At 49.2% G+C, this 72,089-nt stretch overlaps 2 protein-coding genes across 2 annotated transcripts in view; both read left to right on the forward strand.

Moving 5' to 3' along the window:
- The first annotated feature begins 17,700 nt into the window (after positions 1 to 17,700).
- Positions 17,701 to 47,559, forward strand: LOC134957168 (hyaluronidase-1-like). The gene is made up of 4 exons (XM_063938866.1): positions 17,701 to 17,814; positions 25,671 to 26,602; positions 34,727 to 34,816; positions 46,950 to 47,559. Exons 2-4 carry the CDS (start codon positions 25,688 to 25,690, stop codon positions 47,262 to 47,264), a joined length of 1,320 nt encoding a protein of 439 aa, XP_063794936.1. The 5' UTR covers positions 17,701 to 17,814; positions 25,671 to 25,687; the 3' UTR covers positions 47,265 to 47,559.
- A 22,728-nt stretch (positions 47,560 to 70,287) lies between these two features.
- LOC134958662 (hyaluronidase-1-like) overlaps positions 70,288 to 72,089 on the forward strand; it is a 6,980-nt gene continuing 5,178 nt past the window's right edge. Inside the window, exons 1-2 of the mRNA XM_063941399.1 lie at positions 70,288 to 71,691; positions 71,775 to 71,864. Coding sequence (XP_063797469.1) covers positions 70,786 to 71,691; positions 71,775 to 71,864 — 996 coding nt within the window. The 5' untranslated portion in view covers positions 70,288 to 70,785. The remainder of the gene's footprint in view (positions 71,692 to 71,774; positions 71,865 to 72,089) is intronic.

The raw sequence follows: 72,089 nt of genomic DNA on the forward strand, positions 1-72,089 counted from the left end.
TTATTGTATAAAAAAAATACCACATTTCTTGCACAAATGACTCGGGGCCTAATTCAGATCTGATCCCTCGCTAGCCATTTTTTTGCAGCGCTGCGATCAGATAGTCGCCGCCTATAAAGGAGTGTATTTTCGCTTTGCAACTGTGCGAATGCGTGTGCAGCCGAGCGGTACAAAAACAGTTTGTGCAGTTTCTGAGTAGCTCAGGACTTACTCAGCCGCTGCGATCACTGCAGCCTGTCCGGGCCCGGAATTGACTTCAGACACCCGCCCAGCAAACACTTTGACACACCTGCGTTTTTCCTACCACTCCCAGAAAACGGTCAGTTGCCACCCCCCCCTTCCTGTCACTCTCCTTGCGAATGGCTGTGCGAATGGTTTCTTCGCTAGAACCAGTGCACAACAACAATCTGGTTTGTAACCGTACGACGCGCCTGCACATTGCGGTGCAAATGCATGCGCAGTAGTTACCCGATAACTGCGCAGCAAAAAACGTTAGCAAGCGAACAGATCTGAATTAGGCCCTCAGTCTCTTTTTCTCCTTAAAGGTCACTAAATATGTCTTTCAGCTGAACAGAGGCCCTCATTCCGAGTTGTTCGCTCGCAAGCTGCTTTTTGCAGCATTGCACACGCTAAGCCGACGCCTACTGGGAGTGAATCTTAGCTTATCAAAATTGCGAACGAAAGATTAGCAGAATTGCGAATAGACACTTCTTAGCAGTTTCTGAGTAGCTCCAGACTTACTCGGCATCTGCGATCAGTTCAGTCAGTTTCGTTCCTGGTTTGACGTCACAAACACACCCAGCATTCACCCAGACACTCCCCCGTTTCTTCAGCCACTCCCGCGGTTTTCCCAGAAACGCAAGCGTTTTTTCGCACACACCCATAAAACGGTCAGTTTCCGCCCAGAAACACCCAGTTCCTGTCAATCACACTCCGATCACCAGAACAATGAAATTTCTTCGTTAGGCTGTGAGTAAAATACCAAACTCTTTTGCAAATTTACTTGGCGCAGACGCACTGCGAACGTTGCGCATGCGCAGTTTGCGACTAATCGCTCCGTTGCGAAAAAATCTTACGAGCGAACAACTCGGAGTGAGGGCCTATATCCATCCGTCAGGACATCACAACCCACCAGGCCCTCGTCAGTTCATTCTTTTCTTCCCCGGTCTACCTCTCCCCATCTTCCCCATCCATTTTACCAACTCTGATTTCCTTCTCCCCAGCATCTGGAATTGAAGCCATGGCCCTAATCCAGTCCTCACCTCTTTCCATCTCCCCCCTTGATCCCATCTTCTCCCGGCACCTCCGCTCCGTCTCTTCATTGCCTGTTTCCATCTTGACAATTTCTTCACTCTTTCCCTCTCATCAGGCGCTGTCCCTTCAGCTTTCATACATGCCCTTGTCTCCCCATCCCGAAAACTCCCACCCTTGATCCTGACACTCCAACTACCGTCCCATCTCTCTCCTCCCTTTTGCCTCCAAACTCCTTGAGCGTATTGTTTATAACCACCTGGCTGCCTTTCTTTCCTCCCACTCCCTGCTGGACCCATTCCAGTCTGGCTTCCGTCCTCTCCACTCCACTGACACTGCTACCACCAAAGTCTGCAATGACCTCCATGCTGCTACATCCAGGGGCCACTACTCTCTGCTTATTCTCCGTGACCTCCATGCTGCTACATCCAGGGGCCACTACTCTCTGCTTATTCTCCGTGACCTCCATGCTGCTAAACCACTACTCTCTGCTTATTCTCCGTGACCTCCATGCTGCTACATCCAGGGGCCACTACTCTCTGCTTATTCTCCGTGACCTCCATGCTGCTAAACCACTACTCTCTGCTTATTCTCCGTGACCTCCATGCTGCTACATCCAGGGGACACTACTCTCTACTTATTCTCCGTGACCTCCATGCTGCTACATCCAGGGGCCACTACTCTCTGCTTATTCTCCGTGACCTCCATGCTGCTACATCCAGGGGCCACTACTCTCTGCTTATTCTCCGTGACCTCCATGCTGCTACATCCAGGGGCCACTACTCTCTGCTTATTCTCCGTGAACTCCATGCTGCTACATCCAGGGGCCACTACTCTCTGCTTATTCTCCGTGACCTCCATGCTGCTACATCCAGGGGCCACTACTCTCTACTTATTCTCCGTGACCTCCATGCTGCTACATCCAGGGGCCACTACTCTCTACTTATTCTCCGTGACCTCCATGCTGCTACATCCAGGGGCCACTACTCTCTGCTTATTCTCCGTGACCTCCATGCTGCTAAATCCAGGGGCCACTACTCTCTGCTTATTCTCCGTGACCTCCATGCTGCTACATCCAGGGGCCACTACTCTCTGCTTATTCTCCGTGACCTCCATGCTGCTACATCCAGGGGCCACTACTCTCTGCTTATTCTCCGTGACCTCCATGCTGCTACATCCAGGGGCCACTACTCTCTGCTTATTCTCCGTGACCTCCATGCTGCTACATCCAGGGGCCACTACTCTCTACTTATTCTCCGTGACCTCCATGCTGCTACATCCAGGGGCCACTGCTCTCTACTTATTCTCCGTGACCTCCATGCTGCTAAATCCAGGGGCCACTGCTCTCTACTTATTCTCCGTGACCTCCATGCTGCTACATCCAGGGGCCACTACTCTCTACTTATTCTCCGTGACCTCCATGCTGCTAAATCCAGGGGCCACTGCTCTCTACTTATTCTCCGTGACCTCCATGCTGCTACATCCAGGGGCCACTACTCTCTGCTTATTCTCCGTGACCTCCATGCTGCTACATTCAGGGGCCACTACTCTCTGCTTATTCTCCGTGACCTCCATGCTGCTAAATCCAGGGGCCACTACTCTCTGCTTATTCTCCGTGACCTCCATGCTGCTACATCCAGGGGCCACTACTCTCTACTTATTCTCCGTGACCTCCATGCTGCTAAATCCAGGGGCCACTACTCTCTGCTTATTCTCCGTGACCTCCATGCTGCTACATCCAGGGGCCACTACTCTCTGCTTATTCTCCGTGACCTCCATGCTGCTACATCCAGGGGCCACTACTCTCTACTTATTCTCCGTGACCTCCATGCTGCTACATCCAGGGGCCACTACTCTCTGCTTATTCTCCGTGACCTCCATGCTGCTAAATCCAGGGGCCACTACTCTCTACTTATTCTCCGTGACCTCCATGCTGCTACATCCAGGGGCCACTACTCTCTACTTATTCTCCGTGACCTCCATGCTGCTACATCCAGGGGCCACTACTCTCTACTTATTCTCCGTGACCTCCATGCTGCTAAATCCAGGGGCCACTACTCTCTACTTATTCTCCGTGACCTCCATGCTGCTACATCCAGGGGCCACTACTCTCTGCTTATTCTCCGTGACCTCCATGCTGCTAAATCCAGGGGCCACTACTCTCTGCTTATTCTCCGTGACCTCCATGCTGCTACATCCAGGGGCCACTACTCTCTGCTTATTCTCCGTGACCTCCATGCTGCTAAATCCAGGGGCCGCTACTCTCTGCTTATTCTCCGTGACCTCCATGCTGCTAAATCCAGGGGCCACTACTCTCTGCTTATTCTCCGTGACCTCCATGCTGCTAAATCCAGGGGCCACTACTCTCTGCTTATTCTCCGTGACCTCCATGCTGCTAAATCCAGGGGCCACTACTCTCTACTTATTCTCCGTGACCTCCATGCTGCTAAATCCAGGGGCCACTACTCTCTACTTATTCTCCGTGACCTCCATGCTGCTAAATCCAGGGGCCACTGCTCTCTACTTATTCTCCGTGACCTCCATGCTGCTACTCTCTGCTTATTCTCCGTGACCTCCATGCTGCTACATCCAGGGGCCACTACTATCTACTTATTCTCCGTGACCTCCATGCTGCTAAATCCAGGGGCCACTACTCTCTGCTTATTCTCCGTGACCTCCATGCTGCTACATCCAGGGGCCACTACTCTCTGCTTATTCTCCGTGACCTCCATGCTGCTAAATCCAGGGGCCACTACTCTCCGCTTATTCTCCGTGACCTCCATGCTGCTAAATCCAGGGGCCACTACTCTCTGCTTATTCTCCGTGACCTCCATGCTGCTACATCCAGGGGCCACTACTCTCTACTTATTCTCCGTGACCTCCATGCTGCTACATCCAGGGGCCACTACTCTCTACTTATTCTCCGTGACCTCCATGCTGCTACATCCAGGGGCCACTACTCTCTGCTTATTCTCCGTGACCTCCATGCTGCTACATCCAGGGGCCACTACTCTCTACTTATTCTCCGTGACCTCCATGCTGCTACATCCAGGGGCCACTACTCTCTGCTTATTCTCCGTGACCTCCATGCTGCTACATCCAGGGGCCACTACTCTCTGCTTATTCTCCGTGACCTCCATGCTGCTAAATCCAGGGGCCACTGCTCTCTGCTTATTCTCCGTGACCTCCATGCTGCTAAATCCAGGGGCCACTACTCTCTACTTATTCTCCGTGACCTCCATGCTGCTACATCCAGGGGCCACTACTCTCTGCTTATTCTCCGTGACCTCCATGCTGCTACATCCAGGGGCCACTACTCTCTGCTTATTCTCCGTGACCTCCATGCTGCTACATCCAGGGGCCACTACTCTCTGCTTATTCTCCGTGAACTCCATGCTGCTACATCCAGGGGCCACTACTCTCTACTTATTCTCCGTGACCTCCATGCTGCTAAATCCAGGGGCCACTACTCTCTGCTTATTCTCCGTGACCTCCATGCTGCTACATCCAGGGGCCACTACTCTCTGCTTATTCTCCGTGACCTCCATGCTGCTACATCCAGGGGCCACTACTCTCTGCTTATTCTCCGTGACCTCCATGCTGCTACATCCAGGGGCCACTACTATCTGCTTATTCTCCGTGACCTCCATGCTGCTACATCCAGGGGCCACTACTCTCTACTTATTCTCCGTGACCTCCATGCTGCTACATCCAGGGGCCACTACTCTCTACTTATTCTCCGTGACCTCCATGCTGCTAAATCCAGGGGCCACTACTCTCTGCTTATTCTCCGTGACCTCCATGCTGCTACATCCAGGGGCCACTACTCTCTGCTTATTCTCCGTGACCTCCATGCTGCTACATCCAGGGGCCACTACTCTCTGCTTATTCTCCGTGACCTCCATGCTGCTAAATCCAGGGGCCACTACTCTCTGCTTATTCTCCGTGACCTCCATGCTGCTACATCCAGGGGCCACTACTCTCTGCTTATTCTCCGTGACCTCCATGCTGCTAAATCCAGGGGCCACTACTCTCTGCTTATTCTCCGTGACCTCCATGCTGCTACATCCAGGGGCCACTACTCTCTACTTATTCTCCGTGACCTCCATGCTGCTACATCCAGGGGCCACTACTCTCTACTTATTCTCTGTGACCTCCATGCTGCGTTTGACACTGTGGACCATCCTCTCCTCCTGCAAATCCTTCGCTCCCTCCTCTTTCCATGGTCCTATGAATGTAAGCATAAGTGCTGTTGTTATGGAACGGACAGAGACACCCAGAGGCTGAGGTATATTTATACTCATGTATTTCATTCACCGGTCACTTTGGGCTGAGGCACCTTTGGGAGGATTTAATGTTCCGCTTGGGTTATATGAATATTGCACTTGTGTTTTATATTTCGTTCACCAGGTATTTTGGATTTGAAATACTTTCACAGCGCCAACAGAGTAAATACTTCCAAGCTAAATCTGTGACAGGGCATGCTGGGATGTGTAGTTCCACCACAGCTGGATGGCTGTATGATGAATACCTTTGCTCTACACTATCAAGGGGTGTCTGGAAGGGGGTCCCCACCGTGACATGTGCATGAAGGATGAGGCAGATTCTGCTCTTGCTCTGTGTAACGGTATTTATAATGCAGGGGGGTGATATTATATCAGTCCAGCGTCTGGGTGCGGGTAACATCCCGGGGAATTGCGCTCCAGTTGGGGCAACTTTCACTATTGTATAATTCAGTTCTGTGTCTTCTTGTCCCATACAAACTCTAACTTAGAAATATAACCCGTCCCCTTCCCACACCCCCTGCCTCCAGCGTTGTGTGGAGTGTGACACTGAGAATGCTGTAACTCTGTCTGCAGAGGACACACTGAGGAGACTGCAGCACCTGGAGTGAGGTAATGTCCGTACCTGCACATACACTGATGTAGGGTCCATGGTCTGCGGACATCCCGGGTCATGTGACCAATCATATGGGCACAAGCATAGGTGTGCGCAGGGGGGGTGCCTGGTGCGCACAGGCACCCCCTAATGTCTGGAACCCCGATCTCACATGCCTGATGCAGCGATCGCCGAGCAGGCTGATTACTGTCCCCTCTGCGCTGCACCCTGTCAGAAATGCATTACTGACTGGATGCCTGGGTTAATCAAAGGTGCCACTGACACCGGCTTTCAAATTCCCAGCTCCACCTCCATGTACAAAAACAGTGTGATGTGACGTGATTACATCATGCTGTTCGCATGCCCACCCGTCACACCCGCCACATACACACCTCTCTCCTTCTATGCTATGCCAACGCCAGCCACTGATGAGGAGCAGCATGCAGCCAGCGTTCCTCTTAGGAAGACAAATTCAATACTGGCAGGCGGCCGGCTGCAGCATTGACACGTTACTCATTTTTCCAGCAGCATCAGTACTAGTCTGCGACAGTCAGTGTCAGTGAGTGACTGACTTGTAAGTAAGCTGGTGCAGCTTGCAGGGGAAAGAGAGGTGCAGCTAGACCAGGCTGAGGAGGAGCAGTGTAATTGCAGTGAGTGCCATCAGGGGTGTTTGTTTGGTGCACACCACATCTGACAATGTATCTGGTTTATTAGGATTGGTACAAAGACGGATATTTTGTATGTGTTGACCATCAATAGATGGTGCTAGACACGCCCAAAAGTCGGTGCTAGACACACATTCCCCCCCCCCCCCCCCGACGGTGCACCCCCTAATAAAATGTGCTGCGCACGCCAGTGGGCACGGGAGTAAGTGTGTGTTACCTGAGATGGGCACGAGAGTAAGTGTGTGATACCTGAGATGGGCACGAGAGTAAGTGTGTGTTTCCTGAGATGAGCACGGGAGTTAGTGTGTGTTACCTTAGATGAGAACGGGAGTAAGTGTGTGTTACCTGAGATGGGCACGGGAGTGTGTATTACCTGAGATGGGCACAGGAGTAAGTATGTGTTACCTGAGAAGGGCACGGGAGTAAGTGTGTATTACCTGAGATGAACACAGGAGTAAGTGTGTGTTACCTGAGATGGGCACGGGAGTAAGTGTGTGTTACCTGAGAAGGGCACGGGAGTAAGTGTGTATTACCTGAGATGAACACAGGAGTAAGTGTGTGTTACCTGAGATGGGCACGGGAGTAAGTGTGTGTTACCTGAGAAGGGCACGGGAGTAAGTGTGTGTTACCTGAGATGAACACAGGAGTAAGTGTGTGTTACCTGAGATGGGCACGGCAGTAAGTGTGTGTTACCTGAGATGAACACAGGAGTAAGTGTATGTTACCTGAGATGGGCACGAGAGTGAGTGTGTGTTACCTGAGATGGGCACGAGAGTAAGTGTGTGTTACCTGAGATGGGCACGGGAGTTAGTGTGTGTTACCTTAGATGAGCACGGGAGTAAGTGTGTGTTACCTGAGATGGGCACGGGAGTAAGTGTGTGTTACCTGAGATGAACACAGGAGTTAGTGTGTGTTACCTGAGATGAACACAGGTGTAAGTGTGTCTTACCTTAGATGAGCACGGGAGTTAGTGTGTGTTACCTTAGATGAGCACGGAAGTAAGTGTGTGTTACCTGAGATGGGCACGGGAGTAAGTGTGTGTTACCTGAGATGAACACAGGAGTAAGTGTGTGTTACCTGAGATGAACACAGGAGTAAGTGTGTGTTACCTTAGATGAGCACGGGAGTAAGTGTGTGTTACCTGAGATGGGCACGGGAGTAAGTGTGTGTTACCTGAGATGAGCACGGGAGTAAGTGTGTATTACCTGAGAAGGGCACGGGAGTAAGTGTGTATTACCTGAGATGAGCACGGGAGTAAGTGTGTATTACCTGAGAAGGGCACGGGAGTAAGTGTGTATTACCTGAGATGGGCACAGGAGTTAGTGTGTGTTACCTGAGATGAACACAGGAGTAAGTGTGTGTTACCTGAGATGAGCACGGGAGTTAGTGTGTGTTACCTTAGATGAGCACGGGATTAAGTGTGTGTTACCTGAGATGGGCACGGGAGTGTGTATTACCTGAGAAGGGCACGGGAGTAAGTGTGTATTACCTGAGATGAACACAGGAGTAAATGTGTGTTACCTGAGATGGGCACGGGAGTAAGTGTGTGTTACCTGAGATGAGCACGGGAGTAAGTGTGTGTTACCTGAGATGAGCACGGGAGTAAGTGTGTGTTACCTTAGATGAGCACGGGAGTAAGTGTATGTTACCTGAGAAGGGCACGGGAGTAAGTGTGTATTACCTTAGATGAGCACGGGAGTAAGTGTGTATTACCTGAGAAGGGCACGGGAGTAAGTGTGTATTACCTGAGATGAACACAGGAGTAAGTGTGTGTTACCTGAGATGAACACAGGAGTAAGTGTGTGTTACCTGAGATGAGCACGGGAGTTAGTGTGTGTTACCTTAGATGAGCACGGGAGTAAGTGTGTGTTACCTGAGATGGGCACGGGAGTGTGTGTTACCTGAGAAGGGCACGGGAGTAAGTGTGTATTACCTGAGATGAACACAGGAGTAAGTGTGTGTTACCTGGGATGGGCACGGGAGTAAGTGTGTGTTACCTGAGATGAGCACAGGAGTAAGTGTGTGTTACCTGAGATGAGCACAGGAGTAAGTGCGTGTTACCTGAGTTGAGCACGGGAGTAAGTGTGTGTGACCTGAGATGGGCACGGGAGTAAGTGTGTGTTACCTGAGATGAGCACGGGAGTAAGTGTGTGTTACCTTAGATGAGCACGAGAGTAAGTGTGTGTTACCTGAGATGGGCACGGGAGTATGTATTACCTGAGAAGGGCACGGGAGTAAGTGTGTATTACCTGAGATGTGCACAGGAGTGTGTATTACCTGAGATGGGCAGGAAGTAAGTGTGTGTTACCTGAGATGAGCACGGGAGTAAGTGTGTGTTACCTTAGATGAGCACGGGAGTAAGTGTGTGTTACCTGAGAAGGGCACGGGAGTAAGTGTGTATTACCTTAGATGAGCACGGGAGTAAGTGTGTATTACCTGAGAAGGGCACGGGAGTAAGTGTGTATTACCTGAGATGAACACAGGAGTAAGTGTGTGTTACCTGAGATGAACACAGGAGAAAGTGTGTGTTACCTGAGATGAGCACGGGAGTTAGTGTGTGTTACCTTAGATGAGCACGGGAGTAAGTGCGTGTTACCTGAGATGGGCACGGGAGTGTGTATTACCTGAGAAGGGCACGGGAGTAAGTGTGTATTACCTGAGATGCACACAGGAGTAAGTGTGTGTTACCTGAGATGGGCACGGGAGTAAGTGTGTGTTACCTGAGATGAGCACGGGAGTAAGTGTGTGTTACCTGAGATGAGCACAGGAGTAAGTGTGTGTTACCTGAGTTGAGCACGGGAGTAAGTGTGTGTGACCTGAGATGGGCACGGGAGTAAGTGTGTGTTACCTGAGATGAGCACGGGAGTAAGTGTGTGTTACCTGACATGAGCACGGGAGTAAGTGTGTGTTACCTTAGATGAGCACGGGAGTAAGTGTGTGTTACCTGAGATGGGCACGAGAGTAAGTGTGTGTTACCTGAGATGGGCACGGGAGTGTGTATTACCTGAGAAGGGCACGGGAGTAAGTGTGTATTACCTGAGATGGGCACGGGAGTGTGTATTACCTGAGATGTGCACAGGAGTGTGTATTACCTGAGATGGGCACGGGAGTAAGTGTGTATTACCTGAGATGGGCACGGGAGTGTGTATTACCTGAGAAGGGCACGGGAGTAAGTGTGTATTACCTGAGATGGGCACAGGAGTAAGTGTGTATTACCTGAGATGGGCACGGGAGTGTGTATTACCTCAGAAGGGCACGGGAGTAAGTGTGTTACCTGAGAAGGGCACGGGAGTAAGTGTGTGTTACCTGAGATGGGCACAGGAGTAAGTGTGTATTACCTGAGATGGGCACGGGAGTGTGTATTACCTGAGATGTGCACAGGAGTGTGTATTACCTGAGATGGGCACGGGAGTGTGTATTACCTGAGATGGGCACGGGAGTAAGTGTGTTACCTGAGATGGGCACGAGAGTAAGTGTGTATTACCTGAGATGGACACGAGAGTAAGTGTGTGTTACCTGAGATGAGCATGAGAGTAAGTGTGTGTTACCTGAGATGGGCATGAGAGTAAGTGTGTGTTACCTGAGATGGGCACGAGAGTAAGTGTGTGCTACCTGAGATGGGCACAGGAGTAAGTGTGTATTACCTGAGATGGGCACAGGAGTAAGTGTGTGTTACCTGAGATGGGCACGAGAGTAAGTGTTTATTACCTGAGATGAGCACAGGAGTAAGTGTGGATTACCTGAGAGGGGCACGGGAGTAAATGTGTGTTACCTGAGATGGGCACGGGAGTGTGTAATACCTGAGATGGTAATGGGAGTAAGTGTGTATTACCTGAGATGAGCACGGGAGTAAGTGTGTGTTACCTGAGATGAGCACGGTAGTGTGTAATACCTGAGATGGGCACGGGAGTGTGTATTACCTGAGATGGGCACAGGAGTAAGTGTGTATTACCTGAGAGTGGCACGGGAGTTAGTGTGTGTTACCTGAGATGGGCACGGGAGTAAATGTGTGTTACCTGAGATGAGCACGTGAGTAAGTGTGTGTTACCTGAGATGAGCACGGGAGTAAGTGTGTATTACCTGAGATGGGCACGGGAGTAAGTGTGTGTTACCTGAGATGGGCACGAGAGTAAGTGTGTGTTACCTGAGATGGGCACGGGAGTAAGTGTGTATCACCTGAGATGGGCACGGGAGTGTGTATTACCTGAGATGGGCACAGGAGTGTGTATTACCTGAGATGGGCACGGGAGTGTGTATTACCTGAGATGGGCACAGGAGTAAGTGTGTATTACCTGAGAAGGGCACAGGAGTAAGTGTGTATTACCTGAGAAGGGCACGGGAGAAAGTGTGTATTACCTGAGATGGGCACGGGAGTAAGTGTGTATTACCTGAGAAGGGCACGGGAGTAAGTGTGTATTACCTGAGATGGGCACGGGAGTAAGTGTGTATTACCTGAGATGAGTACGGGAGTAAGTGTGTGTTACCTGAGATGAGCACAGGAGTAAGTGTGTGTTACCTGAGATGGGCACAGGAGTAAGTGTGTGTTACCTAAGATGAGCACGGGAGTGTGTATTACCTGAGATTGGCACAGGAGTAAATGTGTGTTACCTGAGATGGGCACAGGAGTAAGTGTGTATTACCTGAGATGGGCACGAGTGTGTGTATTACCTGAGATTGGCACAGGAGTAAATGTGTGTTACCTGAGATGAGCATAGGAGTAAGTGTGTGTTACCTGAGATGAGCACAGGAGTAAGTGTGTGTTACCTGAGATGGGCACGGGAGTAAATGTGTGTTACCTGAGATTAGCACGGGAGTAAGTGTGTATTACCTGAGATTGGCACAGGAGTAAATGTGTGTTACCTGAGATGAGCACGGGAGTAAGTGTGTGTTACCTGAGATGAGCACAGGAGTAAGTGTGTGTTACCTGAGATGGGCACGGGAGTAAATGTGTGTTACCTGAGATGGGCACGGGAGTAAGTGTGTGTTACCTGAGATGGTCACGGGAGTAAGTGTGTATTACCTGAGTTGAGCACGGGAGTAAGTGTGTGTTACCTGAGTTGAGCACGGGAGTAAGTGTGTGTTACCTGAGATGGGTACGGGAGTAAGTGTGTGTTACCTGAGATGAGCACGGGAGTAAGTGTGTGTTACTTGAGATGGGCACGATAGTAAGTGTGTGTTACCTGAGATGGGCACGAGAGTAAGTGTGTGTTACCTGAGATGGGCACGGGAGTAAGTGTGTATTACCTGAGATGGGCACGAGAGTAAGTGTGTGTTACCTGAGATGAGCACGGGAGTAAGTGTGTGTTACCTGAGATGGTCACGGGAGTAAGTGTGTATTACCTGAGATGGGCACGAGAGTAAGTGTGTGTTTCCTGAGATGGGCACGGGAGTAAGTGTGTGTTACCTGAGATGGGCACGGGAGTAAGTGTGTGTTACCTGAGATGGGCACGGGAGTAAGTGTGTATTACCTGAGATGAGCACAGGAGTAAGTGTGTGTTACCTGAGATGGGCACGGGAGTAAATGTGTGTTACCTGAGATGGGCACGAGAGTAAGGGTGTGTTACCTGAGATGGACACGGGAGTAAGTGTGTGTTACCTGAGATGGGCACGGGAGTAAGTGTGTGTTACCTGAGATGGGCACGGGAGTAAGTGTGTGTTACCTGAGATGGGCACGGGAGTAAGTGTGTATTACCTGAGATGAGCACAGGAGTAAGTGTGTATTACCTGAGATGAGCACAGGAGTAAGTGTGTGTTATCTGAGATGAGCACGGGAGTAAGTGTGTGTTACCTGAGTTGAGCACGGGAGTAAGTGTGTGTTACCTGAGATGGGCACAGGAGTAAGTGTGTATTACATGAGATGAGCACAGGAGTAAGTGTGTGTTATCTGAGAGGAGCACGGGAGTAAGTGTGTGTTACCTGAGTTGAGCACGGGAGTAAGTGTGTGTTACCTGAGATGGTCACGGGAGTAAATGTGTGTTACCTGAGATGAGCACGGGAGTAAATGTGTGTTACCTGAGATGAGCACGGGAGTAAGTGTGTGTTACTTGAGATGGGCACGATAGTAAGTGTGTGTTACCTGAGATGGGCACGGGAGTAAGTGTGAGTTACCTGAGATGGGCACGAGAGTAAGTGTGTGTTACCTGAGATGGGCACGGGAGTAAGTGTGTGTTACCTGAGATGGGCACGAGAGTAAGTGTGTGTTACCTGAGATGGGCACGAGAGTAAGTGTGTGTTACCTGAGATGGGCACGAGAGTAAGTGTGTGTTACCTGAGATGGGCACGAGAGTAAGTGTGTATTACCTGAGATGGGCACGAGAGTAAGTGTGTGTTACCTGAGATGAGCACGGGAGTAAGTGTGTGTTACCTGAGATGGGCACGGGAGTAAGTGTTTATTACCTGAGATAGGCACGGGAGTGTGTAATACCTGAGATGGGCACGGGAGTGTGTATTACCTGAGGTGGGCACAGGAGTAAGTGTGTATTACCTGAGATGGGCACAGGAGTAAGTGTGTGTTACCTGAAATAGGCACGGGAGTAAGTGTGTGTTACCTGAGATGGGCACGAGAGTAAGTGTGTATTACCTGAGATGCGCACGGGAGTAAGTGTGTATTACCTGAGATGGGCACAGGAGTAAGTGTGTGTTACCTGAGATAGGCACGGGAGTAAGTGTGTGTTACCTGAGATGGGCACGAGAGTAAGTGTGTATTACCTGAGATGGGCACGGGAGTGTGTATTACCTGAGATGGGCACAGGAGTAAGTGTGTGTTACCTGAGATGGGCACAGGAGTAAGTGTGTATTACCTGAGATGAGCACGGGTGTAAGTGTGTGTTACCTGAGATGGGCACGGGAGTAAGTGTGTGTTACCTGAGAAGGGCACGGGAGTAAGTGTGTGTTACCTGAGATGAGCACAGGAGTAAGTGTGTGTTACTTGAGATGGGCACAGGAGTAAGTGTGTGTTACTTGAGATGGGCATGGGAGTAAGTGTGTATTACCTGAGATGGGCACAGGAGTAAGTGTGTATTACCTGAGATTGGCACAGGAGTAAGTGTGTGTTAACTGAGATAGGCACGGGAGTAAGTGTGTATTACCTGAGATGGGCACGATAGTAAGGGTGTGTTACCTGAGATGGGCACGAGAGTAAGTGTGTGTTTCCTGAGATGGGCACGGGAGTAAGTGTGTGTTACCTGAGATGGGCACGAGAGTAAGTGTGTGTTACCTGAGATGGGCACGGGAGTAAGTGTGTGTTACCTGAAATGGGCACAGGAGTAAGTGTGTATTACCTGAGATGGGCACGGGAGTGTGTAATACCTGAGATGGGCACGGGAGTGTGTATTACCTGAGATGGGCACGAGAGTAAGTGTGTGTTACCTGAGATGGGCACGAGAGTAAGTGTGTGTTACCTGAGAAGGGCACGGGAGTAAGTGTGTGATACCTGAGATGGGCACGGGAGTAAGTGTGTATTACCTGAGATGGGCACAGGAGTAAGTATGTGTTACCTGAGATAGGCACGGGAGTAAGTGTGTGTTACCTGAGATGGGCACGAGAGTAAGTGTGTATTACCTGAGATGGGCACGGGAGTGTGTATTACCTGAGATGGGCACGGGAGTGTGTATTACCTGAGATTGGCACAGGAGTAAGTGTGTGTTAACTGAGATAGGCACGGGAGTAAGTGTGTATTACCAGAGATGGGCACGGGAGTGTGTATTACCTGAGATGTGCACGGGAGTGTGTATTACCTGAGATGGGCACGGGAGTGTGTATTACCTGAGATGGGCACAGGAGTAAGTGTGTGTTACCTGAGATGGGCACAGGAGTAAGTGTGTATTACCTGAGATAAGCACGTGAGTTAGTGTGTATTACCTGAGATGAGCACGGGAGTAAGTGTGTGTTACCTGAGATGGGCACGGGAGTAAGTGTGTGTTACCTGAGATGGGCACGGGAGTAAGTGTGTGTTACCTGAGATGGGCACAGGAGTAAGTGTATGTTACCTGAGATGGGCATGGGAGTAAGTGTGTATTACCTGAGATGAGCACAGGAGTAAGTGTGTATTACCTGAGATTGGCACAGGAGTAAGTGTGTGTTAACTGAGATAGGCACGGGAGTAAGTGTGTATTACCTGAGAAGGGCACGGGAGTGTGTATTACCTGAGATGTGCACGGGAGTGTGTATTACCTGAGATGGTAATGGGAGTAAGTGTGTATTACCTGAGATGAGCACGGGAGTACGTGTGTATTACCTGAGATGAGCACAGGAGTAAGTGTGTGTTACCTGAGTTGAGCACGGGAGTAAGTGTGTGTTACCTGAGATGGGCACGGGAGTAAATGTGTGTTACCTGAGATGAGCACGGGAGTAAGTGTGTGTTACCTGAGATGAGCACGGGAGTAAATATGTGTTACCTGAGATGAGCACGGGAGTAAGTGTGTGTTACTTGAGATGGGCACGATAGTAAGGGTGTGTTACCTTAGATGGGCACGAGAGTAAGTGTGTGTTTCCTGAGATGGGCACGGGAGTAAGTGTGTGTTACCTGAGATGGGCACGGGAGTAAATGTGTGTTACCTGAGATGGGCACGGGAGTAAGTGTGTATTACCTGAGATGGGCACGGGAGTGTGTATTACCTGAGATGGGCACAGGAGTAAGTGTGTATTACCTGAGAAGGGCACGGGAGTAAGTGTGTGATACCTGAGATGGGCACGGGAGTAAGTGTGTATTACCTGAGATGGGCACAGGAGTAAGTGTGTGTTACCTGAGATGGGCACGGGAGTAAGTGTGTGTTACCTGAGATGGGCACGAGAGTAAGTGTGTATTACCTGAGATGGGCACGGGAGTGTGTATTACCTGAGATGTGCATGGGAGTGTGTATTACCTGAGATGGGCACGGGAGTGTGTATTACCTGAGATTGGCACAGGAGTAAGTGTGTGTTAACTGAGATAAGCACGGGAGTAAGTGTGTATTACCTGAGATGGGCACGGGAGTGTGTATTACCTGAGATGTGCACGGGAGTGTGTATTACCTGAGATGGGCACGGGAGTGTGTATTACCTGAGATGGGCACAGGAGTAAGTGTGTGTTACCTGAGATGGGCACAGGAGTAAGTGTGTATTACCTGAGATGAGCACGGGAGTTAGTGTGTATTACCTGAGATGAGCACGGGAGTAAGTGTGTGTTACCTGAGATGGGCACGGGAGTAAGTGTGTGTAACCTGAGATGGGCACGGGAGTAAGTGTGTGTTACCTGAGATGAGCACAGGAGTAAGTGTGTATTACCTTAGATGGGCACGGGAGTAAGTGTGTATTACCTGAGATTGGCACAGGAGTAAGTGTGTGTTAACTGAGATAGGCACGGGAGTAAGTGTGTATTACCTGAGATGGGCACGATAGTAAGGGTGTGTTACCTGAGATGGGCACGAGAGTAAGTATGTGTTTCCTGAGATGGGCACGGGAGTAAGTGTGTGTTACCTGAGATGGGCACAAGAGTAAGTGTGTGTTACCTGAGATGGGCACGAGAGTAAGTGTGTGTTACCTGAGATGGGCACGGGCGTAAGTGTGTATTACCTGAGATGGGCACGGGAGTGTGTAATACCTGAGATGGGCACGGGAGTGTGTATTACCTGAGATGGGCACAGGAGTAAGTGTGTATTACCTGAGAAGGGCACGGGAGTAAGTGTGTGATCAGGGCCGGCAAGAGAAATCTTGGGGCCCGGTACACCAATCTCTCCGGGGCCCCCCACCCTGCCTTGACTCCCCCCCCCCCCTTATAAAGTACAAAGTCGCTGTAAAAAAATTATATATATATATATATATATATATATATACACACACACACACACACATATATATATATATATATATGGTCCTTGTATGGGTGGCATACAAGGACCATATACACAGATGCAGATCTGAGGGGAGGGCACCGGAGCAAGGTGAACGGAAGTCCGGAGTGCCAGGGACATTTTTTGCATATATATATATATATATATATATATACATACATACACACACCCACACACACATAGAACTCACCATACACACATTTATATAGAATAATATGGCAGTACCTTGACATAGTATACAGTATGACAGGCTGTGAGGGTGCCATCCAGGCACGTAGGGAGCAGGGTTGGACAGAGGTAGTGCTGCGGGCAGCTGCTATAAGGAGCCCTGACTCACACAGTCAGTGTAGCCTGTGTTTGCTGCTCTGCTGCCCGGCTCTTCAGCGGCAGCGGCAGCAGATCGTCAGACAGGGACGGGGCGGCAGAGAGGCATGCCGCAAGCATAATGAAGGCAACAGAGCGAAGACCAACCAGACCAAGCAAGTGATGGGGCCCCCCTGAAGCTCGGGGCCCGGGAGGGTTGTCCCCTTTGACCCCCCCTGTCGCCGGGCCTGTGTGTGATACCTGAGATGCAGGGACGTGCAGTCAGGGGAGGCAGGGGAGGCAGTGCCTCCCCTGTAATTAACGATTAAAATAATACAAAGAAGATACTTATGACACATACTCTGTGTCATAAGTATCTCCTTTAGCATTGATGTTATTTTAATCATTTTTACCTTTAGAAAACAGTCCTAAATGTGCTTTAGAGGCACCGCTCTCGGTGCCTCCCGCTGTCTCTGTGTAAGAGCCGGAAGCGGGGGGCGGAGCCAAGCACCGGGCAGTGAAAGCCCATTCAAAAAAGCAGCAGAAGCGGCACTCACTAGAAGTGCCGCTTTGACAGGGGTGTGCTTTCATGCTCATATGAAAGCACACCCCTGTCACTAACACTGACGTGATTGGGCAAATTCGGGGGGGAGGGGGGGGGGGGGGGGGGGCGGCTGTGAGCATCGGACCGCAGGACAAGCCAGATATTGGATGGAGCAGCTGTCAGGAAGCAGTTCGGGGGCGTGGCCTAATCACGGACCCGTGGCCACGCCCCTTTGTCGGCTCAGGCATCCAGCTGGTGCACTGACCAGCCTGCGCAGCCCTAAACATGGCAAGCTGGGCTAGAAAGTGCAGGAGAGGATGAGGAGCCCCACCACATCCAACAGGTTTGCTAATTCCTCAGTAACCGGCGGGGGCAGTAGGAAGGGGGGGGGGGGGGGGGAGTACTTCAGTCTGCAATGTGCTGAGCTCTCCCCTGCTGTATCAGGGACTCAAGGCTCAGGGCTGTACTGTTGTATGCTATACCTCCAGCAGAGTGGACTCTCCCTCCTATCACCCCCTCCCTGTCCCGCTCCCTGGCATCACCCTCACCCTGTCACCCTCTCACTGTCATCCGCTTCCTGTCACCTCACCCTGTCAGCCTCTCCCTGTCACCCGCTTCCTGTCACCCACTCCCTAGCATCACCCTTTCCCTGTCACCCTCTCCCTGTCACCCTCTTCCTGTCACTCTCTCCCTGTCACCCGCTCCCTGTCACAAGCTCCCTGTCACAAGCTCCCTGGCATCACCCTCACCCTGTTACCCGCTCCCTGGCATAACCCTCTCCCTGTCACCCTCTCCCTGTCACCCGCTCCCTGGCATCACCCTCACCCTGTCACCCTCTCCCTGTCACCCACTCCCTGTCACCCTCTCCCTGTCACCCGCTCCCTGTCACAAGCTCCCTGTCACAAGCTCCCTGTCACCCTCTCCCTATCACCTTCTCCCTGTCACCTACTGCTGTCACCATTTCCCTGGCGTCACCCTCTCCCTGTCACCCGCTCCCTGGCATCACCCTCTCCCTGTCACCCGCTCCATGGCATCACCCTCACCCTGTCACCCTCTCCCTGTCACCCGCTCCCTGTCACAAGCTCCCTGTCACCCGCTCCCTGTCACCCGCTCCCTGTCACCTTCTCCCGGTCACCTACTGCTGTCACCATTTCCCTAGTGTCACCCTCTCCCTGTCACCCTCTCCCTGTCACCCGCTCCCTGTCACAAGCTCCCTGTCACCCGCTCCCTGTCACCTTCTCCCTGTCACCCGCTCCCTAGCATCACCCTCTCCCTGTCACCCGCTCCTTGTCACAAGCTCCCTGTCACAAGCTCCCTGTCACCCACTCCCTGGCATCACCCGCTCCCTGTCACCCGCTCCCTGTCACCCTCTCCCTATCACCTTCTCCCGGTCACCTACTGCTGTCAGCATTTCCCTAGTGTCACCCTCTCCCTGTCACCCTCTCCCTGTCACCCGCTCCCTGTCACAAGCTCCCTGTCACCCGCTCCCTGTCACCTTCTCCCTGTCACCCGCTCCCTAGCATCACCCTCTCCCTGTCACCCGCTCCTTGTCACAAGCTCCCTGTCACAAGCTCCCTGTCACAAGCTCCCTGGCATCACCCTCACCCTGTTACCCGCTCCCTGGCATAACCCTCTCCCTGTCACCCTCTCCCTGTCACCCGCTCCCTGGCATCACCCTGTCACCCTCTCCCTGTCACCCACTCCCTGTCACCCTCTCCCTGTCACCCGCTCCCTGTCACAAGCTCCCTGTCACCCTCTCCCTATCACCTTCTCCCTGTCACCTACTGCTGTCACCATTTCCCTGGCGTCACCCTCTCCCTGTCACCCGCTCCCTGGCATCACCCTCTCCCTGTCACCCGCTCCATGGCATCACCCTCACCCTGTCACCCTCTCCCTGTCACCCGCTCCCTGTCACAAGCTCCCTGTCACCCGCTCCCTGTCACCCGCTCCCTGTCACCTTCTCCCGGTCACCTACTGCTGTCACCATTTCCCTAGTGTCACCCTCTCCCTGTCACCCTCTCCCTGTCACCCGCTCCCTGTCACAAGCTCCCTGTCACCCACTCCCTGTCACCTTCTCCCTGTCACCCGCTCCCTAGCATCACCCTCTCCCTATCACCCGCTCCTTGTCACAAGCTCCCTGTCACAAGCTCCCTGTCACCCACTCCCTGGCATCACCCGCTCCCTGTCACCCGCTCCCTGTCACCCTCTCCCTATCACCTTCTCCCGGTCACCTACTGCTGTCACCATTTCCCTAGTGTCACCCTCTCCCTGTCACCCTCTCCCTGTCACCCGCTCCCTGTCACAAGCTCCCTGTCACCCGCTCCCTGTCACCTTCTCCCTGTCACCCGCTCCCTAGCATCACCCTCTCCCTGTCACCCGCTCCTTGTCACAAGCTCCCTGTCACAAGCTCCCTGTCACCCACTCCCTGGCATCACCCGCTCCCTGTCACCCGCTCCCTGTCACCCTCTCCCTATCACCTTCTCCCTGTCACCTACTGCTGTCACCATTTCCCTGGCGTCACCCTCTCCCTGTCACCCTCTCCCTGTCACCCGCTCCCTGGCATCACCCTCTCCCTGTCACCCGCTCCCTGTCACCCGCTCCCTGTCACAAGCTCCCTGTCACAAGCTCCCTGGCATCACTCTCACCCTGTCACCCGCTCCCTGTCACTTTCTCCCTGTCACCCGCTCCCTGTCACAAGCTCCCTGTCACAAGCTCCATGTCACCCGCTCCCTGTCACTCTCTCCCTGTCACCTGTTCCATGTCACTCTCTCCCTGTCACCCGCTCCCTGGCATAACCCTCTCCCTGTCACCCGCTCCCTGTCACCCGCTCCCTGTCACAAGCTCCCTGTCACCCTCTCCCTATCACCTTCTCCCTGTCACCTACTGCTGTCACCATTTCCCTGGCGTCACCCTCTCCCTGTCACCCTCTCCCTGTCACCCGCTCCCTGGCATCACCCTCTCCCTGTCACCCGCTCCCTGTCACAAGCTCCCTGTCACCCACTCCCTGGCATCACTCTCACCCTGTCACCCGCTCCCTGTCACTCTCTCCCTGTCACCCGCTCCCTGGCATAACCCTCTCCCTGTCACCCGCTCCCTATCACCTTCTCCCTGTCACCTACTGCTGTCACCATTTCCCTGGTGTCACCCTCTTCCTGTCACCCTCTCTTTGGTGTCACCATCTCCCTGTCACCTACATCTGGCACCGACTGCTGTCACCTTCTCCCTCTCACCTTCTTCCTGGCATCACCCTCTCCCTAGCATTACACACTACTGTCACCTCCCTGTCAACCATTGCTGTTACCTTCTCTCTTTCAACCACTGCTGTCACCCTCTCCCTGTCACTGCTGTCATCCTCACCATGATGTTAACCTCTCCCTGTGACCCACTGCTATCACCCACTCGCGTCACCCTCTCCCTGACATCCTCTCCATGACATCACCGCCAGCATCTCCCTGGCATTTCTCCATCACCCACTGCCTCTCTCCATCACCCTCTCCTTAGTACCACCCTCTCCCTGATGTCACCCACTGCTGTCACCGTCTCCCTGGTATTACCCTCTTCCTGTCACCCACTGCTGTCATCCTCTCCCTATCACCCACTGCCTCTCTCCATCACCCTTTACCTGTCACCCTCTCTCTGTCACCCACTGCCTCTCTCCAACACTCTCTCCCTGTCACCTACTGCATCTCACCTGCTTCACTGTCTCCCCATCACCAGATCTCCCCTATCACCTTTTTCCTTTCCAAGGCCTCACCCTCTCCTACACATATGACCACGCCCCTTGTTGTGAGTCTACACCCTCATTTCAAGACCACACTCACTTTTCCGGGAGCACGTGTACCTTTGGCGCACACAGGGACAACAGCGGTAGCATTCATCGTCTTGGGGTTGGTAGCGGGTATCAGCGGGACACGGTGAACATTGTGGCTACAGTGCCTCACCAGCCACTGACCTCACCGCACGCCACTGCTGAGATGGGCACGAGAGTAAGTGTGTATTACCTGAGATGGGCACGGGAGTGTGTATTACCTGAGATGGGCACTGGAGTGTGTATTACCTGAGATTGGCACAGGAGTAAGTGTGTGTTAACTGAGATAGGCACGGGAGTGTGTATTACCTGAGATGTGCACGGGAGTGTGTATTACCTGAGATGGGCACGGGAGTGTGTATTACCTGAGATGGGCACAGGAATAAGTGTGTGTTACCTGAGATGGGCACGGGAGTAAGTGTGTATTACCTGAGATGAGCACGGGAGTTAGTGTGTATTACCTGAGATGAGCACGGGAGTAAGTGTGTGTTACCTGAGATGAGCACGGGAGTAAGTGTGTGTTACCTGAGATGGGCACGGGAGTAAGTGTGTGTTACCTGAGATGGGCACGGGAGTAAGTGTGTGTTACCTGAGATGGGCACGGGAGTAAGTGTGTGTTACCTGAGATGAGCACAGGAGTAAGTGTGTGTTACCTGAGATGGGCACAGGAGTAAGTGTGTGTTACCTGAGATGGGCACAGGAGTAAGTGTGTGTTACCTGAGATGGGCACGGGAGTAAGTGTGTGTTAACTGAGATAGGCACGGGAGTAAGTGTGTATTACCTGAGATGGGCACGGGAGTGTGTGTTACCTGAGATGTGCACGGGAGTGTGTATTACCTGAGATGGTAATGGGAGTAAGTGTGTATTACCTGAGATGAGCACGGGAGTAAGTGTGTGTTACCTGAGATGGGCACGGGAGTAAGTGTGTGTTACCTGAGATGGGCACGGGAGTAAGTGTGTGTTACCTGAGATGGGCACGGGAGTAAGTGTGTGTTACCTGAGATGGGCACGGGAGTAAGTGTGTGTTACCTGAGATGGGCACGGGAGTAAGTGTGTGTTACCTGAGATGAGCACAGGAGTAAGTGTGTGTTACCTGAGATGGGCACAGGAGTAAGTGTGTGTTACCTGAGATGGGCATGGGAGTAAGTGTGTGTTAACTGAGATAGGCACGGGAGTAAGTGTGTATTACCTGAGATGGGCACGGGAGTGTGTGTTACCTGAGATGTGCACGGGAGTGTGTATTACCTGAGATGGTAATGGGAGTAAGTGTGTATTACCTGAGATGAGCACGGGAGTAAGTGTGTATTACCTGAGAAGGGCACGGGAGTAAGTGTTTATTACCTGAGATGAGCACGGGAGTAAGTGTGTATTACCTGAGAAGGGCACGGGAGTAAGTGTGTATTACCTGAGATGAGCACGGGAGTAAGTGTGTATTACCTGAGAAGGGCACGGGAGTAAGTGTTTATTACCTGAGATGAGCACGGGAGTAAGTGTGTATTACCTGAGAAGGGCACGGGAGTAAGTGTATATTACCTGAGATGAGCACGGGAGTAAGTGTTTATTACCTGAGATGAGCACGGGAGTGTGTGTTACCTGAGATGGGCACGGGAGTAAATGTGTGTTACCTGAGATGAGCACGGGAGTAAGTGTGTGTTACTTGAGATGGGCACAGGAGTAAGTGTGTAATATCTGAGATGGGCACGGGAGTGTGTATTACCTGAGATTGGCACAGGAGTAAGTGTGTGTTAACTGAGATAGGCACGGGAGTAAGTGTGTATTACCTGAGATGGGCACGGGAGTGTGTATTACCTGAGATGGTCACGGGAGTGTGTATTACCTGAGATGGGCACAGGAGTAAGTGTGTATTACCTGACATGGGCACAGGAGTAAGTGTGTATTACCTGAGATAGGCACGGCAGTAAGTGTGTGTTACCTGAGATGGGCACAGGAGTAAGTGTGTATTACCTGAGATAGGCACAGGAGTAAGTGTGTGTGTTACCTGAGAAGGGCACAGGAGTGTGTGTTATCTGAGATGGGCACGGGAGTTAGTGTGTGTTACCTGAGATGGGCACAGGAGTAAGTGTGTGTTACCTGAGATGAGCACAGGAGTAAGTGTGTGTTACCTGAGATGAGCACGGGAGTAAGTGTGTGTTACCTGAGATGGGCACAGGAGTAAGTGTGTGTTACCTGAGTTGAGCACGGGAGTAAGTGTGTGTTACCTGAGATGGGCACGGGAGTACGTGTGTATTACCTGAGATGGGCACGTGAGTGTGTAATACCTGAGATGGGCACGGGAGTGTGTATTACCTGAGATGGGCACAGGAGTAAGTGTGTATTACCTGAGAAGGGCACGGGAGTAAGTGTGTGATACCTGAGATGGGCACGGGAGTAAGTCTGTATTACCTGAGATGGGCACAGGAGTAAGTGTGTGTTACCTGAGATGGGCACGGGAGTAAGTGTGTGTTACCTGAGATGGGCACAGGAGTAAGTGTGTGTTACCTGAGATGGGCACAGGAGTAAGTGTGTGTTACCTGAGATGGGCACGGGAGTAAATGTGTATTACCTGAGATGGGCACGGGAGTAAGTGTGTGTTACCTGAGATGGGCACGGGAGTAAGTGTGTATTACCTGAGATGGGCACAGGAGTAAGTGTGTGTTACCTGAGATGGGCACGGGAGTAAGTGTGTATTACCTGAGATGGGCACGGGAGTAAGTGTGTGTTACCTGAGATAGGCACGGGAGTAAGTGTGTATTACCTGAGATGGGCACAGGAGTAAGTGTGTGTTTATTGAGATGGGCACGGGAGTAAGTGTGTATTACCTGAGATGGGCACGGGAGCAAGTGTGTGTTACCTGAGATAGGCACGGGAGTAAGTGTGTGTTACCTGAGATGGGCACGAGAGTAAGTGTGTATTACCTGAGATGTGCACGGGAGTGTGTATTACCTGAGATGGACACGGGAGTGTGTATTACCTGAGATGGGCACAGGAGTAAGTGTGTGTTACCTGAGATGGGCACAGGAGTAAGTGTGTGTTACCTGAGATAGGCATGGGAGTAAGTGTGTGTTACCTGAGATGGGCACAGGAGTAAGTGTGTATTACCTGAGATGGGCACGGGAGTAAGTGTGTGAAACCCGAGATGGGCACGGGAGTAAGTGTGTATTACCTGAGATGGGCACAGGAGTAAGTGTGTGTTACCTGAGATGGGCACGGGAGTGTGTGTTACCCGAGATGGGCATAGAAGTGTGTATCACCTGAGATTTTTTTTTTGTAAATATATAGTTATTTATTTAGTATTTTTCATAAAAACGGCAGCGGAATATTGACATTCATTTGGAGCGCACCCATGGAAGACTTTACAGGGAGAGTGCCGGTTCTCTACATATGTGTGTGTGTGTGTGTGTGTGTGTGTGTGTGTGTGTGTGTGTGTGTGTGTATATATATATATATATAATGTGTGGTGTGTGTTGTATGTATCCAATTAACATGATAGCAAGACAATTCATAGCCTGTTACTCCATAACTGCTCAATCTCTAATTTGTAGCCTAATAGCATTCTACTTTTTGGCCACAAGATGTCCTCACATTATTATTATTATTATTATTATTATTATTATTATTATTATTTTTTTTTTTTTTTTTTTTGCTAATTGGCCAATTAACATGATAGCGAGGTGATTCATAACCTATGTTACTCGGGGGGTCTAAAGGAACATTTCAGTGAAAACCCCATCAAAATCAGTTCAGTGGTTGTCGAGTTTATCCCGCACATACATACAAATAATTAATTAATGTTATTTATATAGATAGAGAGTGAGAGAGAGAGAGAGAGAGAGAGAGAGGCAGCATGCCTCAGCATTTGCCTCATCATTTGCATACTGGAGTGCTGCTTCTAGACATAATTATGCTTTGCACACTATGTATCATCTCTGGTCATACCTGTTCCACCGGACACTGGGGGTAATTCCAAGTTGATCGCAGCAGGATTTTTGATAGCAACTGGGCAAAACCATGTGCACTGCAGGGGAGGCAGGTATAACATGTGCAGAGAGAGGTAGATTTGGGTGGGTTATTTTATTTCTGTGCAGGGTAAATACTGGCTGCTTTATTTTTACACTGCAATTTAGATTGCAGATTGAACACACCACACCCAAATCTAACTCTCTCTGCACATATTATATCTGCCTCCCCTGCAGTGCACATGGTTTTGCCCAGTTGCTATCAAAAATCCTGCTGTGATCAACTTGGAATTACCCCCACTATTGGCTCCTCGGTGCTATACAGAGCCCCAGGGGAAACCTTTGTATTTTCCATGGTAGACCTGATATGACATAGCAGAGGCCAGAATGTTCTTCATTCTCTCTCACCTCACGTAACTTTTCATTTGCCCACAGAAACCCCAGGATCCACTATGTGCCCCCAGCACCTCTACATTGCTGATATTTACTCTCTCCTTCCACTCTCCCTCCTGTATCTCCCAGCCGCCTCTGATCCTATTGCCCCAGGCTGGCCCTTTGTCATACTCTGGAATGCACCAACGCGGCCATGTTTGGATAGCCATGGGGTAATGATTGATCTTGAAACTTTTGACATAGTAAGCAACCAGAACCAGTCATTCATGGGCACGAATGCCGTGATCTTTTACAACACCCATCTGGGGCTGTATCCTTTTTATGACCACAATTATGTGCCAGTCAATGGTGGGCTGCCGCAGAACGCCAGCCTTGAGGAACATTTGGTTAAAGTTCATAAGGATTTGAAATCCGCCAGTGTAGACAAGAATTTTAACGGTGTGGCGGTGGTAGACTGGGAACACTGGAGACCATTATGGAATCGCAACTGGAAAAAGAAGGCACTGTACCAGCTGCAGTCACTAGAAATGATAAGCCAGAGACATCCACTGTGGTCATATAGGAGGATACAGAGATTGGCCAAGAGGCAATTTGAGGCATCGGCCAAGGACTTTATGTTGTCTACCCTTCACCTGGGCCGCAAATTGAGCCCCAAAGGCCTCTGGGGGTTCTATGGGTTTCCAGAATGCTATAATTTCGAGTACAAGAATGGGAGCCAGAATTACACCGGCCAGTGCCCAGATGATGAAGTAGAAAGGAATGATGCATTGACCTGGTTGTGGGGCATTAGCCGAGCACTGTACCCTCACATATACCTGGATACAGACCTAAAAGACTCTGAATACGTGAGACTGTTTGTGAGGCACAGGGTGGAAGAGGGCTTCAGGGTGCATAAGGTGTCACCTGGTGCAGACCTTCCTGTCCTGCCGTACGCCCGCATAGTGTACACCTACAGCATGGACTTCCTCACACAGGTAATGGTGTGTGTGTAGTGTGTGTGTGTGTGTGTGTGTGTGTGTGTGTGTGTGTGTATGGGGGGGCATTCTGTGGTGAGCTGTACAGTAAGTCATAGAGTATCTCATGCCATGTCTCTTCTACTAGTTATTGTATGATCTTACCCCCTGACCTACATGGTGTGCCCCCCCCCTGACCTGCATGATGTTACCCCCCGACCTACATGATGTTACCCCCCGACCTACATGATGTTACCCCTCCTGAACTAGATGATGTTACCCCCCACCTGCCCCCCTTGCTGCTACCTCCTGACCTACATAGTGTAACCCCCACCTGCCCTGCATGCTGCTACTCCCTGGCCTACATGATGTTACCCCCTACCTGCCCCGCATGCTGCTACCACTTGACCTGCATGATGTTATCCCCCTGACATGCACCGTAACACCCTGACCTACATGATGGTACCCCACTGACCTACATGATGTTACCCCCCCCCCTGACCTTCATAAAGTTACCCCCCTGACCTACATCAAGTTACCCCCCCTGACCTACATGATGTTACCCCCGATACCCCCCCTGACCTACATGATGGTACCCCACTGACCTACATGATGTTACCCCCCTGATACTCCCCCTGACCTACATTATGTTGCCCCCCCCCCCCCCCCCCCCCGACCTACATGATGTTGCCTTAGGCATAGGCAAACTAGGCAATTGCCTAGGGCATTTGATATGACTAGGGGCACAAGCAGCTTCTGCTGATTAAAATTATATGCAACATGCCTATATTCTATATTCTGTGCGCAACTTCGGCTGTATCTGCCTACAAAATGCTACGATACAGTGTATTACCGGAAATCATTGTAACGTAGCAGTTCATATGCAGATACAGCCGCAGTCGCACACAGTATATAGGTATGCTGCATATCATTTTAATCAGCAGAAGCTGCTTGTGCATCCTAGTCACATAATAATGCAAATAAAATGCATTTTCGTCAAAAAAAGTTGCACAACGTTAGCAGCTGATTCAGACATCTTCTGCTACATGGCATGTTAAGGCAAGATGTACTGTATGAGGACACATCTGTATCCAAGCAGAGGCAGAGGTCACAGTGTTAGCGGCCATGTGAGTGCTTTGAGCGGGTGGAATGGTTGTGCAGTAGTGTTCGGCATATGTGTAAGGGGCATTATGTGTGTCATTATGTGTATAAGGGCATTAATAATGTGCGACATATGTGTAAGAGACATTATGTGCATAAGGGCATTAATAAAGGTTGACATAATGTGTAAGGCGCATTATGTTTATAAGGAAATTAATAATGTGTGTCATATGTGTACGGGGCATTACTGTGTGGTATTATGTGTATAAGGGCATTCATAATGTGCGACATATGTGTAAGAGACATTATGTGCATAAGGGCATTAATAAAGGTTGACATAATGTGTAAGGCGCATTATGTTTATAAGGAAATTAATAATGTGTGTCATATGTGTACGGGGCATTACTGTGTGGTATTATGTGTATAAATGCATTACTAATGATGTGTGACATTATGTGTATAAGGTGCTCTACTGCTCTACTCAGGATAATGTTTAGAAAAGGCTCTACTGTGTAGTCTAATGTGAATAAAGAAGAGCAATATAGTGTGGTGTGATGTGAATAAGGGGCACTACTTTGAGGAGTAATGTATATAAGGTAAAGTGGTACTACTATGTGATGTAACGGGAATAAGGGACACCGTCGCATGATAAATGTGAATAAATTTGCACTACTGTGTGGCTTAATTTGAATTGGGGGTACTATTGTGTGGCCATACCCCTTCCCAGCAAGAACACATGTGTGCACTGTTTCTATTTAAAATATAGGGGGTAGGAGCACCGAAATGAGGACTGCTATAGGTGAGGGGTGATGGTGCTGGGAAAGGGATGTAGGCTCAGAGGCGAAGCTAGCGGCGGTGCCAGGGGGCATCAGTTAAAATCTTGCCTAGGGCATCATATTGGTTAGGGCCAGCTCTGCCCTCCGGGCTTGTATAAGCGACAGCCCCATATCTAGACTCGGGGGTCATACCTTGGTGCGGTAGTAGTGGTAGTACTATGTACTGTGAATAATGGGTGACTAACGTCTGATATGTTATCCCCACGACACAGATGTATCTGTCACGCTCCTTATTATATACGGGTGTATGGTATTGTATTAGGAATAGGATATACTGTAATAAGCCCAGATGGGGCTCATACAGCATCACACTGTCACAGGTGACCTAATGATATTCACCAGGAAAGTATGTGCCCGAAGTGTGCTGGTGTGTGTATAATGGGTGCAGTGTGACTTTCCAGTGCTGCCGGCAGAGAGAAGGGGCCCCCCAAACAGAGGAGGCAGCACACCGGGCCACCTCCTCTCTTAAAGCGCCCCTGGTGCTGTCATTGCTGTATGTACACATGTGCTGTGTGTACTATATGTGCTGTATGTACACATGTGCTGTGTGTACTATATGTGCTGTGTGTACTATGGCCCTCATTCCGAGTTGTTCGCTCGTTCTTTTTCATCGCATCGCAGTGAAAATCCGCTTAGTACGCATGCGCAAAGTTCGCACTGCGACTGCGCCAAGTAACTTTACTATGAAGAAAGTATTTTTACTCACGGCTTTTTCTTCGCTCCGGCGATCGTAATGTGATTGACAGGAAATGGGTGTTACTGGGCGGAAACACGGCGTTTCAGGGGCGTGTGGCTGAAAACGCTACCGTTTCCGGAAAAAACGCAGGAGTGGCCGGAGAAACGGTGGGAGTGCCTGGGCGAACGCTGGGTGTGTTTGTGACGTCAACCAGGAACGACAAGCACTGAACTGATCGCACAGGCAGAGTAAGTCTGGAGCTACTCTGAAACTGCTAAGTAGTTAGTAATCGCAATATTGCGAATACATCGGTCGCAATTTTAAGAAGCTAAGATTCACTCCCAGTAGGCGTAGGCTTAGCGTGTGTAACTCTGCTAAATTCGCCTTGCGACCGATCAACTCGGAATGAGGGCCTATATGTGCTGTATGTACACATGTGCTGTGTGTACTATATGTGCTGTGTGTACTATATGTGCTGTGTGTACTACATGTGCTGTGTGTACTATATGTGCTGTGTGTACTACATGTACTGTGTGTGCTGTGTGTACTATATGTGCTGTGTGTACTACATGTGCTGTGTGTACTGTGTGTACTACATGTGCTGTGTGTGCTGTGTGTACTACATGTGCTGTGTGCACTGTGTGTACTACATGTGCTGTGTGTGCTGTGTGTACTACATGTACTGTGTGTGCTACATGTGCTGTGTGTACTACATGTGCTGTGTGTGCTGTGTGTACTATATGTGCTGTGTGTACTACATGTGCTGTGTGTGCTGTGTGTACTACATGTGCTGTGTGTACTACATGTGCTGTGTGTACTATATGTGCTGTGTGTACTACATGTGCTGTGTGTACTATATGTGCTGTGTGTACTATATGTGCTGTGTGTGCTGTGTGTACTATATGTGCTGTGTGTGCTGTGTGTACTACATGTACTGTGTGTGCTACATGTGCTGTGTGTACTACATGTGCTGTGTGTGCTGTGTGTACTATATGTGCTGTGTGTACTACATGTGCTGTGTGTACTGTGTGTACTACATGTACTGTGTGTGCTACATGTGCTGTGTGTACTACATGTGCTGTGTGTGCTACATGTGCTGTGTGTACTACATGTACTGATGTGCTGTGTGTGCTGTGTGTACTGCGTGTGCTATATGTGCTGTGTGTACTACATGTGCTGTGTGTACTACATGTGCTGTGTGTGCTACATGTGCTGTGTGTGCTGTGTGTACTACATGTACTGTGTGTGCTGTGTGTACAGTGTGTACTACATGTGCTGTGTGTACTACATGCGCTGTGTGTACTACATGTACTGTGTGTGCAACATGTGCTGTGTGTACTATATGTGCTGTGTGTACTATATGTGCTGTGTGTGCTGTTTGTGCTACATGTGATGTGTGTACTATATGTGCTGTGTGTACTATATGTGCTGTGTGTACTACATGTACTGTGTGTGCTGTGTGTTACTACATGTACTGTGTGTGCTGTGTGTACTGTGTGTGCTGTGTGTACTATATGTGCTGTGTGTACTACATGTGCTGTGTGTACTACATGTGCTGTGTGTACTACATGTACTGTGTGTGCTGTGTGTACAGTGTGTGCTGTGTGTGCTACATGTGCTGTGTGTACTACATGAGCTGTGTGTACTACATGTGATGTGTGTACTGTGTGTACTACATGTGCTGTGTGTACTACATGTGTTGTGTGTACTGTGTGTACTACATGTGCTGTGTGTGAACTACATGAGCTGTGTGTACTACATGTGCTATATGTGCTGTGTGTACTATATGTGCTGTGTGTACTGTGTGTACTATATGTGCTGTGTGTACTACATGTGCTGTGTGTACTACATGCAGTCTTGGACTGGCCCATAGGGGTACAGGGGAAACCACCGGTGGGCCACACTGCATGGGGGCCCACCCTCTCAATTATTCATTATGAATATGTTACATTATACTGCAGAGGACTATGGTGTATTTTCTACAGTGCGTTGCTGTTATTAATCTGGTACATTATCATGCATGCACTAGCAGTATTTACTATATATATTATTTATCAAGGGGCCCATGCACTAATGGTTTGCCAAGCCTGTAAGAATGGGCCCCTACCACTGCATTTCTCCGGTGGGCCCCTCATGCCCCAGTCCGACACTGACTACATGTGCTGTGTGTGCTGTGTTTACTGTGTGTGCTACATGTGCTGTGTGTACTATATGTGCTGTGTTTACTGTGTGTGCTACATGTGCTGTGTGTGCTGTGTGTACTACATGTGCTGTGTGTACTACATGTGCTATGTGTGCTGTGTGTACTACATGTGCTGTGTGTACTATATGTGCTGTGTTTACTGTGTGTGCTACAATTTGCTGTGTGTGCTGTGTGTACTACATGTGCTGTGTGTACTACATGTGCTATGTGTGCTGTGTGTACTACATGTGCTGTGTTTACTGTGTGTGCTACATGTGCTGTGTGTACTATATGTGCTGTGTGTACTGTGTGTGCTACATGTGCTGTGTGTGCTGTGTGTACTATATGTGCTGTGTGTACTACATGTGCTATGTGTACTACATGTGCTGTGTTTACTGTGTGTGCTACATGTGCTGTGTGTACTATATGTGCTGTGTGTACTGTGTGTACTACATGTGCGGTGTGTGCTGTGTGTACTATATGTGCTGTGTGTACTACATGTGCTATGTGTACTACATGTGCTGTGTGTACTACATGTGATGTGTGTACTGTGTGTACTACATGTGCTGTGTGTACTGTGTGTACTACATGTGCTGTGTGTACTACATGTGATGGGTGTACTGTGTGTACTACATGTGCTGTGTGTACTATATGTGATGTGTGTACTGTGTGTACTACATGTGCTGTGTGTACTACATGTGCTGTGTGTGCTGTGTGTACTACATGTGCTGTGTGTACTACATGTACTATATGTGCTGTGTGTACTACATGTGCTGTGTGTACTGTGTGTGCTGTGTGTACTACGGGCCTCATTCCGAGTTGTTCGCTCGTTAGTTTTTTTTCCGCAACGGAGCGATTAGTCGCAAACTGCACATGCGCAACGTTCGCAGTGCGCCTGCACCAAGTAAATTTGCAAAAAAGTTTGGTATTTTACTCACGTCTTAACAAAGAAAATTCATCGTTCTGCTGATCGTAGTGTGATTGACAGGAAGTGGGTTTTTCTGGGTGGAAACTTGCCGTTTTATGGGTGTGTGTGAAAAAACGCTGGCGTTTCTGGGAAAAACGGGGGAGTGTCTTGGCGAACGCTGGGTGTGTTTGTGACGTCAATCCAGGAACGAAACTGACTGAACTGATCGCAGTGGCAGAGTAAGTCTGGAGCTACTCAGAAACTGCTAAGAAATTTCTATTCGCAATTCTGCAAATCTTTCGTTCACAATTCTGCTAAGCTAAGATTCACTCCCAGTAGGCGGCGGCTTAGCGTGTGCAAAGCTGCTAAAAGCAGCTAGCGAGCGAACAACTCGGAATGAGGGCCTACATGTGCTGGGTGTACTGTGTGTACTATGGGGGTAATTCCAAGTTGATCGCAGCAGGATTTTTGATAGCAATTGGGCAAAACCATGGGGGTAATTCCAAGTTGATCGCAGCAGGATTTTTGATAGCAACTGGGCAAAACCATGTGCACTGCAGGGGAGGCAGATATAATATGTGCAGAGAGAGTTAGATTTGGGTGTGGTGTGTTCAATCTGCAATCTAATTTGCAGTGTAAAAATAAAGCAGCCAGTATTTACCCTGCACAGAAATAAAATAACCAACCCAAATCTAACTCTCTCTGCACATGTTATATCTGCCTCCCCTGCAGTGCACATGGTTTTGCCCAGTTGCTATCAAAAATCCTGCTGCGATCAACTTGGAATTACCCCCCATGTGCACTGGGGCAGATATAACATGTGCAGAGAGAGTTAGATCTGGGGTGGGGTGTATTCAAACTGAAATCTAAATTGCAGTGTAAAAATAAAGCAGCCAGTATTTACCCTGCACAGAAACAAAATAACCCACCCAAATCTAACTCTCTCTGCAAATGTTATATCTGCCTCCCCTGCAGTGCACATGGTTTTGCCCAATTGCTAACAAACTTGCTGCTGCAATCAACTCAGAATTACCCCCAATATGTGATGTGTGTGCTATGTGTACTGTGTGTACTACATGGGCTGTGCGTACTGTGTGTGCTATGTGTACTGTGTGTGCTGTGTGTATTATAGGCCTTATTCAGGTTTCTTAGCAAACCAAAATAGTTAGCAATTTGACAAAACCATGTTGCACTGCAGGTGGGACGGATGTAACAGGTTGGAGCTGGGAGACTAGCGCTGGGGATCCTGGAGGTCTGCATACCGACCCCAGGATCCCGGCATGCCAGTGGAGGGGCGATCGCAACAAAGGCCCTTGTGCGATTGCCACAGGGTCTATTCCCACTCTATGAGTGTCGTGGACAGCCACAATAGTCCCTGTGGGTCGGCATTCTGTCTGTCGGCATTTTGATTGCTCGGGATCCCGGTGTCGGCATGGTGACCGCTGGGAGCCAAAGCAGCAGTCACATGACCGCATCCCGATGTAACATGTCCAGAGAGAGATAGGTTTGGGTGGGGTGTGTTCAAACTGAAATCTAAATTGCAGTGTAAAAATAAGGAAGCCAGTATTTACCCTGCACAGAAACAAAATAACCCACCCAAATCTAACTTTCTCTGCACATGTTACATCTGCCCCCCCTGCACTGCACATGGTTTTGCTCATTAGTGGGATTTTTTTTGTTTGCTAGCAAACCTGAATAACCCCCATGACCCTGTTAGCAGAGTTTTTGCAGCTCAGCACCACCAGTACTGACCTCGGTGTCGGCCCCTCTGACACAGCTTTACAGCAGACACACCAGGAAGTCCCGGTCTCTGTCTACAGCTCTCAGCGGTACACACCAACCAGTGACTGCACCAGCCGCCTGAGGTCATTTGAACCCTAGTGTCCCTAGCTCCTGTCCATTCTGTTACCTCAGGGTATTCTTCCCGGCAGCACCACGTGGTGGTCCGTTTCCCGCTGACTGCACGTGCTGCCTTCTCTCCACTGCAATATGCAGCCAAAGCCCCAGCTGTTTCTCTCCTCTCTGCAGCTTGGTAGGGTCTTCTGCCTTGCACCTCACAATACTGTATATTCCCCACAGTCCACACTGGACTGCCGGCTGCAACTCCATCATGTGCGTGGGTGATGGTGGTAGGGAGGAACATACAGCTCCATTAACTCTACACAGGGGCTCATTAACATAATGGGATATCACATATATACTTGTCCGCTGCTGAAGAGGCAGCCCGGGCCCCCTGTCTATTAAGGCCCAGGACAAAAGTCCCTGCAGTACCCCCCTGATGGCAGCCCTGGCTGTAATGTCGGCATTGCTGTCTGTGCTGTAATGTCAGCGTTGCTGCAAGTGATCTCAGCAGATATGACTGAGGCAGTATGTGTCGGCAACCTCTGTAGAAAGTGTTGTGTTATACTGATCACTCTGCAACTGTGCTGTGTGCTTCCTGCAGGGTGACCTGGTGCAGACCATAGGACAGAGTGCCGCGCTGGGAGCCACTGGTGTCGTCCTGTGGGGCAACGCAGACTACAGCTCCAGCAAGGTAACTATTAATATTATTATACCGGTCATATATAGTATGCAGTATAGTATGTCGGCAGTGACTATGGTCTTTCTGTAGAGAGTTACCTGGGTCCCACGACACAGTTGCTATTCCTCTTTAGTGACTCCTCTTAGTTCAGCGGCTTCCTCAGACAACAATGTCTGAGGAAGCCGCTGAATTAAGAGGCGGAGAAACGCGTAAGGAGAGGTCACGAGAGGTCAACGGAGTGCCGCTGTGCACACCAACACACACAGTACTGACATCAGTGAAGAAAACGGGACCACAGAGAACACACGAGTTATCTCCTCCTCCCATGTTGTAAAACGCTGGCAGGACCAGTAGGAGTCACTAAAGAGGAATAGCAACAGTGTCATGGGACCCAGGTAACTCTCTACAGAAAGATTGTGTGACCAAGGGATCTTTTTTCCCAACACATAACAAAGGTCATAATATTCAGCTGTTATGACATTATTCACTGTGGCATATGTGGATGAACTTAACTAAGAAGTGCAATCAATCTACATGCATTTTTCAATGCGCAAAAACATTTTTTTCCTGGCCATTACATACTGATCATCCGGATTACCCTACAAAGCTATATCATAAAACAAGTGAATTGTGCTATATTATCAGAGCCTAAAGTAAGAAAAAGGCTTTTATTCAGGGAAATCAGATAAAACATTCCCTTTCTGACATTTCACCACAGTGATTTCTTATAATTTAATTTTTATTATTGTTTTGTTTTTATAATATGCTGCAAATTACAAAAAAATTGTTTTATTCATATCGCTAATGAGTATTATTATTGGAGGTTCTCTCCTTCCTATTGGAGATTGGTTGCAGGAAGCGCTTTCCTTATTATTGGAGGTTAGTTGCAGAAAGCGCTCTACTTCCTATTTGAGATTGCAGGAATCGCTCTCCTTCCTATTGGAGGTTGTTTGCAGGAACCGCTCTCCTTCCTATTGGAGGTTGGTTGCAGGAAGCGCTCTCCTTATTATTGGAGGTTGGATGCAGGAACCGCTCTCCTTCCTATTGGAGATTTGTTGTTGGAACCACTCCTCTTCCTACTGGAGGTTGGTTGCAGGAAGCTCTCTCCTTCCTACTGGAGGTTGGTTGCAGGAAGCGCTCTCCTTACTAGTGGAGGTTGGTTGCAGGAAGCACTCTCCTTATTAGTTGAGGTTGGTTGCAGGAAGCGCTCTCCTTATTACTGGAGGTTGGTTGCAGGCAGCGCTCTCCTTATTACTGGAGGCTGGATGCAGGAACCGCTCTCCTTCCTATTGGAGGTTAGTTGCAGGAACCGCTCTCCTTCCTACTGGAGGTTGGTTGCAGGAAGCGCTCTCCTTCCTACTGGAGGTTGGTTGCAGGAACCACTCTCCTTCCTACTGGAGTTTGGTTGCAGGAAGCGCTCTTCTTCCAATTGGAGGTTGGTTGCAGGAAGCGCTCTCCTTATTATTGGAGGATAGTTGCAGGTAAGCGCTCTCCTTCCTATTGGAGATTAGTTGTAGGAACCGCTCCTCCTCCTACAGGAGGTTGGTTGCAGGAAGCGCTCTCCTTCCTACTGGAGGTTGGTTGCAGGAACTGCTCTCCTTCCTACTGGAGGTTGGTTGCAGGAAGCGCTCTCCTACCTATTAGAGGTTGGTTGCAGGAAGCACTCTCCTTATTAGTGGAGGTTGGTTGCAGGAAGCGCTCTCCTTATTATTGGAGGTTGGTAGCAGGAAGCACTCTCCTTATTACTGGAGGTTGGTTGCAGGAAGCGCTCTCCTTATTATTGAAGGTTGGTTGCAGGAAGCGTTCTCCTTCCTATTGGAGGTTGGTTGCAGGAACCGCTATCCTTCCTATTGGAGATTGGTTGCAGGAAGCGCTCTTCTTCCGATTGGAGGTTGGTTGCAGGAAGCGCTCTCCTTATTATTGGAGGATAGTTGCAGGAAGCGCTCTCCTTCCTATTGAAGATTAGTTGTAGGAACCGCTCCTCTTCCTACTGGAGATTGGTTGCAGGAAGCGCTCTCCTTCCTACTGGAGGTTGGTTGCAGGAAGCGCTCTCCTTCCTACTGGAGGTTGGTTGCAGGAAGCGCTCTCCTTATTAGTGGACTTGGTTGCAGGAAGCGCTCACCTTATTAGTGGGGGTTGGTTGCAGGAAGCGCTCTCCTTATTACTGAAGGTTGGTTGCAGGAAGCGCTCTCCTTATTATTAGAGGTTGGTTGCAGGAAGCGTTCTCCTTCCTATTGGAGGTTGGTTGCAGAAAGCGCTCTCCTTCCTATTGGAGGTTGGCTGCAGGAAGCGCTCTCCTTATTATTGGATGTTGGTTGCAGGAAGCGCTCTCATTATTGGAGGTTGGTTGCAGGAAGCGCTCTCCTTATTATTGGAGGTTGGTTGCAGGAAGCGCTCTCCTTATTATTGGAGGTTGGCTGCAGGAAGCGTTCTCGTTCCTATTGGAGGTTGGTTGCAGGAACCGCTCTCCTTATTATTGGAGGGTGTTGCAGGGAGCGCCCTCTGTATTATTGGAGGCTGGTTGCAGGAAGCGCTCTCCTTATTATTGGAGGTTGGTTGCAGGAACCGCTCTCCTTCCTATTAGAGATTGGTTGCAGGAAGCGCTCTCCTTCCAATTGGAGGTTGGTTGCAGGAAGCGCTCTCCTTCCTACTGGAGGTTGGTTGTAGGAACTGCTCTCCTTCCTACTGGAGGTTGGTTGCAGGAAGCGCTCTCCTACCTATTAGAGGTTGGTTGCAGGAAGCGCTCAACTTCCTATTGTAGGTTGGTTGCAGGAAGCGCTCTCCTTCCTATTGGAGTTTGATTGCAGGAATCGCTCTCCTTATTACTGGAGGTTGGTTGCAGGAAGCGCTTTCCTTATTAGTGGAGGTTGGCTGCAGGAAGCGTTCTCCTTCCTATTGGAGGTTGGTTGCAGGAACCACTCTTCTTCCTATTGTAGGTTGGTTGCAGGAAGCGCTCTCCTTATTAGTGGAGGTTGGTTGCAGGAAGCGCTCTCCTTATTAGTGGAGGTTGGTTGCAGGAAGCGCTCTTCTTCCTATTGGAGGTTGGTTGCAGGAAGCGTTCTCCTTATTATTGGAGGTTGGTTGCAGGAAACGCTCTCCTTATTAGTGGAGGTTGGTTGCAGGAATCGCTCTCCTTATTAGTGGAGGTTGGTTGCAGGAAGCGCTCTCCTTCCTATTGGAGGTTGGTTGCAGGAAACGCTCTCCTTATTATTGGATGTTGGTTGCAGGAAGCGGTCTCCTTTTTATTGGAGGTTGGTTGCAGGGAGCGCTCTCCTTATTATTGGAGGTTGGTTGCAGGAACTGCTCTCCTTCCTAGTGGAGGTTGGTTGCAGGAAGCGCTCTCCTTATTAGTGGAGGTTGGTTGCAGGAAGCGCTCTCCTTCCTATTGGAGGCTGGTTGCAGGAAGCGCTCTCCTTATTATTGGAGATTGGTTGCAGGAAGCGCTCTCCTTATTATTGGAGGCTGGTTGCAGGAAGCGCTCTCCTTATTAGTGGAGGTAGGTTGCAGGAAGCACTCTCCTTATTATTGGAGGTTGGTTGCAGGGAGCGCTCTCCTTATTATTGGAGACTGGTTGCAGGAACCGCTATCCTTCCTATTGGAGGTTGGTTGCAGGAACTGCTCTCCTTCCTAGTGGATGTTGGTTGCAGGAAGCGCTCTCCTTCCTATTGGAGGCTGGTTGCAGGAAGCGCTCTCCTTCCTATTGGAGGCTGGTTGCAGGAAGCGCTCTCCTTCCTATTGGAGGCTGGTTGCAGGAAGCGCTCTCCTTATTATTGGAGATTGGTTGCAGGAAGCGCTCTCCTTATTATTGGAGGCTGGTTGCAGGAAGCGCTCTTCTTATTAGTGGAGGTTGGTTGCAGGAAGCGCTCTCCTTATTATTGGAGGTTGGTTGCAGGGAGCGCTCTCCTTATTATTGGAGACTGGTTGCAGGAACCGCTATCCTTCCTATTGGAGGTTGGTTGCAGGAACTGCTCTCCTTCCTAGTGGATGTTGGTTGCAGGAAGCGCTCTCCTTCCTATTGGAGGCTGGTTGCAGGAAGCGCTCTCCTTCCTATTGGAGGCTGGTTGCAGGAAGCGCTCTCCTTATTATTGGAGATTGGTTGCAGGAAGCGCTCTCCTTATTATTGGAGGCTGGTTGCAGGAAGCGCTCTTCTTATTAGTGGAGGTTGGTTGCAGGAAGCGCTCTCCTTATTATTGGAGGCTGGTTGCAGGAAGCGCTCTTCTTATTAGTGGAGGTTGGTTGCAGGAAGCGCTCTCCTTCCTATTGGAGATTGGTTGCAGGAAGCGCTCTCCTTATTATTGGATGTTGGTTGCAGGAAGCGCTCTCCTTTTTATTGGAGGTTGGTTGCAGGGAGCGCTCTCCTTATTATTGGAGACTGGTTGCAGGAACCGCTAACCTTATTAGTGGAGGTTGGTTGCAGGAACTGCTCTCCTTCCTAGTGGAGGTTGGTTGCAGGAAGCGCTCTCCTTATTAGTGGAGGTTGGTTGCAGGAAGCGCTCTCCTTCCTATTGGAGGCTGGTTGCAGGAAGCGCTCTCATTATTGGAGATTGGTTGCAGGAAGCGCTCTCCTTATTAGTGGAGGTTGGTTGCAGGAAGCGCTCTCCTTCCTATTGGAGGCTGGTTGCAGGAAGCGCTCTCCTTATTATTGGAGGCTGGTTGCAGGAAACGCTCTCCTTATTATTGGAAGTTGGTTGCAGGAAGCGCTCTCCTTATTAGTGGAGGTTAGTTGCAGGAAGCGCTCTCCTTATTATTGGAGGTTGGTTGCAGGAAGCGCTCTCCTTCCTATTGGAGGCTGGTTGCAGGAAGTGCTCTCCTTAGTATTGGAGATTGGTTGTAGGACGTGCTCTCCTTATTAGTAGAGGTTGGTTGCAGGACGCGATCTCCTTATTAGTGGAGGTTGGTTGCAGGAAACGATCTCCTTATTATTGGAGGTTGGTTGCAGGAAATGCTCTCCTTCCTATTGGAGGTTGGTTGCAGGAACTGCTTTCCTTCCTAGTGGAGGCTGGTTGCAGGAAGCGCTCTCCTTAGTGGAGGTTGGTTGCAGGAAGCGCTCCCATTATTGGAGGTTGGTTGCAGGAAGCGCTCTTCTTATTAGTGGAGGTTGGTTGCAGGAAGCGCTCTCCTAATTATTGGAGGTTGTTTGCAGGAAGCGCTCTCCTTATTAGTAGAGGTTGGTTGCAGGAAACGCTCTCCTTATTAGTGGATATTGGTTGCAGGAAACGCTCTCCTTCCTACTGGAGGTTGGTTGCAGGAACTGCTCTCCTTCCTAGTGGAGGTTGGTTGCAGGAAGCGCTCTCCTTAGTGGAGGTTGGTTGCAGGAAGCGCTCCCCTTATTATTGGAGGTTGGTTGCAGGAAGCGCTCTCCTTCCTATTGGAGGCTGGTTGCAGGAAGCGCTTTCCTTATTATTGGAGATTGGTTGCAGGAAGCGCTTTCCTTATTAGTGGAGGTTGGCTGCAGGAAGCGTTCTCCTTCCTATTGGAGGTTGGTTGCAGGAACCACTCTTCTTCCTATTGTAGGTTGGTTGCAGGAAGCGCTCTCCTTATTAGTGGAGGTTGGTTGCAGGAAGCGCTCTCCTTATTAGTGGAGGTTGGTTGCAGGAAGCGCTCTTCTTCCTATTGGAGGTTGGTTGCAGGAAGCGTTCTCCTTATTATTGGAGGTTGGTTGCAGGAAACGCTCTCCTTATTAGTGGAGGTTGGTTGCAGGAATCGCTCTCCTTATTAGTGGAGGTTGGTTGCAGGAAGCGCTCTCCTTCCTATTGGAGGTTGGTTGCAGGAAACGCTCTCCTTATTATTGGATGTTGGTTGCAGGAAGCGCTCTCCTTTTTATTGGAGGTTGGTTGCAGGGAGCGCTCTCCTTATTATTGGAGGTTGGTTGCAGGAACTGCTCTCCTTCCTAGTGGAGGTTGGTTGCAGGAAGCGCTCTCCTTATTAGTGGAGGTTGGTTGCAGGAAGCGCTCTCCTTCCTATTGGAGGCTGGTTGCAGGAAGCGCTCTCCTTATTATTGGAGATTGGTTGCAGGAAGCGCTCTCCTTATTATTGGAGGCTGGTTGCAGGAAGCGCTCTTCTTATTAGTGGAGGTAGGTTGCAGGAAGCACTCTCCTTATTATTGGAGGTTGGTTGCAGGGAGCGCTCTCCTTATTATTGGAGACTGGTTGCAGGAACCGCTATCCTTCCTATTGGAGGTTGGTTGCAGGAACTGCTCTCCTTCCTAGTGGATGTTGGTTGCAGGAAGCGCTCTCCTTCCTATTGGAGGCTGGTTGCAGGAAGCGCTCTCCTTCCTATTGGAGGCTGGTTGCAGGAAGCGCTCTCCTTATTATTGGAGATTGGTTGCAGGAAGCGCTCTCCTTATTATTGGAGGCTGGTTGCAGGAAGCGCTCTTCTTATTAGTGGAGGTTGGTTGCAGGAAGCGCTCTCCTTATTATTGGGGGTTGGTTGCAGGGAGCGCTCTCCTTATTATTGGAGACTGGTTGCAGGAACTGCTATCCTTCCTATTGGAGGTTGGTTGCAGGAACTGCTCTCCTTCCTAGTGGATGTTGGTTGCAGGAAGCGCTCTCCTTCCTATTGGAGGCTGGTTGCAGGAAGCGCTCTCCTTCCTATTGGAGGCTGGTTGCAGGAAGTGCTCTCCTTATTAGTAGAGGTTGGTTGCAGGAAGCGATCTCCTTATTAGTGGAGGTTGGCTGCAGGAAGCGTTCTCCTTCCTATTGGAGGTTGGTTGCAGGAACCACTCTTCTTCCTATTGTAGGTTGGTTGCAGGAAGCGCTCTCCTTATTAGTGGAGGTTGGTTGCAGGAAGCGCTCTCCTTATTAGTGGAGGTTGGTTGCAGGAAGCGAACGTCTTACTATTGGAGGTTGGTTGCAGGAAGCGCTCTTCTTCCTATTGGAGGTTGGTTGCAGGAAGCACTCTCCTTATTATTGGAGGTTGGTTGCAGGAAGCGTTCTCCTTATTATTGGAGGTTGGTTGCAGGAAACGCTCTCCTTATTAGTGGAGGTTGGTTGCAGGAATCACTCTCCTTATTAGTGGAGGTTGGTTGCGGGAAGCGCTCTCCTTCCTATTGGAGGTTGGTTGCAGGAAGCGCTCTCCTTATTATTGGATGTTGGTTGCAGGAAGCGCTCTCCTTTTTATTGGAGGTTGGTTGCAGGGAACGCGCTCTCCTTATTATTGGAGACTGGTTGCAGGAACCGCTAACCTTATTAGTGGAGGTTGGTTGCAGGAACTGCTCTCCTTCCTAGTGGAGGTTGGTTGCAGGAAGCGCTCTCCTTATTAGTGGAGGTTGGTTGCAGGAAGCGCTCTCCTTCCTATTGGAGGCTGGTTGCAGGAAGCGCTCTCCTTATTATTGGAGATTGGTTGCAGGAAGCGCTCTCCTTATTATTGGAGGCTGGTTGCAGGAAGCGCTCTTCTTATTAGTGGAGGTTGGTTGCAGGAAGCGCTCTCCTTATTATTGGAGGTTGGTTGCAGGGAGCGCTCTCCTTATTATTGGAGACTGGTTGCAGGAACCGCTATCCTTCCTATTGGAGGTTGGTTGCAGGAACTGCTCTCCTTCCTAGTGGATGTTGGTTGCAGGAAGCGCTCTCCTTCCTATTGGAGGCTGGTTGCAGGAAGCGCTCTCCTTCCTATTGGAGGCTGGTTGCAGGAAGCGCTCTCCTTATTATTGGAGATTGGTTGCAGGAAGCGCTCTCCTTATTATTGGAGGCTGGTTGCAGGAAGCGCTCTTCTTATTAGTGGAGGTTGGTTGCAGGAAGCGCTCTCCTTATTATTGGAGGCTGGTTGCAGGAAGCGCTCTTCTTATTAGTGGAGGTTGGTTGCAGGAAGCACTCTCCTTCCTATTGGAGATTGGTTGCAGGAAGCGCTCTCCTTATTATTGGATGTTGGTTGCAGGAAGCGCTCTCCTTTTTATTGGAGGTTGGTTGCAGGGAGCGCTCTCCTTATTATTGGAGACTGGTTGCAGGAACCGCTAACCTTATTAGTGGAGGTTGGTTGCAGGAACTGCTCTCCTTCCTAGTGGAGGTTGGTTGCAGGAAGCGCTCTCCTTATTAGTGGAGGTTGGTTGCAGGAAGCGCTCTCCTTCCTATTGGAGGCTGGTTACAGGAAGCGCTCTCCTTATTATTGGAGATTGGTTGCAGGAAGCGCTCTCCTTATTAGTGGAGGTTGGTTGCAGGAAGCGCTCTCCTTCCTATTGGAGGCTGGTTGCAGGAAGCGCTCTCCTTATTATTGGAGGCTGGTTGCAGGAAACGCTCTCCTTATTATTGGAGGTTGGTTGCAGGAAGCGCTCTCCTTATTAGTGGAGGTTGGTTGCAGGAAGCGCTCTCCTTATTATTGGAGGTTGGTTGCAGGAAGCGCTCTCCTTCCTATTGGAGGCTGGTTGCAGGAAGTGCTCTCCTTAGTATTGGAGATTGGTTGTAGGACGTGCTCTCCTTATTAGTAGAGGTTGGTTGCAGGAAGCGATCTCCTTATTAGTGGAGGTTGGTTGCAGGAAACGATCTCCTTATTATTGGAGGTTGGTTGCAGGAAATGCTCTCCTTCCTATTGGAGGTTGGTTGCAGGAACTGCTTTCCTTCCTAGTGGAGGCTGGTTGCAGGAAGCGCTCTCCTTAGTGGAGGTTGGTTGCAGGAAGCGCTCCCATTATTGGAGGTTGGTTGCAGGAAGCGCTCTTCTTATTAGTGGAGGTTGGTTGCAGGAAGCGCTCTCCTAATTATTGGAGGTTGTTTGCAGGAAGCGCTCTCCTTATTAGTAGAGGTTGGTTGCAGGAAACGCTCTCCTTATTAGTGGATATTGGTTGCAGGAAACGCTCTCCATCCTACTGGAGGTTGGTTGCAGGAACTGCTCTCCTTCCTAGTGGAGGTTGGTTGCAGGAAGCGCTCTCCTTAGTGGAGGTTGGTTGCAGGAAGCGCTCCCCTAATTATTGGAGGTTGGTTGCAGGAAGCGCTCTCCTTCCTATTGGAGGCTGGTTGCAGGAAGCGCTTTCCTTTTTATTGGAGATTGGTTGCAGGAAGCGCTCTCCTTATTAGTGGAGGTTGGCTGCAGGAAGCGCTCTCCTTCCTACTGGAGGTTGGTTGCAGGTAGCGCTCTCCTTATTAGTGGAGGTTGGCTGCAGGAAGCGCTCTCCTTATTACTGGATGTTGGTTGCAGGAAGCGTTCTCCTTATTATTGGAGGTTGGTTGCAAGGAGCGCTCTCCTTATTATTAGAGGTTGGTTGCAGGGAGTGCTCTCCTTATTATTGGAGGTTGGTTGCAGGAACTGCTCTCCTTCCTAGTGGAGGTTGGTTGCAGGAAGCGCTCTCCTTATTAGTGGAGGTTGGTTGCAGGAAGCGCTCTCCTTATTATTGGAGGTTGGTTGCAGGAAGCGCTCTCCTTCCTATTGGAGGCTGGTTGCAGGAAACGCTCTCCTTATTATTGGAGGTTGGTTGCTGGAAGCGCTCTCCTTCCTATTGGAGGCTGATTGCAGGAAGCGCTCTCCTTATTATTGGAGGCTGGTTGCAGGAAGCGCTTTCCTTATTATTGGAGGTTGGTTGCAGGAAGCGCTCTCCTTATTACTGGATGTTGGTTGCAGGAAGCGTTCTCCTTATTATTGGAGGTTGGTTGCAGGGAGTGCTCTCCTTATTAGTGGAGGTTGGTTGCAGGAAGCACTCTCCTTATTATTGGAGGTTGGTTGCTGGAAGCGCTCTCCTTCCTATTGGAGGCTGATTGCAGGAAGCGCTCTCCTTATTATTGGAGGCTGGTTGCAGGAAGCGCTTTCCTTATTATTGGAGGTTGGTTGCAGGAAGCGCTCTCCTTATTACTGGATGTTGGTTGCAGGAAGCGTTCTCCTTATTATTGGAGGTTGGTTGCAGGGAGTGCTCTCCTTATTATTGGAGGTTGGTTGCAGGGAGTGCTCTCATTATTGGAGGTTGGTTGCAGGAACTGCTCTCCTTCCTAGTGGAGGTTGGTTGCAGGAAGCGCTCTCCTTATTAGTGGAGGTTGGTTGCAGGAAGCGCTCTCCTTATTATTGGAGGTTGGTTGCAGGAAGCGCTCTCCTTCCTATTGGAGGCTGATTGCAGGAAGCGCTCTCCTTATTATTGGAGGCTGGTTGCAGGAAGCGCTTTCCTTATTATTGGAGGTTGGTTGCAGGAAGCGCTCTCCTTATTACTGGATGTTGGTTGCAGGAAGCGTTCTCCTTATTATTGGAGGTTGGTTGCAGGGAGTGCTCTCCTTATTATTGGAGGTTGGTTGCAGGGAGTGCTCTCCTTATTATTGGAGGTTGGTTGCAGGAACTGCTCTCCTTCCTAGTGGAGGTTGGTTGCAGGAAGCGCTCTCCTTATTATTGGAGGCTGGTTGCAGGAAGCGCTCTCCTTATTAGTGGAGGTTGGTTGCAGGAAGCGCTCTCCTTATTATTGGAGGTTGGTTGCAGGAAGCGCTCTCCTTCCTATTGGAGGCTGGTTGCAGGAAGCGCTCTCCTTATTATTGGAGGCTGGTTGCAGGAAGCGCTTTCCTTATTATTGGAGGTTGGTTGCAGGAAGCGCTCTCCTTATTAGTGGAGGTTGGTTGCAGGAAGCACTCTCCTTATTATTGGAGGTTGGTTGCTGGAAGCGCTCTCCTTCCTATTGGAGGCTGATTGCAGGAAGCGCTCTCCTTCCTATTGGAGGCTGATTGCAGGAAGCGCTCTCCTTATTATTGGAGGCTGGTTGCAGGAAGCGCTTTCCTTATTATTGGAGGTTGGTTGCAGGAAGCGCTCTCCTTATTAGTGGAGGTTGGTTGCAGGAAGCACTCTCCTTATTATTGGAGGTTGGTTGCTGGAAGCGCTCTCCTTCCTATTGGAGGCTGATTGCAGGAAGCGCTCTCCTTCCTATTGGAGGCTGATTGCAGGAAGCGCTCTCCTTATTATTGGAGGTTGGTTGCAGGAAGCGCTCTCCTTATTAGTGGAGGTTGGTTGCAGGAAGCACTCTCCTTATTTTTGGAGGTTGGTTGCTGGAAGCGCTCTCCTTCCTATTGGAGGCTGATTGCAGGAAGCGCTCTCCTTATTATTGGAGGTTGGTTGCAGGAAGCGCTTTCCTTATTATTGGAGGTTGGTTGCAGGAAGCACTCTCCTTATTATTGGAGGTTGGTTGCTGGAAGCGCTCTCCTTCCTATTGGAGGCTGATTGCAGGAAGCGCTCTCCTTATTATTGGAGGTTGGTTGCAGGAAGCACTCTCCTTATTAGTGGAGGTTGGTTGCAGGAAGCGCTCTCCTTATTATTGGAGGCTGGTTGCAGGGAGTGCTCTCCTTATTATTGGAGGTTGGTTGCAGGAACTGCTCTCCTTATTAGTGGAGGTTGGTTGCAGGAAGCACTCTCCTTATTAGTGGAGGTTGGTTGCAGGAAGCGCTCTCCTTCCTATTGGAGGCTGATTGCAGGAAGCGCTCTCCTTATTATTGGAGGTTGGTTGCAGGAAGCGCTTTCCTTATTATTGGAGGTGATCCATCTGAAGTGCAAAGAGGTATCCGGGTCCCCCACCTCCTCCGGCCCTCTCGCTGTGCAGTTAGTGTAACTGGAAGTGTAATTGTGTAACTGTTACACAATTACACTGCCTGTCAGTGTACAACTGTTGCTGCTACTTATTTACAGCAGAGTGTGTATTTTAGGGACACCAGAAGCAGGGCAATTGTAAATTGCTCCAGTACATTGGTATCTACTGCCGCCAACTTGTGATGGATTCTTAATTAACAAGCATTCATTGGCGCTTAATGATAGCCACCAGCCCATATGACAGAACTATTGGGGTAATAAGCTAGGCAACACCGCAGTCAGGGAATGTTCACCGCCGATAGCGCAGCCACGTTGACAACACAGGAGATCTGAAGATGATACAGTGCTTAGAGACCTCCACACATTCATACAAGCAATATAGGTATAGAATAGGCCCCTTCCCAAACCCCGCCCCTGATCCACCTAAAGGGCCTACTTTTATAAAGCTCCTCCCAGTTACTGGTCCACAACTTGTACAGGTACGCTAACACAGGTGCTGATTGTGTCTCCTCGTCTGGTGGTCACCGACATGGGGGGTGGGTGGGGTATTGGACGCAGAGCGAGAAGTGTCCTGGTGGGTTTCAGTGTCCGCAGCTCTGCTGGGTGGGGGAGGTAGAAGATTTAAGGACTGTCAGACCAGCTTGTCAATGTACCCGTATGTCCCTGATTTCAGGAGTCCTGCCTGGCAGTGAGGTCCTACATAGAGAAGACCCTGGGTCCATATGCGAAGAATGTAACCACAGGCGCAATACTCTGCAGCAGAACCCAATGTTCCAATCATGGACGCTGTGTGCGGAAATACCCTGAAAAAGACACCCATCTGCACCTGGACCCCACTATCTTCAGCATTAAGCAACACCCCCTTGGGGAAAGTGTTGTGGTACTTGACAATACTTCCAGTAAGAAACTCATCCGCATGTGGCCGCAATTCCTGTGCCGCTGCTACAAGGGGTGGCAGGGAAGCGACTGCTCGCATAAGAGACACTGACAGAACCTTTCTAACACTCTCAGACATGGTAACGCAACTCACCGGATCCGCCCAGCCCTCCTGAGAGGGATCTGCATTTCCATAACACAGCCCATTGCCCAATCACAGGATTCTAGGAGAACTTGCAATCTGTCAGATGGCTATAGAACAAATGTGATTTCTTTGCATTGCAGATTTGAGATTACAATATTGTACAATGGTAAGCAATTAAATTGGACACAATCAGATTGTACATTAAACAATGTCCTTTCTGGGGCAGCTTCCCCCAATCAAATAGACCACTTCTTTTAAATAAATAGTTTATTGAAGATTTGTAGTATGGCATCAATACATTTGTGTCTTGTTCATCTGGTATGGCATACACTTTGTTACGCGTTTCACAGTACTGCTGCCCGCTTCTTCAGACAGGTTGCTGGAATCAGAATAAACCTTGCAGAGTGTCTCAATTGTTGTGTGCTGGGGATTTGTAATACTCTGCTAAAAATGGGTTTATTCTGATTCCAGCAATAGGATCCTCAGACAAAACATGAGGTATGTAGAAACAGGCATCAGTCCTGTGAAACGCGTAACAAAATTTATGCATTTTATTGCATGCTGTAGCAGATGATCAAGTCACGTTTGTACTGATGTCATACTACGAATCTTCAATAAACTATCTATTTCGAAGAAGTGGCGCTGACTATTTAGTTGGGGGAACGTGCGCCAGAAAGGACATTGGCCCTCATTCCGAGTTGTTCGCTCGTTCTTTTCCTTCGCATCAGTGCAATTTTCCGCTAACTCCGCATGCTCAATGTTCGCACTACGGCTGCGCCAAGTAAATTTGCTATGAAGTTTGGTATTTTACTCACGGCATTACGAGGTTTTTTCTTCGTTCTGCTGATCGTTGTGTGATTGACAGGAAGTGGGTGTTTCTGGGCGGAAACTGGCCGTTTTATGGGAGTGTGTGAAAAAACGCTACCGTTTCTGGGAAAAACGCGGGAGTGGCTGGAGAAACGGGGGAGTGTCTGGGCGAATGCTGGGTGTGTTTGTGACGTCAAACCAGGAACGACAAGCACTGAACTGATCGCACTGGAAGAGTAAGTCTCGAGCTACTCAGAAACGGCAAAGTAAAATCTTTTCGCAATATTGCGAATACTTCGTTCGCTATTCAGCTAAGCTAAGATACACTCCCAGAGGGCGGCGGCTTAGCGTGTGCATTGCTGCAAAAAGCGGCTAGCGAGCGAACAACTCGGAATGAGGGCCATTGTCTGCATTTGGATTCTGTTGGAGAATTTCTGGAATTTTCTCCTCCTTTCAAGGCAGCAAAAACCACCAATTATTTGGACGTATTTCCCCAAGCGGTTAGGGCGCTGGTCTGCATATTTCTACGCATATAGGTTAGTAAGGGGCGCTGCCCGCCTGCATTACACGCAGCTTACTGTAACACACTGTTGTCATGTCTGTGACGCCCTGCACCTTATCACTGTATCACAGCGCGCCGGCACAAAGTGACCATTCAGCATAACGTTTGCTGGATTGCCGAAATAAAACCTGTATGATTTTAAAAACGAGCCTGCTCATTGGTCGCATGAAGACATGGATCAATCAGCGGAACAAGGGACAGCTGGGGTCAAAAATGCAAAATAGACCTTGGTGTCATCTGCGCTGCGTAGTATGTTGGTACTATATGAATAAAGCTGAATGATAGTTATGATATTAGTACAGAATACATAGACACAGTATATGTCTCTCAGATTGCTACTGGTAATGTGCCGGCAGTGCACAGGGAATACGTAGCGAGCGGAGTCACACGCAATGAGCAATTAGGGACGTGCTCTCCTTCCCTCCACTGCTATATATATGCCAACACTCCGGTGTACAGCAATATCCCTACAGAGGGTCTGGAGCGCGGGGGACGGAGAGCTGCCTCAGGCCTATGTCATGCAGCCCAAGATGGCGTTGGTTCCGCTCTGTGCGGCATGAGAAGAAATGCATGGCCTCCGCTCACTTGTAGCTAATTCCTCTGTCACCTTAGGCTGCTGGAGGGGAGGTCAGGATTAGTGTACGGGAGGGGGAGATTATTATACCCCCTGTGTATTATATGATCACAGCAGAAATACACGTGGGATAAGTAATATCCCTTTCACACCGATGAGTCTACTTGGGTTATTGCCGCTCAGTGAGGAGGGGTCCCCTGAACAATAACCCAGGTCCAGTGACCTGGGAATTCAACCTGGGTAAGTACCCAGATTGGTCCAGGAAGGGCCTGGGTTACAGGGTAGTGTGAACCTGTCCAACCCAGGTCCTGTTTACCGGGGTAGCCGGATCCTCGGCGCTTGGAGATGATGTCAGAGTTCCAGTGCAGTGTGAACAGCACCGTCCCGGGAATAACCTGCATTGACCCTGCGTCAGACCGGGGCTTTGGTGTGAAAGGGGTATAAGTGTCACAGAATGATAATGCACTGTGCAGCATCAGAGTCACAGGCTCCAGTGGCGCACCCAGGGGGGTTTCCGAGCACCCAGAAACCCCCCTCCACTATAAAAAAAATATATATATATATTTTTTTTTTTTATTTTTTTTTTAGCTGCATGAATATTATTAATGGCTGTCTAGTGTCCTCTGCAGCCTGCTGTCTTCCTGGTGGCACTTGTAAGTGCAATACAAGTTTACTTTATTTGAATTATAGTACATATATATCCATGTGCATACATATATACACATGTATATATACATACATACATATAAACACACACACACACACACACACACACACACACACACACATATGATATATATATACATGTGTATATATGTAGCGGATAGGTTCGGCACTCTGTGGGGAATGTGACGTGATACTTGCTGCGGTGCCCTCTGTGATCTATGGCAAGATCCCAATATGTGCAGAAGTCAGCGGCACTCAGCAGTCGGAATAAAGCAGTGAAGATTCTTTATTTAGGTCCTACGCCGTTTCGGGGGTTCACCCCCGTCTTCAGGGACAAGTCATATACTTGTATATGACTTGTCCCTGAAGACGGGGGTGAACCCCCGAAACGGCGTAGGACCTAAATAAAGAATCTTCACTGCTTTATTCCGACTGCTGAGTGCCGCTGACTTCTGCACATACATGTGTATATATATATATATATATATGTGTACTGTATGTGTGTGTACATATATATATATATATATATATATGTATGCATGTTTAATATGCTATGTATATGTGTATATATGTATGTGTATGTATATATATATATATATATATGTGTGTAGATATATGTATATATATATATTGTAACACTGTAGGGGTGCAAGGCGCCTTTTCCTGGGGAATATGGCCGCACGCAGCAGCTGAGGAACAACACAAGTCCAGTTTCTGGTACAACTGACCCCGGCCAGTTTTATTGAAACAGAAAATAAAACAAAACCCAAAAATAAAAATACCTTGCCTGTCCGGCACTAACTAAACATAAGATATTCCTAACTGTCACTAAACAAAACACAGAGTTCTTCAGTACATACTGTATAGCTTACTTGCATCAGAAAGCGTGTCTCTCACACACAGATCCTGCAGCCTTCCCAGGCAGTCTGCCCATACTAATCAGGTTAGAAGCACTATAACACTCTTACACAGCTGAAACCCTGATTAGCCCTCTGTGAGGCCAAAGACCCGAACTGGGCCCAATGTCTAGAACTCGCCTTATCTCTCTCTCAGGGGTATATTTACTAAGATTCGTAATTTCCGAAAATAGGTCAAAGTTCAATCACGAATGACATCGGCAGTGTAAAACTGCAACTTTTTGAATTGATTACGACTAATTTACTAAGCTGTCGTATTCGTATTTTTCTTTGCTTCCGATGTCGATGTCATTCGTGTTTTTTTACCTAATTTGACGGCAGTGATTAGCAAAACACTGCCGTTTTTTTTACAATCAATCTCGGCCGGATCTGTGTGATCCGTGCTGGGGTTCTTTTTTTTTTTTTTTTTTAAATTAAACAAAGTAAAATCCTAAAAAAAATTGCGTGGGGTCCCCCCTCCTAAGCATAACCAGCCTCGGGCTCTTTGAGCCGATCCTGGTTGCAGAAATATGGGAAAAAAAATGACAGGGGTTCCCCCATATTTAAGCAACCAGCATCGGGCTCTGCGCCTGGTCCTGGTCCCAAAAATACGGGGGACAAAAAGAGTAGGGGTCCCCCGTATTTTTAAAACCAGCACCGGGCTCCACTAGCTGGACAGATAATGCCACAGCCGGGGGTCACTTTTATACAGCGCCCTGCGGCCGTGGCATCAAAAATCCAACTAGTCACCCCTGGCCGGGGTACCCTGGGGGAGTGGGGACCCCTTCAATCAAGGGGTCCCCCCCCCCCAGCCACCAAAGGGCCAGGGGTGAAGCCCGAGGCTGTCCCCCCCCATCCAATGGGCTGCGGATGGGAGGGCTGATAGCCTTTGTTGTAAAATAAAAGATATTGTTTTTAGTAGCAGTACTACAAGTCCCAGCAAGCCTCCCCCGCATGCTTGTACTTGGAGAACCACAAGTACCAGCATGCGGCGGAAAAACGGGCCCGCTGGTACCTGTAGTACTACCACTAAAAAAATACCCAAAAAAACACAAGACACACACACCGTGAAAGTATAATTTTATTACATACATACACACATACATACATACTTACCTTATGTTCCCACGCAGGTCGGTCCTCTTCTCCAGTAGAATCCAAGGGGTACCTGTTGAAGAAATTCTACTCACCAGATCCAGTGGTCCAGGCTCCTCGGCAAATCCAGGGATAATCCACGTACTTGAATAAAACAAAAAAACGGCTGCCCGACCACGAACTGAAAGGTGACCCATGTTTGCACATGGGTCACCTTTCCACGAATGCCAGAAACCCACTTTGCCTTCTGGCTAAGTGGGTTTCTTCAGCCAATCAGGGAGTGCCACGTTGTAGCACTCTCCTGATCAGCTGTGTGCTGCTGTCCTCACTGACAGGCAGCACGCGGCAGTGTTACAATGTAGCGCCTATGCGCTACATTGTAACCAATGATGGGAACTTTCTGCTCAGCGGTGACGTCACTTTAGGTCAACCGCAGGGCAGAAAGTTCCCATCATTGGTTACAATGTAGCGCATAGGCGCTACATTGTAACACTGCCGCGTGCTGCCTGTCAGTGAGGACAGCAGCACACAGCTGATCAGGAGAGTGCTACAACGTGGCACTCCCTGATTGGCTGAAGAAACCCACTTAGCCAGAAGGCAAAGTGGGTTTCTGGCATTCGTGGAAAGGTGACCCATGTGCAAACATGGGTCACCTTTCAGTTCGTGGTCGGGCAGCCGTTTTTTTGTTTTATTCAAGTACGTGGATTATCCCTGGATTTGCCGAGGAGCCTGGACCACTGGATCTGGTGAGTAGAATTTCTTCAACAGGTACCCCTTGGATTCTACTGGAGAAGAGGACCGACCTGCGTGGGAACATAAGGTAAGTATGTATGTATGTGTGTATGTATGTAATAAAATTATACTTTCACGGTGTGTGTGTCTTGTGTTTTTTTGGGTATTTTTTTAGTGGTAGTACTACAGGTACCAGCGGGCCCGTTTTTCCGCCGCATGCTGGTACTTGTGGTTCTCCAAGTACAAGCATGCGGGGGAGGCTTGCTGGGACTTGTAGTACTGCTACTAAAAACAATATCTTTTATTTTACAACAAAGGCTATCAGCCCTCCCATCCGCAGCCCATTGGATGGGGGGGGACAGCCTCGGGCTTCACCCCTGGCCCTTGGGTGGCTGGGGGGGGGGGACCCCTTGATTGAAGGGGTCCCCACTCCCCCAGGGTACCCCGGCCAGGAGTGACTAGTTGGATTTTTGATGCCACGGCCGCAGAGCACTATATAAAAGTGACCCCCGGCTGTGGCATTATCTGTCCAGCTAGTGGAGCCCGGTGCTGGTTTTAAAAATACGGGGGACCCCTACTCTTTTTGTCCCCCGTATTTTTGGGACCAGGACCAGGCGCAGAGCCCGATGCTGGTTGCTTAAATATGGGGGAACCCCTGTCATTTTTTTCCCCATATTTCTGCAACCAGGATCGGCTCAAAGAGCCCGAGGCTGGTTATGCTTAGGAGGGGGGACCCCACGCAATTTTTTTTGGCAAAAAAAAGCACTTTCCAACCCCTTCCCACTGATATACATGCACGGATCTCATGGATCCCTGCATGCATCTCAAATCACGAATAAAAAAAGCAGGTCTGTTTTTTTTTAGGACTTTTTTACGATTTGTAATTTTTCACGGCAGTGTTTTGGTTTTTTTTGCTTTGCACTTCTTAGTAAATGACCGAGATTCATACTTAAACAGGCGTAATTTGACCGATGGTGTATTCATTCGTAATTTTTTACCTGAACTAGAAAAAAATTACGAATGCCCTCATCACTGCCGTGATTAGTGTTTAGTAAATGACCGAGATTGACCGAGATGACACTTTGATGAAAAAACGGCATCTCGGTCAAAATCGGGAGCTTAGTAAATATACCCCTCAGAGCCTTTACCCAGCTTTTACAGCAAACTGAAAAGGTTCAGACAAAACAAAAAGCATTTTTCCTAGAAGTTAACATTTTCTAAAACATGTAAGACAAGAACCTGGGACAAATATACCTGCCCTCAAACACTATCCCAGTGTTCTTGTCACATATCCCCCTCCCCTGTTTCGACCTAGGGGCCGGAACACTTGTAGCCCCCAAACAGAAGATGCGAGACAATGCATCTGCGTTGGCCAATTGTGTTCCCGGTCTATGTTCGACAGTAAACTTAAAGTCCTGCAACGCTAGAAACCATCTAGTTACACGAGCATTCTTGCCTCTATTTACATACATCCATTTTAAAGGGGCATGGTCTGTCACTAGTCTGAATTGTCTACCCAAGAGGTAATACCTCAAGGTATCTAGTGCCCACTTAATGGCCAAAGCCTCCTTTTCCACAATGGCATACCTTTTTTCATGCTCATTGAGTTTCCTACTCAAATAAATGATAGGGTGTTCGTCCCCATCTCTGGTTTGGGACAGCACAGCACCTATCCCTACCTCTGAGGCATCTGTCTGTACCACAAATTCTTTTGAAAAATCTGGTGTTATCAACACCGGTTGTGAACACAAAGCCACTTTTAACGCTTGGAACGCCTTTTCTGCATCAGGGTTCCATTTCACCACATTTGACTGCTTCCCTTTGGTAAGGTCTGACAACGGCACCGCTGTGGTCGCAAAATTAGGAATAAACCGTCTATAGTACCCAGTAATTCCCAAAAAAGCCCTTACCTGTTTTTTATTCACTGGACGAGGCCAGTTTTGAATAGCATCAACTTTATTCAATTGGGGCCTAATCAGACCTCTGCCTATGGTGAAGCCCAAGTATTTGACCTCCTCCATTGCGAGGCAGCACTTCTTTGGGTTAGCAGTTAACCCTGCCTCTCTGATTGAGTCCAGTACTGCTTGTACTTTAACCAAATGGGAGCCCCAGTCTGTACTGTGAATTACCACATCATCCAAATAGGCAGCTGCATATTTTCTATGGGGCCTCAAAATTTTATCCATCGCCCGTTGAAAGGTTGCTGGAGCCCCATGCAACCCAAAGGGTAACATCTTATACTGGTACAGCCCCTCCGGAACCGAAAAGGCTGTTTTTTCTTTGGCGCTATCAGATAAAGGTATTTGCCAGTAACCTTTGGTCAGGTCCAATGTGGTGAGAAACCTGGCTGTTCCCAGCCTTTCTACAAGCTCATCCACACGGGGCATGGGGTATGCGTCAAACTTGGACACCTCATTTAACTTACGAAAGTCATTACAGAAGCGTATGCTACCGTCGGGCTTCGGGATGAGCACTATGGGACTGGACCACTCACTGTTAGACTCCTCTATGACTCCCAGTTCTAACATGGTTTTAACTTCCTTAGAAATAGCTTCTCGCTGAGCTTCAGGAATCCTATATGGCTTTAAATGAACCCTGACCCCTGGTTCTGTGACAATGTCATGTTTTATTATGGTCGTTCGGCCAGGCAGCTCTGAAAATACCTCCCTATTTTGGATGAGAAATTCTTTAACCTGATTGTTCTGATCAGCTGATAATGTCTCTGACACCTTCACTGCGGGAAGCAACCGGGGTGAAGACACCGAAGGGCAAGGCTCCGCTGACAGAGACAACCTATCTTTCCAGGGTTTGATTAAGTTAACATGGTAGATCTGTTCGGGTTTTCTCTTTCCCGGCTGGTATACTTTGTAATTAACCTCATTCACTTTTTCCCTAATCTCAAATGGACCCTGCCATTTAGCTAGGAATTTGCTTTCCACAGTGGGTACCAAAACAAGAACTCTATCGCCAGGAGCAAATTCCCGTATCTTGGCACTCCGGTTATAGACCCTCTGTTGAGCACTTTGGGCCTGTTCCATGTGCTCTCTGACAACAGGTACCACGGCTGCAATCCTATCCTGCATTTGTGTTACATGCTCAATAACGCTTCTATAAGGAGTGGGCTGTCCTTCCCACGTCTCTTTGGCAATATCCAACAGCCCTCTGGGGTGTCTACCATACAACAAATCAAATGGAGAAAACCCCGTAGAGGACTGAGGAACTTCTCTGATGGCCATTAACAAGTAGGGCAACAAACAATCCCAGTTTTTCCCATCTCTCTCAACAACCTTTTTTAACATACTTTTTAATGTTTTATTAAACCTTTCCACCAACCCGTCAGTTTGGGGATGGTAGATGGACGTCCTGAGGTGAGTGACCTTAAATAACTTGCACAACTCTTCCATGATCCTTGACATAAATGGAGTACCTTGGTCAGTCAAAATTTCTTTTGGTATTACCACTCTACTAAATACCTGCACCAGCTCCCTAGCTATCGCCTTGGTTGTGATAGTGCGTAAAGGGACAGCCTCAGGATATCGAGTGGCATAGTCCATAATTACCAGGATATACTGATGGCCCCGAGCAGACTTTAACAAGGGCCCCACGAGATCCATGGCTATTCTGTCAAACGGGACCTCTATAATAGGCATGGGAACTAGTGGGCTCCTGAAATGGGGTCTAGGGGCATGATACTGGCATTCAGGACAGGAAGAACAATATTCAGACACTTCTTTATAAACCCCTGGCCAAAAGAACCTTTGTAAAACTCTTTCAGTGGTTTTTTCTGCCCCTAAATGTCCTGCGGTAACGTGACTATGAGCTAAATCTAGTACCGTTCTCCGATAAGGCTGGGGAACTACCAGCTGTTCCACCACATCCTCACCCCTTTTGACAATGTGGTACAAGAGCTCATTACAGATGGCCATGTGGGGATACGTAACCCTGTCACCTGGTACCACAGGTTCCCCATTAACAATCTTAACATTCTCTCTAGCCTTTATTAAGGTAGGATCCTTTAACTGTTCAGACGCAAACAGATCCTTCTTTACCTCCAGGTCAGGCACGCTTTCAGTTCTAACTACTATGTCTCTGTTCCCGGCAAGAGGGTCCTCACTGGACTCCCCATCTGTCACTTCCCCAGCCAAACTAGCAAAAGGCAAAGGGCCAGAAAGTTCCGAAGACCCACGTACATCCATAAAATCACCGGTATTATCAACTGGCTTTTTACTTCTCACATCTGTTGATAACCGTGATTCCCACAGTTTCCAAAAATGAGGAAAATCCCTCCCTATTATGGCCTCATGCACCAAGGTAGGGACCAGTCCCACTTTAACCATTGCTGACCCACAACAAGTTTCTATATTCACCTCAGCAGTGGCATAATGTTGGGTATCCCCATGTATGCAAGTTACCCCAATAGGTATTTGCTGGACCTTTAAGGGGTTCACTAACCCAGCTTTCACGAGGGTAACTAAACTTCCTGAATCTAGCAAGGCCTCTACCCGGTTACCCTCTAAGAACACATCACACATTTGTTTTTCCAGCTCAGGTGAAGGTACCACCGTACAGGCTAACCTAGCAAAGAAAGACATTCTGCGACATTCAAAGGCAGCATCACATTGCATGGGTTCTTGCGTGACTGGGCAATTGGCAATAACATGACCTGGCATACCACACCTAAAACATTTAACCACACGATTATCAACCCGTTTGGGCAGCATAGACCGTTCTAGCCCCATTGGCCTGTCTCCAGGGCCAGTGTTTACAGTCTCTCCAGCCCTGCGTTCTCTTAACCGCCCAGCAACGTTTTCCCACGGAACAGTCTTACCAGTCTTTACTGAAGGGCGCTGTCGAGGATCTATGGGTTGCTGGGTGGTCATCAGTAGTTCCTCTGCTGCCAAATACCTCTCTACCATGTCCACTAATTGGTCAGCAGTACCCGGGTTTCCATGGCTCACCCACTTGCGCAGGACCATGGGCAAAGATCTCAAGTAGCGGTCCATGACGACTCTTTCCACCATCTGGGGACCAGTTAATGTCTCTGGCTGTAGCCATTTTTTTGTTAGCTGAATAAGGTCGTGCATCTGGGAGCGCGGAGGCTTCTCCATGGCGTACAGCCAACGGTGCACCCGTTGTGCTCGTACTGACAGCGTGACTCCCAGGCGGGTCAGGATCTCAGTCTTTAGTTTATCATAGTCCCGAGCCTCAGCAGGGCTTAAATCAAAGTAAGCTTTTTGGGGCTCACCTGACAGGAAAGGTGCCAGCAGACTGGCCCACTGTGCTTTTGGCCAGTTCTCACGCTCTGCAGTCCTTTCAAACGTGGTCAAGTAGGCCTCCACATCATCAGCCTCTGACATTTTCTGCAGGAAGTGACTGGCCCGTATAGAACTAGAGCTGGTCGGAGCACTGACGGCCACATCTCCAATCCGGGCTGCAAGGCTCTGCACCACTTCTGTTAAGGCCTCTCTATCCTGACGCTGTTGCCTGTAAAGTTCATCAACAACTGCCTGCTGTTGTCTCTTATTTTCCTCCATTGCCACCTGCTGCTGTCTTATATTTTCCTCCATTGCCACCTGCTGCTGTCTGTTGGCCTCCTGCTGTAGTCTCCAATTTTCCTCCATTGCCACCTGCTGTTGTCTCCTATTTTCTTCCATTGCCACCTGCTGCTGTCGGTTGGCCTCCTGCTGAGCCGCTGTAGCTTGCAGCAAGGCTTTAAGCAGATCCTCCATGTCGACAGATTTTTCAGGCGGCTTTGTAGCTGCTTTCACCCAGGACATATCAAACCCTCAGGGGTGAGTCTCAGTAACTTCACACTGGGCTGTATCTGCATAAACCACCGTTTTCTGCAGGCCTCACAAAGCTGCTGCTTTCACTTATGCGCAGAACGGTGTGCCCGCATTCTCCACCAAGTTGTAACACTGTAGGGGTGCAAGGCGCCTTTTCCTGGGGAATATGGCCGCACGCAGCAGCTGAGGAACAACACAAGTCCAGTTTCTGGTACAACTGACCCCGGCCAGTTTTATTGAAACAGAAAATAAAACAAAACCCAAAAATAAAAATACCTTGCCTGTCCGGCACTAACTAAACATAAGATATTCCTAACTGTCACTAAACAAAACACAGAGTTCTTCAGTACATACTGTATAGCTTACTTGCATCAGAAAGCGTGTCTCTCACACACAGATCCTGCAGCCTTCCCAGGCAGTCTGCCCATACTAATCAGGTTAGAAGCACTATAACACTCTTACACAGCTGAAACCCTGATTAGCCCTCTGTGAGGCCAAAGACCCGAACTGGGCCCAATGTCTAGAACTCGCCTTATCTCTCTCTCAGAGCCTTTACCCAGCTTTTACAGCAAACTGAAAAGGTTCAGACAAAACAAAAAGCATTTTTCCTAGAAGTTAACATTTTCTAAAACATGTAAGACAAGAACCTGGGACAAATATACCTGCCCTCAAACACTATCCCAGTGTTCTTGTCACAATATATATACAGCAGAAATGAAGGAGCGGCACTCAGCGTCTTGAAAATAGTTGAGTGTATTTCAAAAAACACAGTGGGAAACCAACGTTTCGGGGCTTACATGCCCATTTGTCAAGGTGTGTGTAAGTGCTAAGAATAAAAAGACGAGGAAGTACAGTGCTGTGTTGTGAACGGACATAAAGTTACAGTGCCCACACCTGTTAGGGTGTAGCTGGCTTATCGTTTCCCCCTCCTTCCCCCTTCCCCCCCCCCCCCCCCCACCCTGTGATATAATCCCAGCAGAGGATTCAACATTGTCACCCAGGGCCATTACGACCTTTATATTATAAGTATACCCTGTGGACCAATTTAGCCCACACGGGTTCTCCCTGCACAGATTAAGGGACCCTGGTTATTTCAAGTTAACATGTTATACCAGACACGCTCAATTCCCTCTGCTGCAATTGTACACAGTATATAACAGGTGTGGGCACTGTAACTTTATGTCCGTTCACAACACAGCACTGTACTTCCTCGTCTTTTCACAGAACTACACTTCCCATGTCCCTGTGCGGCTACGACACGGACATGGTTGCTAGGATACCGGGCGGCCGCTCGCGGATGATGTCACCGATAAGCGCCGGACCATGTGACTGTTTGGCGCACACGGATCGAACGCACGGGGTTTCTTTCACCTTATAAAGGTATGTTTTATTCTTAGCACTTACACACACCTTGACAAAGGGGCATGTAAGCCCCGAAACGTTGGTTTCCCACTGTGTTTTTTGAAATACACTCAACTATTTTCAAGACGCTGAGTGCCGCTCCTTCATTTCTGCTGTATCGTATCTCTTTGGAAAAGGCACAAGCGCAGCATTGGGACTAGTAAGGGAGTGCCAACTCATGTACTCACTATATATATATATATATATATATATATATATACACACACACACACACACACACACTAGTTTTACGGACCCAGCATATACTGGGTCACCTCAGTCCGCACCCCCGTGATTGGCTCCGCCCAGTTCTGGAAACCCCCCCATGCAAATCCTGCGTTTGCCACTGGGCTCCGTGTATTAATAGTACAAATGACAATAATCTGAGGTTGCTGCAGGCTCGGTGCATAAGAGTCGGAGCTGCAGGCTAAACGTGACTGAATACAGTCCTTTGTAGCTGACTTCAGCGGCATGTGACTTTCTCCGCATCACATGACTTTCTCCGCATCACGTGACATTCTCCATATTATGTAATCTCCCCCATACAGTGCCAGCGGCAAACTGCTCTGCGGACGTAACTGACGTGTACAGATATCAGAGTAATTGCTGCTACTGTCATGTCAGACCGGCTCTCACTGTCTTGTTTTACATTCCTGTAGAGACAGAGCCGCAGAATTGTGGCCCAGGAATAGCGCCGTCACCTCAATAGTTACAGGTTCATCCGCTGAGTTATAATCACCAGAGAAACAGTGTAACGGTGTTTATAAATCGCGGGACAATAAATGTGCGTCTACCCCCTGATCTATGTCGGTCATCAGTGCATGATGCCAGGACCAAAACTAGGATTTGTGGCACCCAGGGCAAGGTAGTAATGTGCACTGCAGGTGGGGCAGATGTAACATGTGCAGAGAGAGTTAGGTGGGTTATATTCATACTTGCCTACTTTGAATGTCTCCTCTCCAGGAAAAGCCAGGAGAGGAGACGCTGCAGGAGACTTCAGAGGCGGGGGCGGGCTGTGACATCAACAAGCCCCGCCCCCACATCCATAAAACACCACGATTCGCGGCTCCACTGGAAAGGGGCGGGGCTAAAATGACATGATTTGCATCATTTTAACCCTTTCCCACTCCACGGACCCGCGAACTCAGGAGAGTATCTCTCCATCCTGCCGCATCACTAGGATGCGAGCAGGATGCGGGAGACCTGCCTACTCTTCCATGAGTGAGGGGGGGCTACCCAGGGCCGGTGCTAGGGTGTTCGGCGCCCTCCTGCAAAATATCAATTTGCGCCCTCCCATACTTTACATGCAGGGCCGGAGGGTTACCATGGCCTCTTGGGCCCCTGAGCTGCAGGAGATCCGTGTAAGCCTATGGATGTGAACTCTCTGCCCATACACACCCTGTGCAGCGCTAGTTACGGCCCTACACACAGACACTGCCGTAACTAGACATTTTAGTGCTGTGTGCAAGAGAGGGCATTGGCGGCCTCCCTGTATGTAGAACAGGGGCACTGCGCGCCGCAGGCTCGTGCAAAAATTTTTAGGGGCGTGGCTTCATGGGGAAGGGGTGTGGTCACAAAATAACACCAATTCATATTACATATTATAGTAGTCTCCATTATTCAAACTACGCCGCACAGCAGCGCCACTACACCAGGTAGAGACCCTTTTACACATTACGGCCGACAGATTTCCCTTTTTACACATTACGGCAGACAGTGCCCCCCTTTTTACACGTTAAGGCAGACAGCGCCCCCCTTTTTACACATTACGGCAGACAGCGTCCCCCTTTTTACACATTACGGCAGACAGCGTCCCCCTTTTTACACGTTAAGGCAGACAGCATCCCCCTTTTTACACATTACGGCAAACAGCGTCCCCTTTTTACACATTACGGCAGACAGCGTCCCCCTTTTTACACGTTAAGGCAGACAGCGTCCCCCTTTTTACACATTACGGCAAACAGCGTCCCCTTTTTACATATTACGGCAGACAGCGTCCCCCTTTTTACACATTACGGCAGACAGCGTCCCCCTTTTTACACGTTAAGGCAGACAGCGCCCCCTTTTTACACGTTAAGGCAGACAGCATCCCCCTTTTTACACATTACGGCAGACAGCGTCCCCCTTTTTACACATTACGGCAGACAGCGTCCCCCTTTTTACACATTACGGCAGACAGCGTCCCCCTTTTTACACATTACGGCAGACAGCATCCCCCTTATTACACATTACGGCAGACAGCATCCCTCTTTTTACACATTACGGCAGACAGCGTCCCCCTTTTTACACATTACGGCAGACAGCGTCCCCCTTTTTACACATTACGGCAGACAGCGTACCCTTTTTACACATGACGGCTCTGCATACAGATACACACATACATAAATACAGTATATACATAAATAGTATACAAACACACACACACACACACACACACACACACACACACACACACACACACACACACACTTTCTCTCTCACTCTTTTTACATCCACTTACCACAGTTGTGCTGGCCAGATCTTCAATAGCATGATCCTGTGTAGCTCCGCCCCTTTTCGGCCGAACGATCGCTGACACTCCTCTCCCTGTCACAGGGGAGAGAGGAGAAGGCTTCATGCTGCCGGTGCTGCTGCGGCTGCCTGTCAGTGTGACAGGGCAGGCGCAGCAGCAGCAGCAGGGGGGGACAGGACGGCGCTTCAGCTGGGATGCAGAGCAGTGAAGGCGCCTCTCCTGCCCGGCGCCTACCTGCACTGCATCCCTTTGCTGAGCGGGTAGCGCCGGGCCTGAGGCTACCCCAAAAAACGGGAGCCTCCCGCAGCTTTCGGGAGAGTAGGCAAGTATGGTCATATTGTTTCTGTGCAGGGTAAATACTGGCTGCTTTATTTTTACACTGCAATTTAGATTTCAGTTTGAACACACCCCACCCAAATCTAACTCTCTCTGCACATGTTATATCTGCCCCCCCCCCCCCCCCCCCCCGCACTGCACATGGTTTTGCCCATTTGCTAACAAACCTGAATAAGTCCCGTCTGTGGGGGTCATTCCGAGTTGTTCGCACGCAAGCTGCTTTTAGCAGTTTTACACACGCTAAGCCGCCGCCTACTGGGAGTTAATCTTAGCTTCTTAAAATTGCGAACGAAAGATTCTCTAAAGTGCGACCACACACTTCTTAGCAGTTTCTGAGTAGCTCCAGACTTACTCGGCATCTGCGATCAGTTCAGTGCTTGTCGTTCCTGGTTTGACGTCACAAACACACCCAGCGTTCGCCCAGAGGCAGACACTCCTCCGTTTCACCAGCCACTCCCGCGTTTTTCCCAGAAACGGTAGCGTTTTTTCGCACACACCCATAAAACGGCCTGTTTCCGCCCAGAAACACCCACTTCCTGTCAATCACACTCCGATCACCAGAACGAAGAAAAAACCTTGTAATGCCGTGAGTAAAATTCCTAACTGCATAGCAAATTTACTTGGCGCAGTCGCACTGCGGACATTGCGCATGCGCATTAGCGACTAATCGCTCCGTTGCGAGAAAAAATACAGCGCGAACAACTCGGAATGACCCCCTGTGTGAGATGTACTAAGCAGTGAAAAGAGTGGGGAAGTGAGTCAGTGCAGGTTGCCCATGGCAACCAATCAGCATTGAAGTAACATTTATAATTTGCATAGTATAAAATTGTACAGAGCAGCTAACTGGTTGCCATGGGCAACTTCTCCACTGACTCACTTCTCCACTCTTTTCACTGCTTAGTACATCTCCCCAAACCGTCGTATATTTTCTTGTGTGGAGAATTACAGGCGCTTGCAAAAGTAATCAACCCCCTAAAAAATCAACAGATTTGTCCGTATAACAATGACACTTCCACTTGTTCCAGACAGTAGTTTCTATTGTAAACTAGGGGGCTCTTAAATGATCAAACTTAAAAAATAAAAATAGTGCTGCTTGCATAAGTATTCACCCCCTGCAGGTTAGTACTTGGTGGAGCTGCCTTTTTCTGCAATGACAGCTCTTGGGGTAGGTGTCTCCCAGGTTTGCCCGCTGTTTGGGAGGGACGCGGCCCATTTGTCCTTGCAGATTTGCTGCGGGTTGTGCAGTTTGGGTGATGATGCTGGTGAGATAATACCAGAGACTCTATCAGCCTACAGACTATGGGCCTAATTCAGACCTGTTCACTGGGCAGCGATTTTTGCACTGCTGCGATCAGATAGTCGCCGCCCATAGGGGAGTGTATTTTCTCTGTGTAAGTGTGCGATCGCACGTGTAGCAGAGCTGTACAAACAGATTTTGCGCAGTCTCTGCACAGCCCAGGACTTACTCAGCCGCTGCGATCACTTCATCCTGTTTGGGCCCGGAATTGACGTCAGACACCCGCCCTGCAAACGCTTGGACATGCCTGCGTTTTTCCAACCGCTCCCAGAAAACGGTCAGTTTACACCCACAAACGCCCTCTTCCTGTCAATCTCCTTTCGAACGCCCGTGTGAATGGATCCTTCGCACAAACCCATTGCACAGCAACGATCCGCTTTGTACCCGTGCAACGCGCCTGCGCATTGCAGTACATACGCATGCGCAGTTTAGACCTGATCGCAGGCTGTATGAAAAGGCAGCCTACAGATCAGGTCTGAATTACCCCCTATACTCTATAGAATAATTTGCCTTCTCCAGGTTAATACATCTGCCCCGTTGTCCTAGGGAGGCCTTAAAAGACTAATAAACAGATAAATGGAATAATACGGGCAGCTCTGTGATACTTATATTCAGAGGCACTGAAATACCCATCACACAAGTAATGTTCTACATGACCGGTTTGCCGACATACTGTGCGCTCTGCATGTTTATCTAGCGGCAGTAGAACAGTCCCCCGGGGGCAGATAGCTGAGGACACCTTGCTGGGTGATTACAAGTTTTACTTATTGTCAAAGTATAGATACAATTCACTAATACATAATGTGCGACCTCTGGATCCGCAACCTTGTAACCCGGCCAATGTCGGCTTAGGAGAGAGGCCACCCAGGTTACATTGTGCCGGAGCTGGAAGTGACGGATTATCTGTACTGGAAAGGTAATTACAGACATAATGTATGTTACTCAGGGGCAGATGTATTAACCTGGAGAAGGCATAAGGAAGTGATAAACCAGTGATATGTGCAAGGTAATAAAGGCAGCAGCCAATCAGATCCTAACTGTTAATTTACTTATTGAAGCTGATTGGCTGGTACATTTATCACCTTGCACATATCACTGGTTTATCACTTCCTTATGCCTTCTCCAGGTTAATACATCTGCCCCTCAGTACCAGAGCCGGCCCTAACCAATATGATGCCCTAGGAAATATTTTGGCTGTTGCCCCTTAACACCGCGGCTAGTTCTGCCTCTGACCCTGCACCCCTTTCTCAACACCATCACTGCTCACCCATAGCAGTCCTCATTTTGGTATTTTTACCACCTATATTTTAAAATAGGTACAGTTCGCACATTTGGTGCACAAAAAGGGGTGGGTTCTTGCTGGGAAGGGGCATGGCCACACAATAGTAACCCCAATTCAAATTACGCCACACAGTACTGCAACTTTATTCACATTTTATCATGCGATGGTGTCCATAATTCACGTTACATCACACAGTAGTACCACTTTACCTTATATACATTACTCCTCACAGTAGTGCCCCTTATTCACATTACACCACACCATATTGCTCTTTATTTACATTACACCATACCATATTGCTCTTTATTTACATTAGACCACACAGTAGTGCCCTTTCTATACGCAATGCCACACAATAGAGCACCTTATACACATAATGCCACACATTAGTAATGCATTTATACACATAATACCACACAGTAATGCCACTTACACATATGACACACATTATTAATGTCCTTATAAACATAATGCACCTTACACATATACCGCACATTATTTGTGCACTTACACACATAATGCCTCTTACACATATACCGAAGACTACTGCAGAACCAACCCACCCGCACACAGCAGTCACATGGCCGCTAACACTGTGACCTCTGCCTCTGCTTGGATACAGATGTGTCCTCATACATCTTGCCTCAATACGCCATGCAGCAGGAGATGCCTGGCGTGAGTCAGCTGTGCTAACGTTGGGCGCAGATGAAAATGCATCTTATTTGCATTACTATGTGGCTAGGATGCTGAAGCAGCTTTTGCTGATTAAAATGATATGCAGCATGCCAATATACTGTGTGCGACTGCGGCTGTATCTGCATATGAAATGCTACATTGCAGATACAGCCGCAGTCACACACAGTATATAGGCATGCCGCATATCATTTTAATCAGTAGAACCTGATTGTGCCCCTAGGCATTTGCCTAGTTTGCCTATGCCCAGGGACGGCTCTGCTCAGTACCCTGACAGAGGATATGGCCCCGGGTGTGGGTATTCTATGATCCCATATAGCTGTTACATACCGAGATAGCTCAGTGTTACTGTGAGTGGGCCCAGAACTGTGGTGTGACGTGGCGCAATCCCGCTACTGGCATGTACACAACTACACATGCCACCCGCTGATCACAGTCCGCCGGCCCCTTATCATCCACTGAAATGGACCAGCGCCCCCCAATATCCGGATGTACCTGTCCCCCATCCCAACCACCCATCTGGCCGCATGTCATGGTCGCTCCTAATTACCAATGCGGAAGTGTTGCCTGGACGCATCCCGTGTGGCGTTCCTATTACCAGCAATGCGACGCTCTGTTATTGTATTATTACTGTATGTCTGTATTTACCTTTATTTGAACAATAAAAGCAGATAAAAAAAATAAATACCCAAAGCCGTTCTCCACAGGGCATTAAAGGCTACGTTCTGTCTCCATATACAGGGGTAACACCGGGGTGATGGGCGGCTTACAGCTGTATAATGGGATTACATACGTAATACAGCCGGACGGGATACCGGCTGACAATATCCTGATAACGAGATCCCAGCCGCCAGAGTGCCGGCAGCGGGGCCAATGCAAAGAGTCCCCTTGCGAGCTTTGCTGCGCTCGCCACACAATCTATTCCTACTCTATGGGAGCCGTGGACACCCACGAGTGGGAATAGTCCTGGTGCGCCGGGATTCCGGCTGGCGGCATTGTCAGCGTTGATATCCTGACAGCCGGCACTTGAACTGCATCCCGTATAGCGAGGCCCGAGCAAATGCCTCAGTTACTTATAAAGCAAGACTGCAGCCACATCACATAGACTACAAGTCCCAGCGGCCGCTATCTTCTAGATAGTTATGTGGGAGAGGCGCCTGCGGAATAATGATTTATTGCCTGGCTACACGCCCATGTTCTCTGAATTCACATTAATTCCATATTCATTATTCTCACCCTACATTCCTCTACTGAAAGTCAGCGTCATCAGTGTCACAGGCACCTACCTCATACCTACCCTATGCCAGGGGCAAATACCACCTCTAAACAGGCCAGTTCTGTCCTACATGCTCCGAGTCAGCGTCATCAGTGCCACAGGCACCTACCTCATACCTACCCTATGCCAGGGGCAAATGCCACCTCTAAACAGGCCAGTTCTGTCCTATGTGCTCCTAGTCAGCGTCATCAGTGCCACAGGCACCTACCTCATACCTACCCTATGCCAGGGGCAAATACCACCTCTAAACAGGCCAGTTCTGTCCTACATGCTCCTAGCTATCTCCATCAGTGCCACCTCATTCCTACCCTATACCAGGGACAAAGAGTCGTATTCTCTCCTACGCCCAGCGTGCGCCATTGCTTTCCCCCAGCACCTTCCCGGGACAGTGCTACCCCTCCTTGTTATGTCCTCCAGGCTGGCAGTGAGCCGTATACCAGTGCTGTACAAAGCAAGGATTACAGATAAAGACTCCAAATGGGTTTAAGTATGGACATACTAAAGATCAGGACTGAAGAGCTTACACTCTTATGCACTGAGACATATATAAAGCTACAAATATATAATGAATGTGCTATGTTTCCCCGGGGACATTATAACAATTAGGTCTCGCTCTCTGGTGAATGAGCCCCCAGACTCACAATGTGCGCACTAGGCAGAAGCGGATCCTGTTTGGCTCAGGAGGCAGGCAGACGGGCTCGTTATTCCTGTATTCAGCTATTTCCCATCTGGCTGGAGTGACAGGTGATAAATCTCTGGCGCTCACCTTGACGGTGACGCAGTAATACTTCTATGAAGCTGCCAGAAAATCCCCAGGACATCTCTTACTGCACACGCAATGCGAGACACAGATGAGAACGTGTCGGGAAGGACACGGTGGATCTTCCAGTGCGCTAATCTCACCTGCACAATGACGACTGTAGGCCAGATTCTAGACGCCTGAAGCGATCGTAAGACCAATGCGCCTGTCTGCCTGCCTCTACGTAATCGCACCGCTCCGAGCCCTCCGACCGCTAGAGCAGAATAAAGCATCAATAATATTCAAAAAGGTTTCAGTGCATGCAATAAACACAATATTTATCATCAGTTATTTATATAGCGCAGACATATGCCATAGCGTTTCCCTACAACTTGGACATATCTACAGTATACAACATTTGTCAGCAGCCAAATAACCTACCACTATGTGTGGAGTGTGAGGAAACCCATGCAGCCACTGGAAGGACATACCAATAGGGACTTGAACGCAGGACCTCAGTGCCTTGAGGCAGCAAGCTAACCACTGTGCTACCATGCTGCAACAATATGAAGGAGCATGCTTTCTGGGACCTGTGTTTTCACTGGAAAGAACAATATTGATTTTAGTTTTGGCACCATGAACCCGGCCGGCATACACCAACACCAGGCCTTTTATTTGAGAGAATCTGTGCAGAGCAGTTTATGGGACCCCATAATGTGTTATAGTGTACACCCCAGTGCTGATTACTGAAAAAATGGGGTGGGGACCCATGCAGATTTTTTCCCTGATTTTCCACTACCAGACTGGGCTCAGAAGTCCAGGGGGTAAATTTACCAAGGTGGGAGATTTTTAGAACTGGTGATGTTGCCCATGGCAACCAATCAGATTCTACTTATCATTTATCTAGCTGCTTCTAGCAGATAATAGATATAATCTGATTGGTTGCTATGGGCAACATCACCAGTTCTAAAAAAACTCCCACCTTAGTAAATTTACCCCCAGGGTGGGGCCCACGTTATTTTTTTCTTCTTCTAAAGTTTAACCCTTTATTTACAGTAGAACACACCAAAGCCGACCTGGGAAGTGCACAGGATCCGCTGCAGACTATTGGCATCCTTCTGTCTCAGTGCCTGATCCAGAGCTGCCGATGCTACTGTAACAGCCGCCGGGATTTGTATAGCGACACTGCCGCAACTGTGTACACATCACGCAGATCCGGGAAACACTGACTCTGTGCGAGTCGCTGGAGACTTGTTTCCTGCGTACAGATACGGCGGCTGATACACGTCACAAAAATGGTCATGCTTGCGATTTTGCCGCCGCTCCCCTTTACCTCCCTCAAAATGGCCGTGCTCTGTCAATCACTAGGGAGTGAAGCCTCACTGCAACCGTAATTGCAATTCAATAGCCGCATGTACACATTGCAGGAGTGATGTATGCGCAGAACGCCGATAATTGCTCAATTACGAAAACATCCGGATATCGTCTAACAATGAATCAGGCCCTTTCAGCGGATTCTACTGTAAAGGTGATTCCGGCTTTAACCCCCCCACCCCCACATCGACATACATCGATTTCATCAAACAGGAAGCTTAGGGGGACATTTACTAAGCAGTGATAAAAGCGGAGAAGTGAGTCAGTGGACAAGTGGCCCCATCAACCAATCAGCAGCTCTGTATTATTTTATAGTATGCAAATTATAGATGTTACTTCAGTGCCGATTGGTTGCCATGGGCAACTTCTCCACTGGCTCACTTCTCCGCTCTTATCACTGCTTAGTAAATGTCCCCCTTAGTTAATTTACCCCTCAGTGTCTATATGACAGCAGCCCACTACCAGACATCTCGTAATATCATTCACTTTATTAATGGTTCCCACCCAACAAATACAACCAATATAGCCCAGGGGATGCCGACGGACAGGATGCCGGCACCCATGTGACCGACACCATGTTGTACTTTGTCTCTCTCCACATTGTCACTCTCCAAGACTTAGTACATCTCCCCTGTATGTTATGGTTCTGCTGACTCTTCTGAGATGAAATAAAAAGACATTTAGGAAACAGAAACGTGCAGCTGTCGGCTATAAGTGGTATGTACAGCGATCGGCCCATCCGTCTCCCTGTGCGGTGTAGTGACGGAGCCTCATGGACCGGACGCTGTAACATTCCCCGGACAGTCTTACTTCACTCTGTGGGGGAGGTGTATCAGGCCTTAGAGAGACCAAGTGTAGAAGTTGCCCATGGTAACCAATCAGCTTTTGTCGTTTTATAGACTGTGCTAGAACAATGATAGGTAGAAGTGGTTGTTTGATCTGCCCCTGATAAATACTCCCTGAGATGCGGGAACGTTACCAGGGATTGGCAGCTGGGTGGCAGCTGGGCGTTGCATGAGAAAGAGAAGAAGGCTTGAGGATCACTCAGTACTTTCTTGGAGTGCGTGATACAGACTGGGGGAATGAGGAGGAGGGATTCCGTCTCTGCTCTGTGACACTGAAAGAGGAAGTGGGAAGGAAAAGCAGAAGAAGAAGGAGAGAGAAGAAGGGGAGGAAGGAAAGCCTTGTTTCCTGTCCATTCTCACTGTGCACCACAGTGGGGCACAGGCTGCCCATCTTCACCACACGGGGCTGGGGGACATGCACTTGTAGTTGTCGCTCATGAAGAACTGGATGATATTTATGCTTGCAACCGGTCTCTGTCATAAAATCACTCTTAGAGACTTCTATTTTTCACGCCCAGAACTTTCAAACCCTTGGGAAGACCCCATTTAATGCAGGTGATTTGTAGGGCGTGAAGAACAGATTCCTCCCCTGGGTTTGCTCTTCATCCTATATCAATGTCCAGCAAATGTCTGCTCGGGACCTTTCAGCTTCTTCTGGTCCTTTTTCACTGCCCGGCCTGTCCGGCCTCTCTTCTACCAGGCAGACCATTCGTCACAGTTTGGAATGCCCCCACAAGCCGATGCTGGGACAAGTATGGGGTGGCTTTGGACCTGGCGGCATTTGACATTGTGGCCAACCAGAACCAGTCATTTATGGGCACTGAGATGGTGATCTTCTACAGTGGCCAACTGGGACTTTATCCTTACTATGATAAGACTGGCGAGCCCGTCAATAGTGGGCTGCCCCAGAATGCCAGTCTCAAGGACCACCTGCAGCAGGCCTACGAAGACCTGAATGCCACTATGGTGTCTCCAGACTTTCAGGGAGTGGCGGTTATAGACTGGGAGGACTGGAGACCTGTGTGGGATCGGAACTGGGATTCAAAGTACATTTACAAACAACAGTCCCAAGAGCTGGTGAGGCAACAGCACCCCGATTGGTCTGACAAGCAGATTTTGGAAGAAGCCAAGAGGGAATTTGAAGACGATGCCAGAAGGTTTATGGAGTCCACTTTGGAGTTGGGACGTAAAATTAGACCTGGTGGATTATGGGGCTTTTATGGTTTCCCCGGCTGCTACAACTATGGCTACAAAAACTCCAGCTATAATTACACCGGAGAATGCCTCCAGGTGGAGGTGGAGAGGAACAACCTCCTGAGATGGATGTGGGATGCCAGCCGGGCCCTGTATCCAGAAATCTACCTGGAGAGCATGCTGAAGTTGTCCAAGTACGTTGGCCCATTTGTGAAGCACAGGTTGAAAGAGGCCTTTAGAGTATCTGCCGAGGCAACGGAGGGTGACCTCCCTGTTCTGCCCTACGCCCGAATCGTCTACACCTACAGCATGGACTTCCTGGAGCAGGTGAGTGTCAGGTGTTATTCAGTGCTGCCCTAGTTACGAAGGTGGTCTACTCTGCACACCCTGAGTATTCTTTGTCTCTGCAGGAGGACTTGGCGCAGACCATAGGACAAAGCGCGGCACTGGGGGCCACTGGTATCATCCTGTGGGGCAACACGGACTACAGTTCCAGCAAGGTAACTGCAATGTGATGGGGGATAGAGCCGTCCTGTATGTAGGGGAGACCCGAGGATCTGCATTGTTGGTAGTCCACACCTGTGTGTGTCCTCTGTCGGAAACATATGTTGGCTGTATTGGAATATAGTTCATATAATACACAGGAAGATCGCTCATTAATTTATAGGTTCACAAAGGTCCCCTCTGTTCTAGATCATTTCTCCTACAGGTCAGTGGTTCCCAAA

Source organism: Pseudophryne corroboree, chromosome 9, assembly GCF_028390025.1.
Source record: "Pseudophryne corroboree isolate aPseCor3 chromosome 9, aPseCor3.hap2, whole genome shotgun sequence".
NCBI lineage: Eukaryota > Metazoa > Chordata > Amphibia > Anura > Myobatrachidae > Pseudophryne > Pseudophryne corroboree.

Excerpts from the sequence above, each read along its gene's own strand:
- LOC134957168 (XM_063938866.1), top strand. The coding sequence starts at position 25,688 with ATGTGCCCCCAGCACCTCTACATTGCTGATATTTACTCTCTCCTTCCA. Across the intron at positions 26,603-34,726 it reads GCATGGACTTCCTCACACAG|GGTGACCTGGTGCAGACCAT; the intron begins GTAATGGTGTGT and ends TGCTTCCTGCAG. Across the intron at positions 34,817-46,949 it reads CAGACTACAGCTCCAGCAAG|GAGTCCTGCCTGGCAGTGAG; the intron begins GTAACTATTAAT and ends CCCTGATTTCAG.